Source organism: Budorcas taxicolor, chromosome 5 (genome assembly GCF_023091745.1).
Source record: "Budorcas taxicolor isolate Tak-1 chromosome 5, Takin1.1, whole genome shotgun sequence".
Classification (NCBI taxonomy): domain Eukaryota; kingdom Metazoa; phylum Chordata; class Mammalia; order Artiodactyla; family Bovidae; genus Budorcas; species Budorcas taxicolor.
The window spans coordinates 31,967,586-32,034,880 of NC_068914.1; the positions used below are offsets into that span (position 1 = coordinate 31,967,586).

The 67,295-nt window shown below is 39.6% G+C and overlaps 1 protein-coding gene across 1 annotated transcript; it reads right to left on the reverse strand.

The window, feature by feature from the left end:
* Window positions 1-372: 372 nt before the first annotated feature.
* Window positions 373-57,243, reverse strand: CSGALNACT2 (chondroitin sulfate N-acetylgalactosaminyltransferase 2). The gene is made up of 10 exons (XM_052641351.1): window positions 57,151-57,243; window positions 35,291-36,221; window positions 33,022-33,238; window positions 31,548-31,649; window positions 28,177-28,355; window positions 26,496-26,590; window positions 16,289-16,370; window positions 8,739-9,360; window positions 5,515-5,588; window positions 373-438 (listed from the first exon to the last, which is right to left on the reverse strand). The coding sequence occupies exons 2-8, from the start codon at window positions 36,048-36,050 to the stop codon at window positions 9,068-9,070; spliced, it is 1,728 nt and encodes a 575-aa protein (XP_052497311.1). The 5' UTR covers window positions 36,051-36,221; window positions 57,151-57,243; the 3' UTR covers window positions 373-438; window positions 5,515-5,588; window positions 8,739-9,067.
* Between the last annotated feature and the right edge of the window lie 10,052 nt (window positions 57,244-67,295).

A 67,295-nucleotide genomic window follows, 5' to 3' on the forward strand; every position in this document is an offset into this window, starting at 1 on the left:
ACACTTGAATAGCTAGTGGCTACCGTACTGGAGAGAGGCAAGGCCTGGGGGGCCTCGTCACCTGCTGCCCCTCCAAGTGCCTTGTGGAATGGACAGCATGCGATAGGGGCTCGGGTGTTTGTGGAGCAAATGAGGACCCCTGTGAGGATTCCTAAGTGAGTTTTGGATCAATGAAAACACTTTTTAGGTCTTTCCACTCAATAGCATCCTTACTTTCTTGGTACAGTTAGTCTTGGAAGTTACTACATACCTTCCCTGAAGAAGGAGCAGCACCTCACCTGGTCTGCATCTTGGAGCTTGAGCTGGGAGTGGCAGGCGAGCTGGCTTGGCAAGCCACGGCACTGTCCTTCACACATGGGGCAGTGCCCTCCAGGCAGTGTTTCTGAAGGTGTTGGTCCCCACCCAGCAGGGGCAACAATGGGGGACTCAGGTATGGATCTTCAGCAACAATGTTAAGGGAACAATGTTGTCAAGAATAAAAGAAAATATCCATCAACAGATGCATAAAGAAGTTGTGGTACATATATACAATGGAATATTACTCAGCCATAAAAAGGAACAATATTGGGGTCATTTGTAGTTAGTTATGTGGATGAACCTAGAGTTTACCATACAGAGTGAAGTAAGTCAGAAAAAGAAATATTGTATATTCACACATATATATGGAATCTAGAGAAATGGTACTCGTGGGCAAACGTGCAAGTGTGACACAGAGAGCAGAGCTGTGGACACAGCAGGGAGAGCAGAGGGTGGGGCGACTTGAGAGAGCAGCACTGGGATGTGTACACTGCCTTGTGTTTAGCAGATAGCTTGTGGGAAGCGACTGTGTAGCAGAGGGGGAGAGCTCAGTGCTCTGCGGTGACCTAGAGGGCTGGCGTAGGGGTGGGCAGGAGGGAGGCTAAAGGACGAGGGGACACATGTATACAGATAGCCGATTCATTCTGTTGTACAGCAAAAACAATGACACAACATTATAAAGCAATTATCCAATTAGGGCTTCCCTGGTGACTCAGTGGTAAAGAATCTGCCTGCCAATGCAGGAGATGCAGGTTCAATCCCTGGTCTAGGAAGATCCCCTGGAGAAGGAATTGGCAACCCACTCCAGTATCCTTGCCTAGGAAATCCCATGGACAGAGAAGCTTGCTTCCAAGAGTCGCAAAGAGTCAGACATGACTTAGCAACTGACAACAACAAATCCTCCATTTAAAAAATGGGAGAAAAAAGAATATGAGTTAAGCACTTGCCCTTTTCTGACAGCATGAAAGACTTAAATGCTTCAGTTCAGTTCAGTCGCTCAGTTGTATTTGACTGCAACCACACAGACTGCAGCACGCCAGGCCTGCTTGTCTATCACCAACTCCCAGAGTTTACTCAAACTCATGTCCATTGAGTTGGTGATGCCATCCAACCATCTCATCCTCCGTCGTCCCCTTCTCCTCCAACCTTCAATCTTTCTGAGCGTTAGGGTCTTTTCAAATGAGTTGGTTCTTCACATCAGGTGGCCAAAGTATTGGGAGTTTCAGCTTCAGCATCAGTCCTTCCAGTGAATATTCAGGACTGACTTCCTTTGGAATGGACTGGTTGGATCTACTGGCTGTCCAAGGGACTCTCAAAAGTCTTCTCCAACACCACAGTTTAAAAGCATCGATTCTTCTGTGCTCAGCTTTCTTTATAGTCTGACTCTCACATCCATATATGACCACTGGAAAAACCATAGCTTTGACTAGACAGACCTTTGTTGGCAAAGTAATGTATCTCTGATTTTTAATATGATGTCTAGGTTGGTTATAACTTTTCTTCCAAGGAGCAAGTGTCTTTTAATTTCATGGCTATAGTCACCATCTGCAGTGATTTTGGAGTCCAAGAAAAAAATCTGTCACTGTTTCCACTGTTTCCCCATCTATTTGCCATGAAGTGATGGGAACGGATGCCATGATCTTCGTTTTCTGAATGTTGAGTTTTAAGCCAGCTTTTTCACTCTCCTCTTACACCCTCTTCAAGAGGCTCTTTAGTTCTTCGCTTTCTGCTATAAGGGTGGGATCATCTGCGTATCTGAGGTTATTGATATTTCTCCCGGCAATCTTGATTCCAGCTTGTGCTTCATCCAGCCCAGCATTTGTCATGATGTACTCTGCATATACATTAAAGAAGCAGGGTGATAATATACAGCCTTGATGTACTCCTTTCCCGATCTGGAACCAGTCTGTTGTTCCATGTCCAGTTCTAATTGTTGCTTCCTGACCTGCATACAGATTTCTCAGGAGGCAGGTTAGGTGGTCTGGTATTCCCATCTCTTTCAGAATTTTCCACAGTTTATTGTGATCCACACAGTCAAAGGCTTTGGCATAGTCAACAAAGCAGAAGTAGATGTTTTTCTGGAACTCTCTTGCTTTTTTGATGACGTTAGCAATTTGATCTCTGGTTTCTCTGCCTTTTCTAACTCCAGCTTGAACATCTAGACGTTCATGATTCACATACTGTTGAAGCCTAGCTTGGAGAATTTTGAGCATTACTTTGCTAGCGCGTGAGATGAGTGCTTAAATGCTCACCTACTGAAATTGACTGATAAACCTATGCAAAACTTTAACATCCAAGTAAAGGCAGAAAGTCATAGCTTTAATTTTCAGTCCACAAGGGTGTCAGAGAAGAAAGTCCAGAGCTTGCTCAAGAAGGGTCAATAGGAGATCTTAGCCCATAAAGCTGACATATCAAAGAGCCACCCCTCAGCATAACAGTGAACTTGAAATAAAACACTCCTATTCCAATCCCACCAAGATGCTAAGGAAGACTGCCTGTTTTGAACCTCAGCATTCCATGGGAATGGGGAGAATTTACCCCTGATAATTGACAACCACAAATCAGTGAGTTTCACAAAGTTTTACAGCACAAATCACACTGGCCAAAAAAACTTCAAGCTCAGAATTTAGTTTAACATGGCCCTGAGCTGGTATTGTCCCTAAGTTACCCAGTGGAAGCAAAAGTTCTGGTCTATATTCTAGTTGGAAAAGTCTCTCCTTAGCTGTGTCTAATATACCATTAAATCCACCTACTAGATTAAAAATTTTTCATTTCTAGATGCTCTATTTGGATAAATTCTGTATAAATTACCTACTTATACAGATGCTCTTTTTTGTCCAAATATACTTGGACAAAATCCTGGATAAATAACTGGAATGTAACACAGAAAGGCAAAGGTTGTAAAATATGAAACAGATGTAACATATGTTATTAGAGTTACAGAAGGAAAAAGAATGAGGCAGAGACAATGAAAATGTAATAGCTGAGAATCTTTCAGAACTGACAAAAGACAATCCAATTAGCCCAAAGATTCTCAAGCAGGATCAGAAAGAAAAAAATAAAATCTGCATACAGACATATCATAGTGATTCAGAATGGAGATAAAGAAGAGATTTTAAAGACAGCCAGAGGGAAAAAAGGTTGATTACCTTTAATGGCATATCAACTGTTAAGCTGATAGCTTATTTCACAACAGAAATAACTGAAGGCAGAAGACAGTGGAATCATAACATCAGTGTGCTGTGGAATTAAAGAAACCTCAGCTAGAGTTGGAACAGGCCAGGAGGGGGAGTTCTCATACCCAGCTACGCATCATCAATTACTTCAAACAGCAAGAAAGGCAGCAAACATCTCCATTACAGGAAGGTGCTGCCTGCTCTATCACCAACTAGGAAGAAAGAAAACTTCTCTTTTTCTTCAGCGAGTACAGAAGCCCACCAACTAGAATGAACTCCCAGCTTCCTCCAATGAACGTTTCGGTTAATACAGTTCCTCCCAATTCCCCATTTTACCATATAGAAGCAAGTTTCCTTTTCTTGTTCTCTGATTTGCCTATGGTCCACTGTAGTTCACTTATTCTGAACTGCAATGCCTCTGGCTATTCCTGAGTAAACTCACTTTTCCTGGTCAAATCCCTGAATATATTATTAGAGTTGACAGTGCTAAAAAATTTCTCAACCTAGAATTCTAAACCCTTCAAAAATATTTCTTAAATGAGATAAAGATATTTATAAACTAAAATAGAGTCTGGCATAATGCCTTCGCCAAAAGAAATTCTAAAGGATGAATCTTGACTCTACTACATGAAAATTATTTCCATATGAATCACAGATCTAAATATGAAACGCAATCAATAAAGCACTTAAAAGAAAACATGAACATTTAATCTTTACTTTGGAGTAGGCAAAGGTTTTTAAAATTGGACACTAGCCATAAAAGAAAGCGGATAAACTGGACTTTATTACTAACAACTGCTTATTAACAGGTAACATCAAGAGAATGAAGACCAGTCCCCTGCCTGGCAGAAGATATTTGCAATATATAAATCTGACAAAAGACTCATATCCACAGTACAGAAGTAACTCCTATACATCAATTAAAAAAAAAAAAAGCCCATGAAAGAAAAAAGGGCAGAAAAATGGAATACGCAATTTCACAAATAAGATATTCAAATGGCCAGTATGCATCTGAAAAGATACTCAACATCATTTTCCTAATGATAAGCTAAAATCAAAATTAAAAAACTACACATTCAACAGAAATTAAAGAGTCTGAATTTAAAATGCTGAAAATATTTGTGGGGACGATATGAAGCAACGAGATCTCTCATATGTGGCTGGTAGGGGTTCAGTTATTTGGAAGGACTGAGAAAAATTTGACAACATCTGGTAAGACTATTTAAGAAAAACGAAAAGCACAAATAAACAATATCAAGAATAAAAAGATTATCATGATTGATCCCAGACATACTACATAGATAACAAGAGGAAATGGCAAACAGCTTTGTATGTTTCATCTAAAATTTCAAGTTTATATGTATAAATTCCTTACAAATAGCACCTTACCTAAAATAACTCAATCAAAACTGACTCTAGAAGAAACAGAAAATCTGAACAGTTCTACAGTCATTAAATAAATTGAGCTTGTGATCAGAGATTTTCCTGTGTAGAAAGGTTCAGGCCCAGGTAGCTTTCAGGAAGTTTTGTCAAATATTCTAAGGAAGAAATAATTACAGTCATACAAAACTTTTCTAGAAACTAGAGTACAAAGGAACACCTGTAACTTAGTTTATAAGCGAGCAAAACCTTTATAGAAAAGCCCAAGAATGAGAAAGGATGTATAATATATAGGCAATCTTATTCATGAACACAGATGAAAAACACCAGAAAAAAGTACTTATATATGAACACCCATACACAAATATATACAGATATGCAAATAAATGCTTGCAAATGCATGTAAACCGAATCCAGCAATGTGTAAGGGTCATGTATCAGGACAGACTGGTGTTCACCCCAGGAGTGCGAGGGTGCTTCAGAAAATTAATCCATCAACTTAACATATTTAAGATGGGAAAATCATATAATCATCTCAAAAGATGTAGTAAAAATATTTAGCAAATGCTTTCAAGCATGATAAAAACTTGCCAAGTGGTACCAGAAGGTAACTTTATTAACTTAATAAAGGGTATTTATTAAAAAAAAATACCATACTTACTGATGAAACTGCAAATGTCTCCCTTGAAATCAGAAATATGGGCAGAAGTCCACTTTTACCACTTCCAAGCAACACTGCAAAACAAATCCTAACAAGCAGTTTAAAACAAGAAAAATACATAGAAACTGAAAAGAAACAAAACTTCTCTATTACTAATAGATATATAATTGTGTAACAGAAAAAATGCCAACTAGAAATACAATATTAGAGTTGTTTGGGACTTCACTGGTAGTCTAGTGGTTATGACTGCACTTTTTCATTGCAGGAGGCATGGGTTTGAGCCCTGGTCAGGAAACTAAGATCCCATGTGCTGGTATAAAAAAAAAAAAAATTGTGTTTGGCAAGGTTACTGAACACAAAAATTATCACAAATCAGTCTGATTTCTAAACATCATAAAAAAATAAAAAGAAAAAAGAAAAACAAAAGATATTTACAGTGGCATCAAAAATGCAAACTATCTAGGAAAAAAAGCTTTAAAAAAAATCCACTGTGTGAAAAAGTACAGAACTTAACTGAAGATAATAAAGACCAAAATAGATAATATCACATTCAAGGACTGGAGGGCTCTGTATGATAAAATGTACTTTTTCCCCAAAGTGATCTTATAGATTCAATGAGATTCTAATAAAAATTCACACAAGTTTTCATGAAACTTAACAAGCTTATTCTAAAACTTTTATGAAAGTACAAAGGTTACAAATAACCATGACAATCCTTAAGAACAAAGCTATGTATGAGATATTCAGAAGATAATAGAGAACAACAGCTTTAAGATATTTTTCTCCATTCTCAAAAATTAATACAAAGACTATATAAAGGAAAAAAGATTAACTAAACACATTAAAGTTAATTTTTATTCATCAAAAAGTACCATCAAGAATGGGAAAGGACAAGCCACATCCCAGAGAAGATATCTGCAAACATTTAACCAGTAAGAATTGGTACTCAGACTATATGAAGAATTCCTATGAATTTAAAATAATGGGCAAAAAGGCTGGAAATGAAAATTGTAACTACGACTCACGCCGAAAGCCCACTAGATTAGCAAGAATTAAGAAGTCTGACATAATTAAGTATTGCCAGGGACGCAAAGTGAACCTCTCACAGTGCTGGAAGTGGTCCACTTTGGGAAGTAGGTTGAACACACACACACTGGTGACTTAGCATCATTACTCCTGGAGAAGTTCTCAAACGCTCGTAAGGGACACGCACAGCAGTGTTCATGGCAACACTGCTTGTGACAGCAAAAGCAATTAAGAAAACAAAAAACTGAGAGATCCAAATATCTGTAAAGAGCAGAAAGAATACTGCAATATATTCATTTAGTGGAATACTAATCAGTAATTAAAATGAATTAATTCTGAGATTAACATGAGTGAACCAAAAAAAAAAAAAAACCACGGTTAGAGAATATATGATGAAATAATACACATATTAATTCGAAACAGGCAAAACAGTCTATTGTGTAGATATACATACATAGTTGGGAAAACAGTGAAGAAAAATAAGTGAAAAATTATCACAAAAATCATCAGGATAGTGACTAATATGGACAGAGTGAAGGTATGTGATTAAGAAAGTGCACACAGAGACCTTTCACCAACAAAGTTCAAGATTCTAATCTGAATAGCTGCTACACTGGTGTTGGCGTCACTGTTCTTTAAAGTACACAATTACATGTCATGCAATTTTCTGTATTTGATACTTTTCAACAGAAAGAAATCAGCTTATAACATTTTCATTTAACTTTTGGTAATAAAACACTTTATTGGTACCTCTTACTATCAAAAACATAGTAATGTTTCCATTGCTTAGCTTCCATCTTTAAATTAAAAGCTTGTTTTTTTAAAAAAAGAAAAAATTCCATTTGGTTCTGTCAAAAAACAAGCTACAACTCACTTCTGTAAATAATTAGGTTCTCTCAGTTTAAATATCTTAATTCACTGGTTTTTACAATAAATAACTGTATATAAAAGGAGACAATGACCTGAACAATTTTGCAGAGAACATTTTACACATCTTAAAAAACCAAGCCTAAATGCTATCCCAACTTAATACTTAAAAGAATACTCAGTAAGAGTTATTGTAAAATTGAATTCATGTAGCACCAAGAAGTTTGGGACTTATAATATTTCAGATGATATGATATACGGAGCAAAAAGAATAATGATTTGTCTTCCATGAATTTTCAGGGGTTTATATACAATAGAAAGAATTCCGTATAGGTCCCTTTTAAAAGTCAAAAGTTCAAAAATCTATACATGGCTTTCACCACATCTCCAATTTGTGGATATAGCGATTGACCCTGTGGCAAAAGATCCATGTGTGATAAACAGCACAGTACAGTCCTATCTGAATATAACTGCTTACTCATCTTGTCTCATTAATATAATTTATACCTCAATTAAAATACCATTTTATCTGCAAGTTATATATTTCCCTAAAATACCCTATAATTCAGATTTCCATTCAGATGATGTTCTGCTCTGCCCCTTTCCTTGAATCAGTATGATCTCCTGGCATACCTCACTAAATTGCTTGGTTTTCTCCTCTCAGTGAAACTTCCCCTCAACTCAAAGTACTATAAGGATGTAAATACAGATGTAGCATAATTAACTATAAAACAAAAGGGATAACACAAACATACGGATCCATGCTAAATGAGACAACACAAAGCAGAAAACACACAACACTACGCTGTGTTCACCTATTCTGAACCACAAGAAGGCCCTGCTAGAGCCCTGGCTCGTGTAAACTGATGTCCCCAGGCACCCCTAGTGTCCTGTACTCCAGCATAACTAACTGTTGTGTTTAAGGTGTTTCCATATTTATTTGTTTGTTCAGAACAGCCTATAGCAACTCTGACTCTTAATCCAAACATGATGATAAATTAGTAACACATTATATTTTTAATCAAGTCATAGATTCTATCCTTAGTATATTCTACTATTACACATTTGTTTAAAAATAGACATTCAGGGGGCTAGGCAACACAAAGCTGAGGAATTTTTATCTCTGCCTGCTCTTCATTAGTTGGGGATTTTAGATATGTCATTCAGTTATCCTCCACTTCAGTGAAAAAGGATTCTTTAAGCAACTGACCAAAGATCTTCATTTAAAACCAAGCAGGTTGACTCAGTGGTCAGCAGGTGAAGAACCCTTGTTGACACACTCCATCCATAACCCTCCATCTTCTCAAAAGGAACAGGATGCTCCAACCTACCTTGAGCACAACACATTCCACCCCTCAGCCCAGATGCAACCAGGATACACATCAGCACATGAAGCCAGGTAGAAATTAACTCAAGACTACTCTTAGAACAAATACCAGATTTTGATTTGTCAATGATCCCATAGTGAGGTATGCTCAGAAAAAGAGACTTTGCATTGCAACGCTGCTTTTTCTTCTCACACCAAGTTAAACTGCTGAAGTAATATCAGCAAGAACACAAAAGCCATGTCTTCCTGAAAGAGGCACTGCATCTGGAATTGGAATTAAGGCTAAGCAAATAGTGCTGGTTTGCGGTCCAGACTAGTGTGTCAACGATTACATTAACCAACAGCTTCGCTATTTGTCCTGTATGCCTGTTTGTGAAGATGCGTCTCTATCTCCTCCCTGAAGACCAGCATTCCCAGGTGCGAGTGAGAGGCCTCGTTCATGGCTTTGGACTGGATGCACATGCGGTACTGCTCAGGGGTCAACTCGTCAGCACAGCGCTTCTCATGCCAGAGGTGGAAAAGACCAGGAACCGGAGTCCGAATCACAATCAGGTCACTGTGTAAGTATTTTCGATACAGATGAACATCTTCTCCACCCCAACCTTTTACTTCCATGTCAAATCCACCTGCAAGATCAAAACTCATACTATTAAATAGCTGCCTGGCAGAGCACAGTCGAACCTGATAAGATTTAAACATTCTGCTTCAAATGAGATGACATGTACAATCTAAAGACACCTGAAGTAGAGGACTGACATCTTGGCTTAGAAATACAGTTATCAGCTGATAGCTGGAAGGTCAAGGGTCTGTTGTTGAGTATCAAAATAAGATTAAATATTTGAGAATACTTTGCCAACTTCAGTTTTATAGAAAACCTCTAGAAAGTCAAATAAAGGAGAAGGAAACCTAAATCACCCATAATATCACCACCAATAATGTTTTATGGTGTTTTCCTTCTATCCTTTGAGATCTAAGTTTTTCTGGGTCACAGAAATCTGTGAGGGGCGGAAACAGAAGAAATGGGCCAAGTGGGACACATAAAATTGAGAATGGACATACAGATGATTTAAAGCCACATTAGTGGGTGAAATTACTAATAAAAGTTTACAAGGAAAACAGGGCCCAGGTCTAACTGCTAAGAAATGCCAAATATCTAGAGGGCAAACAGGCAGAGAAAGTCAGCAAAACAGACTGAGGCAGCCCCAGCGGAAGGAGAGAATTCTGGAGAATGTGTCATCACAGCAGTCAAATGAGGAAAGCATCCTGAAGAAATGGTCATGTGCTGCTCAATTAAAGAGAATCAGGTAGATTTTGCAACGTTAAACGTCACTTACAGCCTCACCTAGAGCACAGGAGATCAAGGTCACACTATTTTTAGGTTGGTTTAGGCTGAACTAACTTTAAAGAAGCATGGAGAATACAAACTATTTTGAGTTTTTTCAAGAGCTAGAAAAGATTCTGAAAGATGGAGAAAAAATTAATTCTTTAATTAAAATCTAGGTTTCCAAATGATGTCTTTTTATCAAATAATTCCATGTCACTTAATATCATACTTACAGGATGACAAGAATCCTGAGATCTCTGAAAAGTATTATTTTAAATAATCACAGCTTTAATAAATGCTATGTTTGGTATATCTTGTCTTTTCTTACTTGTAGATATGAATAAGTTCCTCAAATATTAGAGATGGTGTAGACAGTGAAAATAAATAGAGGACTTCCCGTTTCTGTCCAGCATGTACAGACAGACCTTCATTCCATCCTTCCAAAAAATAAAAAGTTGAACAAACTGAAAACTCAACTCTTCTCAGATCCCTCAGAGAAATAAAGTCACAGGGCAAACTGCTCTTCCCTAAACTGAAGAGATAGATAGGAGTGTAAGACAGAATCACAACTATCACTGTTAGAGAAGAAACAGACTAGAAGAAACCTCCAGGGGAACCAGTACAGGGGTAGGAAAGTCTGAACTGATGAACTGCTAGAGGCTCGGTGGAAAAATCCAGGAGCTGAAAACTCCAGAGGGGCCCATACACTTTTGTGAGTTTTATCTCTAGGTTTACCAGGTTCTCACAGTGAAGACTGCAGAAAAATCCCACAGTGCTTTCAGGAGGGGGAAAGGAACCATTCCGAAATATGCCATTTTTTGTTCTTAACAAGGTCTACCCTCAGGAAAAACTATCCTACCAGAGCCTAAGCTATCTGGGGCAAAGGATATAGCCAACTGGTCCACTCTAGCCATCCTGTCCTACCTAAGACTGGGGGCAGTGTCTGAGAAATGACTGCAAAATTCATGGTCCAGACTCACAGGATCACTAAAGAAAGGACTGAGACCTTATCACAGGACTACAGAGCACTTTCTCCTCTCCCACGCCTTACCATCACATCACTGAAGGCCTGTTTACCTCAGTCTTTACCCAGTACATCATGTTCAGCTATGGAAAAAAATATTAGGCCAACTGAAGGTCAAAAAATATTGAAGAGAAAGAGCATCAGAACCAGACTCAGATACAGCAGGGATGTTGGAACTATAGGACTGTGAATTTAAAACAACTATGATTAATACACTAAGGGCTGCAATGGAAAAAGACAATATGTAAGAACTGATGGTCAATGAAGCAGAGATAGAGTCTAAGAATGAATCAAAAGAAATGTCAAAGATAAAAAGCAGTAATGAAATGAAGAATGCCTCTGCAGGGCTCACCAGGAGACTGGACTTGACTGAGGAAAGATCTCTAAACTTGAGGACACGTGAATAGAAACTTCCAAGACTGAAAAGCAAAGAGAAAGAAGACTGGAGGTGGGGGGAAAAAGAAAAAAAAACAGAACAGAATATCCAAGGACTATGGGATAACTACCAAAGGTATAACATTTGTATAACGGGACAGCCAGAAGGAAAGAGGGAAAGGAATACAAGCTTTAAATGAAGGAGGCGAAACTGCAAACAAGTGCTGCTGAGGGGCGGGGGCTCCCTGTCTCCCCAAGCCCACATTCACAGGATAGAGGCTCTGCACAAGGGAGAGGGAGTTGGTGATGGACAGGGAGGCCTGGCATCCTGCAGTCCATGGGGTCGCAAAGAGTTTGACATGACAGAGCGACTGAATTGAACTAAAGAGGGAGACGGGCCCTTCAGCTCCCACCTAATGTTCTGATCATGAGGCAGGGGTGTTCTTCTGAGAGAACTGTGCCACCAACTCCACCCCCAGGTCTCGAGCAGAGACGCAGAGCTTTTTAGGGGAAGAGGCAGTCCATAAGAACAAACACTCCAGAGCTCTTCCCAAAGGAATTGACTTTATCTGAAAGAAAGTGTACAGAAATTAAGGCGTAAAGGGGCTCCTGTAAATATGGAGATTTGTTGATGAACAATTAAGAGCCCATTAGAGCAAGCTAAAACGTAGGCCACCCAGTTTACCAGACAGGAAGGAAGAGAAACAGCTAAGAGTCATCCTGAGGTCCAAACAAACCTCAAAAACTTGCCTCCAAAACTACCCTACAAAAGGGTTTAAGAGCTTCTCTGTGCCTCAAATGGTAAAGAACCTGCCTGCAATGAAGAAGACCTGGGTTCAATCCCTGGGTCAGGAAGATCCCCTGGAGGACAGAATGGCAACCCTCTCCAGTATTCTTGCCTGGAGAATTCCGTGGACAGAGGAGACTGGTGAGCTACGGTCCACGGGGTTGCAGAGAGTCAGACACTGAGCTGAGTGACTAACACTTTCAAAAGGGTTTAGTTTAATCTGTTCAGACTGGAGCAATCTATGTCCCAGAGCACTGTCCTGTGAGCAAATTAATGCAGCCTAATAGCCAGGTGTGACACCAACAGAGGCATGGGAGGAGACAGTGAAAAAGATATTCACTCAATCCAAGGTCGCCCCAGGATGACTGTTCACACGCCCTGACGAGTGACATGAGAAGTGACATGAGATGGAGGATGGGGAGCCACGAGTCACTAAAACAGTAAAGCAGAGTCAACTAATAAACAAGTAAAGGTGAAACAAAATGTAGGCCCTGGAGGCAGGGAAAATTAATATCTAGAATCAACACAATATATAACTTAGAATGTCTCATTTTCAAAAAAGAAACATATTGAAAGAAACAAAACTGTGACCTATATATCAAAAGAGAAGCAGACAACAGAAACTGCCTATGAGAGGGACCGGATGTCAGTTTTAGCAAAGGTTTCCAAACAACCATTATAAATATGTTCAGAGAATTAAGAGAAATCATGCTTAAAGAACTAACAGAAAGATGACAATGTCTCATCAAGCAGAGAACATTATAAAGAGATAGAAATTACGTATTTTTAATAAGAGAAATTCTGGAGTTAGAAAGCACCGTAACTCAAATGAAAAATTCACTAGAGCAGCTCAGTAAGTAGATCTGAACTAACAAAAGAATCAGAGAACCTGAAGACAGATCAACGGAGATTATGTTACACAAAGACAAGAGGAAATGGATGAAGAAAAATGAACATGTCTCAGAGAATGTCTCACCATTAACTGCACCAATATACATCTGATAGGAATATGAACGGAAAAAGAGAAAGCAGCGGTGAGAAATAACACAGGTCAGAGGCGATGATGGATCCTTACTATTTTATTAAGCAAGAAATCAGGGGAAAAATTTATTAGTTTCACTTAATAGTCTTTTTATTACTATTTGCTGATTTTCCATCATTTGTTACAGAGATAAAAAGACAAGGTGGAGGAATTTCCAAAGCAAGTGGCTGACTATAAAAACGTAAGTAAAATGGACATATATTTATGTATTCTATTAAAAATACATCAGCTTCTCAGAGCAAAATTCAGGCTTAAACTTAAGAAAGCAGGGAAAACCACCTGGCCAACCAGGTAAAACTTAAATCAAATCCCCTATGCATGTATAGTGGAGGTGACGAATAGATTCAAAGGATTAGATCTAGTAAACAGAGTGCCTGAAGAACTATGGATATTGCACACTGCCTCCGTAATATTGCACAGGAGACAGTGAACAAAACCATCCCAAAGAAAAAGAAAAGCAAGAAGGCAAAGTGGTTGTCTCAGGAGGCTTTACAAATAGCTGAAGAAAGAAGGTAAGTGAAAAGCAAGGAAGATAGGGAAAAGTACACCCAACTAAACGTAGAATTCCAGAGAAAAGCAAGGAGACAAGAAGGTGTTCTTCAATGAACAATGCAAAGAAATAGAGGAAAACAACAGAAGGGGAAAGACTAGAGATCTTGTCTAGAAAATTGAAAATATCAAAGGAACATTCATCCAAAGATGGGTACAATAAAGGACAGAAACCGTAAAGACCTAATAGAAGCAGAAGAGATCAAAGAGAGATAGAAAGAATACACAGAATAATTGTATAAAAAGATCTTAATGACAACAATAACCATGATGGTGTGGCCACACACCCAGAGCCAGACATTCTGGAGTGTGAAGTCAAGTGGGCCTTAGGAAGCACTGGTGTCAATAAAGCTAGTGGAGGGGATGGAATTCCAGCAGAGCTATTTAAAATCCTAAATGATGCTATCAAAGTGCTGCACTCAATATGTCAGCAAATTTGGAAAACCCAGCAGTGGCCACAGGACTAGAAAAGGTCAATCCTCATCCCAATTCCCAAGAAAGGCAGTACTAAAGATTGTTCAGACCACTGGACAATTGCACTCATCTCCTATGCTAATAAGGTCATGTTCAAAATCCTTCAGGCTAGGCTTCAGCATTATGTGAACGAAAACTTCCAGACATCCAAGCTGGGTTTAGAAAAGGCAGAGGAACCAGAGATCAAACTGCCAACATTTGCTGGATCATAGAGAAAGCAAGGGAATTCCAGAAAAACATATACCTCTGTTTCATTGACTATGCTAAAGCCTTTGACTATGTGGATTATAACAAACTGTGGAAAACTTTTTAAAGAGATAGGAATACCAGATTATCTTACCTGTCTCCTGAGAAACCTGTATGCCAGTCAAGAAGCAACAATTAGAATTCTGTATGAACAACTGATTGGTGCAGGACTGCAAAAGGAGTATGACAAGGCTGTTTATTGTCACCTTGTTTACTTCACTTATACACAGAACACATCATGAGAAATGCTGGGCTGGATGAGTTACAAGCTGGAACCAAGATTGCTGGAAGAATCAACAACCTCAGATATACAGATGATACCACTCTAATGGCAGAAACCGAAGCAGAACTAAAGTACCTCTTGAGGAGGGTTAAGGAGGACAGTGAAAAAGCCAGTTTAAAACTAAATATTAAAAAAAACTAAGACCACAGCATCCGGCCCCACCACTTCATGGCAAATAGAAGGGGAAAATGTGGAAGCAGTGACAGATTTCCTCTCCTTGGGCTCTAAAATCAATGTGGATGGTTACTGCAGCCATGAAATTAGAAGGCAATCATTGCTTCTTGGCAGGAAAGCTATGACAAACCTAGACATGTGTTAAAAAGAAAAGACATCACTTTGCCGACAAAGGTCCATATAGTCTTTCCAGGAGTCACATATGGTTGTGAGAGCTGAACCATAAAGAAGGCAGAGCACCAAAGAATTGATGCTCTCGAACTGTGGTGCTGGAAAAGACTCGAGAGTTCCTTGGACAGCAACATCAAACTAGTTAATCTTAAAGGAAATCAACCCTGAATACTCACTCACTGGAAGTACTGATGCTGAAGCTGAAGCTCCAATACTTTGGCCACCTGATGCGAACAGCCAACTCACTGGAAAAGACCCTGATGCTGGGAAAGATTGAAGGCAGGAGAAGACGGTGCCAGAGGATGAGCTGGCTGGATGGCATCACCGATGCAACGGATATGAACTTGGGCAAAGTTGGACATGAAGTTGGGAGATGGTGAGGGAGAGGGAAGCCTGGCATGCTGTAGTCCACAGGGATGGAGTTGGACATGACTTGGCAACTGAACAACAATATGCAGTGGAAAGGGAGCCCCTGAGTGAATCAGGAAACATGGAATGAATAAATCAGGTTTCAGCTTGCTTCCTTAAACTATGCTCTGATGCCTTCCTTTTGCTGGGTAAGACTGATGGTGGTGGGGGGGCAGGTAGCTTAGATCAGATTCTTCATGGTCAACCTGGTTTAGGGGAGTGGATGACTAAGCCAGTGATTCTAAGTCCCTTATTCCAACTACAACCAGAGCTAGAGACAGGAGACTTTTTCCCCCCATTTGTTTTAGATACTGAAATTCTGCATTATGTTCAAAACACAAATAAAGGTGGTTTCCTCTCTAAATAAAAAAATATGAAAGCCCTTGAGCTAGATAATCCAACATTACTTCTAGCTGTAACAATCTGTGATTACAACACCAAAGTCAGGTACAGATCTTTTGTTACGGTACTCGAAACAACCGCAAACACGGGTATTTTATCTTTATTACCTCATTTTTCCAGTCAAAGACTCTAATAATAAAGTTATTTTGTCTTTCGTATTTCCAGACTCTTCAGCTAATCTCAGATATTCAAAATTTATTAGAAAAACATTAAAATCTGAGACCTTTTAGAAAAATGTCTTAAGATAGTATAGTAAACACCTAAAGTCCTATTCTTAAACGTACGGTATACTTACCAATGGTCAGGAAATCTGATTGGTACTGACAAGTCATTCCGAATCCAAAATCTCGCCAAAACCCAGAATCCTTTTTGTGAACCTTAAGTTTAAAAAACAAAACTCAATTTAATCCCTCAAAAACCAGAAGTAGTTTCAATCAATGATGAAACAAATTAAAATATTTTCCAATAATTTTTTCTGTAAAAAGGAATCATTTATGTGATTGATAATGGGATCACATGGCTTTATATTATTAAATCCTTATAAAAACCAACAAAAATATAGTAATCCCCATGGGCATAGCATTCTTAACCGCCTTCAACTTGATCTGATTCAAGTCTTGTACGAGGTTTGAGCTGAGGTTACTAATAATCAGAGAGTGTGATGCTTGATCTCAGGGGGCTTACATTCTATTTTAGGAGGACACCAGTGGCGTAGGCAGATACTGTAATACACCAATCTCTTCTACACAGCAGACCTTATTTGATGCATGGCCAGCATCCATTCCCCTACCTCCATTCCTAACTGTGTCAAGTTTTGCTCAGGTAATTACCTGGCCCCATGCAGCCCATAAGCTTCAGGGACGCTCCTTCCACTAGCAGCATCAGACTGGACTGTGAGCACTCTCCACCAGTGAGGCAGTCTCATCCCATTCACTCACGAACTACTTCACTAACAGGCATTAGATAATCAACCCTACGAATGTAGCCTGTCAGGTTCTCTGTCCATGGAATTCTCCAGGCAAGAATACTGGAGTGGATTGTCATTCCCTTCTCCAGAGGATCTTCCCGACCCAGGGATCAAACCCTGGTCTCCTGCATCACAGGCCGATTCTTTACCGTTTGAGCTACAGGGAATTCCGAGATAATGTTCAGGCCAACATGCTAAAATAGGACGCTTGTTGGGAACGTTGGAAAACAAAGAGCCCCCTCATTCTTCTGAGAGAGATACTAGAAAAGACGCTTGCTCCCCTTGGATAGTGCAGGGCGGGAGCAAGCAAACTACAGCTTCCAGGCTACATCTGGCCAGCTACTGGCTTTATACATCATTTTACTGTAATACAGGCACACTCATTTATGAATTGTCTGTGGGTGTTTTCATGGTACAATGACAGAGCTGAATAGTTGCAACAGGGATTTATGGCCTGCGAAACCTAAAATATTTCCTATGTGGCTCTTTACAGAGTAAGTTTGTCAGTCTCTGGCATAGGGTGTAAATATGAAGTCTGGAACTGCTGCAGTTTTTTCCCACCATGAGGGAAGCCAGCTTTAAAATGGAATAGTCACCCCTGAAGTCCAAGCAGAGAAAGAAAAAAATCAGGGCTTTGACGATATTGGGCATGTAGAATCAAGTAAAAGTTGAAGCTTGATAGACTGCCTTTTAAAATTCACAATTCAGTGGGGACCCAGCCATGAACAGAGTCTCTACTACCACAGAGCCTCCGTTTTGATGGGAAAATACCAAATAAATAAATACAGGTCTCAGGTGGTGACACATGTTAGGAAGAAAGATGCTGTAGGCCAAAGAGAGAGCAGAACAGAAACCCTATTTTAGACATAACAGCCACAAAAGGCCTGAGGAGGTAAGTCTGGGCAGAGACCCTAGTGAAATCAGGGAGTGAACCACGCAAGTATCTGGAGAGCATTCCAGGAGCATGAACCACGGCTCTGAGGTAGGAGCACATCTGGAGTGGTCAACAGTAAAAAGCGACTCTGGCAAGGGCTCAGAGAACAAGGGCAAGAAGAACGTGGCCCCAGGTCAAGAAAGAGCTATTACATTTTTCAGACCTAAGTGGTATTACAGTATTTTTGTAGGCAAATGGTGATGATCCAGAAGAGGCAGAATGTCAGGACATGATAGAGTGAAGAAAGCTGGAGGGATATCCTTGTTTAGACGTCAGGAATGAGCTCTATCTAGTCCACTACAGAGGACGAGCCGGCCTTAGGAAGGGATGCGGGTAGTTCCTCCACTGGGACTGGAGAGAGAGAGGCTGAGGAGGTGACAGGGCCAGCGAGGCCCATGGGTCTCATGACAGGAAAATAAGGGAGTGAACGCTTGCCTGCTTCTCCTTCCTAAGTGAAACAGGAAGCAGGATACGTGGAGTGAGAAGTGGTGAGGGTTGCTGGGAGGCGTAGGGACAGTGCGGCTGGAGTGGAAGACAGAGACGACGGGGACTACAGGCAGCCTGAGACCCAGAAGCCTGTGGTCAAGTATTTAAAGCTGTGCTGTGCAGTGGGAGTGTATTTCTCGCCCTCTACCTTCTGCTGCTCGGTGGCCTGGTTGACAGTGGTGCCCTTAACTACTCGGCTGGGGTTCTAAGAGAAAACACTGGGAGGAGTGAGGGATGAAGGAGGTGAGTGCACAGCAAAGAAGAGGCTGTAGCTCATGACTGACCATGGAGCCTAGTTAGATATGGAGGGAAGTGAGGATATGGCTGTGAGGAGGGTGACAGAAAGCAGAGAGACTGATCCCTCACCCAAACGGCAGCATTCTCAGACAGCTTCCTCCAAGAAATGAAGGGAGAGCTGGGATCTGACAGAGAAGCAAGAGTTAATCAAGTAAAAGAAGATATGCTGGGAGAGAGTTTCAGGCAAGACAACAGTTTGTGCAAAGGCCTGAGGTGGGAGAGACCACTGTGGGTGAAAAATGATGTGTCTAAATACTGGAGTCAGATGTTTTGGTGCCCACGAATGTAGAGCACGTCTCAGGAAACTTTGATAAAAACTAGATAGTATGTATTTTAGGCTCTGAAGAACACAGAATCTGTCTCAACTTTGCCAGTGTAGAGTGAAAGCAGTCATTAACAATAGTTAAAGAAACATGCTGTATTCCAAAACACTTTATTTAAGGCCACTGAAATTTGAATTTCATGAAATTTTCATGTCATGAAATATTATCCTTTTGAAAATATTTTTCAGCCATTCTTAACTCCTGGGCCCTACAAAACTAGGCAGGAGGTTGGACCACAGACTGCTGTCGTGACAAAGGGTACATGATGGTTATCTCCCCGAGAGTGGGAGCACCATAAAGGGTCAGCCCAGGAGGAATGATGTGGAGCAATGTTCTGGACATAATGAATTTGAGTCATCTATAGGGCAACCATGTGGAAATTCTTACAGATAGCAGGAATATAAGAATATACAGGTCTGTAGAGGCAGTAACTTCTGAGAAGAGTTAGGGGAGTTGAGAGTTTCAGGGGACAGTCTGAAAAAGCTGCTGTGCAGAATGAGAGAACCAACTAGAAAACAGAATGACCCAGGCAGTACTGAGGATCTGGCTCAAGTAGAAGCTAATAAATGAAACACAAACTTTCCTATTCCATTTGGGAGGTTTGGGGTGGGGAAGGCTTCTCTCCTGCTTCTGCTGCTAAGTCGCTTCAGTCGTGTCCGACTCTGTGCGACCCCATAGACAGGAGCCCACCAGGCTCCCCTGTCCCCAGGATTCTCCAGGCAAGAACACCGGAGTGGGTTGCCATTTCCTTCTCCAATACATGAAAGTGAAGTTGCTCAGTTGTGTCCGACTCTTAGCGACCCCATGGACTGCAGTCCACCAGGCTCCTCCGCCTATGGGATTTTCCAGGCAAGAGTACTGGAGTGGGTTGCCATTGCTTTCTCCGCTTCTGCTTCTAGTAGAATGTAAAACTTTCTTGAGGGCAGGACCTTTTGCTAATGTTAATCACTTCTATATCTCTAGCACCTGGAACAATGCAAGGCACAGCACAGGCTTTCAATAAATATTTAAACAAATAAACAAACTTATAGAGGTATAACTTCTGTGGCAAAACCAAGATTAGGCTCTAATATACTTATCTCTGTAGTCAAAAAATATACATATAATCCTGGTGCAAAGTATTAAGACATCTACTCTGACATTTCTACCCTATGCCAATTCTGATTTAATAAATATTATGAAAATTCTTCAAATATCAGACTTGGGGGAAAGAGTCATTGGCTTTGATTTTTAAATTAGCACATTTTCATGGAGGAAAGTAGAAGGAAACTCATATTATCCATAATCCCTGATTGTTTGTTTTTACTCTTATTTTTCTCCTAAGCAAGTGGGGGATGCAGCTATCCACACATAAGCTACATCTCCAGCTCTCAGCCCCTCACAAACAACAGGTTCATGAATCCCCTGGCAACCCTGACACATCACCTCAGGCCACTAATAAGCAACACTCACCTACCAAGCTCAAACCAAAGTCCTGTTCTCTCCTCTTTCCACTCCTGTCTCTCCCTCACTCCCCACATTCTAATCCAACAGCAAGTGCTGTTTCTAAATCATACCTAAACCTCTCTACACAATTACCACCCTTGCCCAAGCCACAGCACCTCCTTGATCTACTGCAAAAGCCTAACTGGCTACTTGCAGCTGGAGCCACGCACAATTCATTCTCCACAGAATCAAAGCTCCCAAGGCTGTCTATCACCCTTAGCATAAATTCAAACCTCTCACAGGGGTATAAACAGGCTCTCCATGACCTGGCCTTTGTGCTCCCTCACCCACTGTGCTCCAGTCACCTTAGGAAATCTACTAGCTATCTTTCTGTCTGGAACTGCCTTCCCCAGTCACTGTGGGGCAGGTTCCTTCCTGTCATTCAGATGGCCCTCCAACAGCCTCATCTCGGAGAGACCTTTCTGACCAAACAGCACAGAAATGACCTCATCATTCTTCACAACTCAGCCTCTTTTAATTATCTGCTGGTTATTTGCTAACTGATTTTATTTTCTGTCTCTTCCTGCAAGACTAAAGATTCTTATGAATAATAACCACATTTGTATGGATCTTGGGGTTCCAGTGGTGAATAATGGCTGGCACAGAATGGACACTCACTATTTAATGAATTAATATAACAGAGTGGAGACTATGGAGCCAACATTGCCCGGGCTCCTGGCCCCACCTTGGTGAGCTGTGCACTGGGGGAGGGGCACCCATTTATGCCTAGTTCTCTCTTCATTTATAAAATACAGGTAATAATAGTGCCTACCTGAGAGGTTGTTGCAGGATTAAATGAATTAACATGTATAAAAAACAGAACAGTACCTTGCATGAAGAAAAATGTACATAAAAATACTAGATATTATAGTATTAAAATCTTATATATATATATACCATCCTCCATTTTTTAACCTTACATTTACTTCTACATTCATGTAGTTGTATTTATTTCCATTTCATGAACAATCTCCTCTTCACACATGACATTCACCACAGTATATTCTATAATTCAACTTATCATTTTATTATTAGAGTTCTACTTGATTTGAATGTTGTCAATGTTCTGCATACTGCTGCTTTACACATCTCTGATTATTTCCTCAGGAGAGACTCCTGTCATGGAAATTACTGGATCAGAGGGATGAACTTACCTGACAACTCTCAAACCAGAAAGTGTACCTGCGTTCCCACACCACCGCAGGGATGGAAGAGACTCTACCCTGCCAGCCTCACTCATGTGACTGTTTTTTAAAAAAAGCACTTTAACAGCAGAAAAAATTATCACCTGTTGTTTTAACTCATTCTTGTGAAGAATGACTATTTCAAACTGTTTACTATGAATTATTGTCAGATGTCTTTTACCTAATTTTTTCTGTTTGGTGTATTTCCTATTTACTTTCTAATGTATCTTTAAACATTATAGAGAGCAAACTTTTGTCTTACGCTTTTTAACGAGAATGAAGCTTAAATAGGTTAAATAGCTTGCAATGGTTACAAAGTGGTGAAACTAGAATTTGAAGTGGAAGCGCTTAAACTTATTTTTCTATATAACATCTAGAATGAATCTACCTCAAACCATCTTTGTCCACACTCTCTCAAACCAGACAAGAATATTCGCTCTTCATTCTTATAGGTTGAGTCCATTTTGCATTTCTTTTGGTCTGTTTTTCAAGCAAAATTTTTAGACTTTTAAATTTTGAAACAATTTCAGGTTTACAGAAAAGTTACAACATAATAAAGAGTTCCCATATATTTCTCATGTAGCTTTAGCTTCCTTTAAATGTTATGATCTCACACTGTTGTGGTACATTTGTCAAAACTAAGAAACCAACATTGATACATTACTGCTAACTCACTCCTGACTTTATTTGGATGCCATCAGTTTTTTCCTTTACTTGGATTCTACCAGTTTTTCCTCTAATGTTCTTTTTTCTGTTCTAGGATCTGTCCAGGGCACTACAGTACATTTGACGTTGTCTCCTTAGTCTCCTGAGAAACTGTGAGTGCCTCTCAAGTCTTCTTTTTGATGATCGTGGCAGTTTTGAGGAGTAATGGTCAGGTATTTGATAGGATGTCCCTCCATCTGGGTTTATCTGAAGTTTTTCTCATGATTAGGCTGGGGTTATAGGTTTTTGGAAGAAGGACCACAGGGGTGACATGCCCTTCTTGTTACATCTTATGTGGGGGGTACAACACTAGTGATGTTAACCTTCATTACTTAGTTAAAGGTGGTGCCTGCCAGATTCTCTGTTGAAAAGTTAAGAAGAAAAACTTTTCTTTTCTCTTACTTGTTTCTTTGGAAGTGAGTCACCTAGCTCCATCTTGTGGAAAAGGGAGTACCTACAAGAGTTCTTTAAAATTCTGTTGGAAGATCTGTCCCTTTCCAACCCCCATCTAATCTAATCAACCTATCAATCTGTCATTTATTATTATTATTTATCTCCTTATTCACTCACAAAGTTATTCATATCAGTATGGACTCATGATATTTATTTTATGCTGGTGTTATAATCCAGTACTAGTTTGTTGCTCAAACTGTTCCAGCTTTGCCACTGGGAGCTCTTTCAGGGTCTTACATCCCTCTGACATATACCATCGTCTTTTTTTTCTAGAGCTACAAGATGTTCTGGGCTCCTCTACCACCCATCTCAGCACTAACATCTGGGAGCTGTTACTCTAAGGATGCTTATTACTCTAAGGATGCTTATTACTCTAAGGATGCCACTGCTTTTGGGTATCTTGGGACAGAGTTAGGTAATACACATATTATACCATGTATATACCTTTTGACTTTTTAATCCTAAATTGCTGTTTAACTTTATTATGTGTTCCATCAGCTATTTAAAGAAACTAATTAAAGAAGTTTTACTGGGTTCTTATTGTTGACCACTCTTATTCTTAGGTCTTCCTCTTTCAATGTGCTGATTTTTCATTCTGCTGAATTAGAAAAGGCCTCTGAAAAATAGTTAAACTGAGTTCTTCAGTGTTCAAAAATGTCTATTTTGCTTTCAAACAGGTCAAATATGGATTCTATAATTGAAGTTATTTTTCTTTAGAATGTTCAAGGGACTTCTTTAGTATTTTCTAGTATCAATATTATCACAAAGGCTGCAAGTGCCAACCTGATTATTATTCCTTTGTAGATAAGCTAGATTCAGCTCCTTTGAGTATCTCTGGAAACGACTAGGATTGTCCCTTCTGTTCTCAAATGCCAGAAGACTTCTCTTTCCCTAGTTCTTTGATGTTTTCTTCTATTTCCTCCTCACTCTGTTCTCTCTTTTCTCTCCCTTCTGGAACTCCACTTATTTAACAGTCTTAGAGCTTCTGAATTGATTTCCCATATCTTGATTTTTCTCTAACATTGCCTCTTCATCTTTACATGTCCAGCTGGCCTGTCTGCTAGTTTACAAATCTATTTCAATGGTGATCATTCTGCTATTCACCCTACTTATTGAGTTCTATATTTTTGCAAGTTCCAAGTCTATTTTTAGTAACAAATGCTAATAATTTTATGAAATTAACATTTTCTTTAATTTCCTTATAAAGATATATTTAAGTTAAAGTTGTTTTCTATTTCTATTCATATTCTCATGTGTCAATTTTTCTCTTTATTCAAATTTGGTCTTCCTTCACAGTGTTAGTTTCCCTCAACTATTTGGCTAGTTGTGGTTAACTGCTTCTCATTTTTGTTTCAAAAATCACTGTTCAAAAACCATGGTTGTTAGCTATGATTACAAAGGTCTATCTCCAATAACAGTGAAGAAGGGGCTAAACATGGCCTTGGACAGAATGTGCCAGTAGCAGTTCACCTTTGGAGTCTGCGGCTCCCCATCCACCCTATAATCAGTAATCCTAGGTCTCTATCCTGCCTCTCTAGCTCCAGGGACCAAACATATTGCCTCAGCCTGTGAGATGCCTGTGATGCCTGCTGCTCAGCACACCTCCCAGAGAAGCACACAGACGCCACCACTGCTGTCTTCTATGAGCTCAGAGGATGCAAGGCAGCCTCGTTGTCATTGTTCTCCTAAATATGTTCCAGACTGCTCTCTCCTCCAGTAACCAATCCTATGACAACTACTGTCATCTTATACAAAGTTCTCAAAGTTTAGATCTCCCAATAGCACTTCTCTCATTCTCCAATACTAATATGGCTTTTCATTTCTGATAATTTACTTCTACAAAGGATTTAGAGTGTCAGAGAAAGCAGATGTGGTGCCCAGTTGGTCATTTTGACCCCATTTGTATCTATATTCCTAATACTGGCCTACAGATAAAGTAGACATCTGTGTACATGTATGCTATGCATACCTGTTTTACCAGGGACTGGTATGAAGATGGGCTTCTCTGGTGGCTCAGACAGTGAAGAATCTGCCTGCAATGCAGGAGACCTGGGTGTGATCCCGGGGTCAGGAAGATCCCCTGGAGGAGGAAATGGCAACCTGCTCCAGTAATTTTGCCTGGAGAATCCCCATGGACAGAGGAACCTGGCAGGCAGATGATATGGTACTAATATTATCTGTTCTTTGAAAGTTTGGAAAAACTCAACAGTGAAACATACATACATATATATATTATATATATATATATGGAGGTTAACTATTTGATAACTGTTCTTATATTTTTAGTTGCTCTTAATCTCTTAAGAGCTTCCACCTCTTTTATCTATAGAATACTAAGATGAGCTTTTATAAAATACTAACATGAATTTAGCTCATGTTAATATTTTATAAACTTTCAAATTTTTCCTTTTAGTTAGTTTTTTTTTTTCGGTTGTGCTGCATCTTCATTGCTGTGTGTGGCCTTTCTCTGTTCAGCCAGTGAGGGCTGCTGTTCGTTGCAGTGCACTGGCTTCTCTTGTTGAGGAGCACAGATTCCAGCAGCTGCAGTACACAGGCTCAGTAGCTGTGGTGTGTGCCTTAGCTGCTCTGAGGCATGAAGAATCTTCCCGGACCAGGGATCGAACTGTGTTCTCTGAATCCACAGGCAGATTCTTATCCACCGTACCACCAGGGAATTCCTAGTTAGAATTTTTAAAAACTTACTATATGAGATTGATTTCTTATAATGTCTTATTCTAATTTCCTATGTTGTATTTTCTTTTATACCCTGAATTCACCTAACTTTATGATTATTTTTTTCCTGCACATAAAGAATAAGCTATGTTTGACAACCTATTATTTTTGGTTCATTAATTTCTGCTTTTATCTTTACTTCTTTTCTGGAGTTATTTTTCATTTTTTAAACAGGTTAAACTATCTTCTTAGTTTATTTGTTTCCTTTTTGTTCTTAATGTTATTAATAACAATAAAAGATTAGGCTAAATGCAAAGTACTATGGACTGGATCCTGGAACAGAAAGAGGACTATAGTAGAAAAACTGGTGAAACCCTAATAAAATCTACAGTGGAGTTAGAAGTAACTTACCAATGTTAGTTTCTTAATTTTGACAAATGAACCATGGTTATGTAAAATGCTAACATTAGGGGAAACTGGGTGAAGTACAGGAACTCTCTATACTATTTTTCCAACTTTTCTGTAAATCTGAATTATTCCATAGAAGTTTGACTTTTTTTTCAAAATCTGTGTAACTTGGTCAATAACTATTAAGTTCTGATATATGGCATTCCCATTCTAAAACTTTCTAAGTAATTTCCCATAGTATACTATTCCTTCTTATTTAGTAGTTTTAATTTTCAGTAAGGTTTTAAAATTAAATTTTATTTTTAGTATCACTAAAAGTAATTTGGTAGAAATGACTAGAAATTTTTCATAATCTAGAACATGCATTTTTCTCTGTAGCCTTTTCTCTTCCATCCCCAACATCCCTGCCAGAATGACACAATTCTGAAATAATAAATATGAAAGCATGTTATGGAGGAGGGTACACTATGAAAAGTGTTTATAGTAACTATAGTTTTTAATTGAAACTTTTTCTACTAGTGAAACAAACATTAAGGAACCTAGCAAGGATCTTTGAGGCTTTTCATAATTGACCATAAGAGTCTTACCAGCTGCTGTTCCACAGGTGGGGGCACATCCAGGTTGGCATAAACGATGGCAGGGTTGTAAAGACTGAACACCACAGGGTAAAACACCTTCTTACCTATAAATGAAAATATACATTTACACCACAAAAAGAATAAAATAAAGCACTGATCTTTACTGCAATATCTACTACAATTTCATTAAAGTTTTTATTACATATGATTTTATTTTATTAATACTGCATTCTATCAACATTCAGGTTACTAAAACCTCATGTTGATGATCATGATAATGATTTTACAATGCATCAGTAGTTCAGGCTATGAAACTATAACCCTGCAAAAGAATAGAGAAAAAAAGACTAAAGGATGCTTTATTCCCTTTTACTCTGAGGAGATGCTCAAAAGTATTCTCTTAGCTGTTCAAGAGGTGAGCCATTTATTAATCATTATTTCACTGAATTAGCAGTAACAGATGTAGGTTAACCAATCACCAAGAAACTCCAAAACGTCTATTAAATCCATCCTTCAAAAATGAATTGTGAAACAGTGAATCCAGAGGATATTGTACAATGGATATACAGAGAATAAGTAAAATACAGAACTGCAGACAGATCTGAACAAGATTTGGAAAACCTGGGAAGACTGAGTTTTAAGTACCCAATGGCCCCTCAAAAGGCCTTGTTATTAGCTTTCAAATGGTTAGCACTGAAGAGACCATTAAGGCTAACTAGCTAGCCCATCTCCCCTCAACAGAGAACACCCTGTTGAGACTGGCTTCAATCAGATATGGTAATATACAGTGCTCAGAAACTGCAAAGGACCCTGTAAATAACGTGATAGTCTTTTTAATACAAGATCCCCAGCAGACTTCATTCATCTTCATTAAACCATGTAGGGAAGGGGAGCTCAATTTCCCCAAGGCAAATTGTTCTGTTACATTAAAGAAACAATTTAAAATGAATATAAAATACTTCAGATAAAATATTTCTTCTACATTAAGTAAATACATCTTCAACTGCCACATTCTGGCCTTCCTGCTATCTGCTAGAAAAAAAGTAAATCTAACCCTCATTTATCCCCCTGAGTCTCAAAGAGTTCCTGACAACCAACCCTAACCAAAATGATTCGCAAGAAGATAACCTGCATGATCTGAGTAGTTCTATATAAAAAACATACACTATGAGAATTTTTAATATAGAAAAACCTCCTTATCACATTACAGTAATATCTGATATATAAAAGTCATTTGCTCTTAACATTTTTGAAACACGTACAAATAAAACAAAGTATAGTAGTCATCCCCAAGTGCACAGCAGTTGCCCAAGCACCATCTGTACCTAGACTTCGTGAGTGCACGCCTACATGCATGTTGGCACCACCTGCCTGAGGAAGACTGCTTCTGACTCACACACATCACACTGCTTGGCTTTTTCTGATGAGTTCTACTTCCTCCTTAATCAATTTCAAGACTTTTTATTTCTTTGCATTTGTTTATTTGGATTCAAATGTATACACTGGAATCCGGCCATAAAATAATAAGGGGTATGAACTTCAGAGGGGCAAATTTTTACTTTCCTACTTAATATTCCAATTAAATCATGCCAAATATAACTTTAAAAAACTTGATTCAAAATATGGAATGCGCTGACACTTGAATGTTCTAAAATTTTACACTCAATTCACCTGCCAACATTTTACGCACCCGGCTCAGCATTTAATCGGCAGCTGTTAAGGAATTCGGCTGAGAAATATATATCGACATCACAGAAAAACATCAAGACTTCTCCCTTGTCCCAGGCTCGGGCACCCACGTTTAGTCCTCGTCCACGATTAAATTCTTCATTCAGTGAGACCAAGGTGTAATTGTGAAAATTAGACTCACTATGAGGAAAACACATACAACAAATGGTAAGTCCCACTTGAAGTTGACTCTGTTAACACAAGTAACAAAAAAATACTTTACATTTCAGGTATTTATTATGTTGGGTTTATACTGATATAGGGAAATCATCAGCTTTAAATGTCTGTATCATCAGGGACAGATATTCAACTAAATGCCCACATCTGAGGCAACATGTTAGTGATGTGAAGTTAGTATGTGCTAAGAGGCCACTACCTTTCAGGATCTTAAAAACCTATTGGGGTCGTTAAGAAATATACACATGGAAAAACAATCATAGTGTCTGGTAATAAATAACGCAATCCACATGAATGATACATACAAAGAATATCCTTTTCTCGAGTTTCTTAGACCTTTGCTCTAATGTGCCCTCATCAGGGGGATCCCCTTCACACCACACGTGAAGTAGCCCTGACCTCCCTTTGCTTCAATCTTCATCCCTCTGCCCAGCGTTGTTTCCCTCAGTATCACCGGACATGTCTGTTCGAGTGTCTCCCACTAGAATGTAAGCTCCATGAGAGGAGGGATTTTGTTTTGTTCATTACTATGGACAGTGCTCCTCACAGGGTATGAGTTCAGTAAGTATTTTCTGACTGAATGAATGAAGTGCAGTTCAAGAAAAAAAGACTGCTTGTGTCTGTAGTAGTTAGAAAAGATGTCAGAAGCAGAATTTAAGTCATGTCTTGGTTAAAATACTGAATTCAGTGGGGAGTAAAGGTCATTCCAATGAATTATTCTCAAAGGCAAGGAGGTAAGAAAGTAGAAAGCTTTCTAAAGAACAGTAATCAGACAAATCAGACTGAAACACAGGGATAAAAATGGCAACAATGAGAGAAGACCAGAAAAGGGTCAGACTGAGGAGGAGAGGTTAAAGAACTTGGTTAGTGTTCTGAAGTCAAGGAGGAGTCAGGGTTTTTCCACAAGGGCAGTGGTTTCCACAGCCAACGGACTGTACCCACTGCATCAGATCTGCCTGGGAATGTGTTAGAAACACAAATTCTCAGGCCCCACCCCAGACCCCCGAATCAGATATTAGGGAAGGAGCCAAGCATCAGCGACTGTCTTGCGACAAGTCACTCTAGGTGACTGACGTTGGAGAACTACTGCACTAGGGGATAGCTGGATCAAAAAAGGAACATTTTAAAAAGATTACTCTTACAACAGGATAGAATGGGGACTGGAGAGATGGATGCCAAGGCTCAAACAAGGCATGGAGTGGACTCTGAGTGCCCCTGCCCCTCCACCCGACATGTTGCAAATCTCTCTCTTCTTTTGAGGAAACTGTCAATCACCACCTCTCACTCCCAGGCTCAAGTGGAGGAACTAATCATAGAATATACCAACCACAGTAACTTCCTAGGGGCAGGGAGCCAGACTCAGGCTGGGTTAATCCAAATATCCCCACCCCACCTGGCCATAGTAAGTGGCTCAAGACTGGGCAAAAGTCCTTCCCTGGGATTTTCTCAACTGGACCTGGGAGAAAGCTCTTTCCTCTCTGACAGCAAAGCCGAGAAGATGTGAGCCCAGAGCCGCCAACAGCCATATACCTCACATGTGCAAGGAGCCAATCTGCAACAGGAGAATGAGGTCAACATGCAGAGAGAAACAGACAGGAAGACAAGAGAATTCTGACGGTATTCAAGTCTCTGAGCCCAGTCACTGAGACACCAAAGCTGTTTTGGTATTCTTCATTAAATTTGGTTTTAATAATTCCTTTAATCTGGGGAGTTATCCAAGATTCTTCAATAACACTCCCATTTTCCTCAAGTAAATTCAGAATAAGTTAATAAGTTTCCATCATTTGCCACAGAGGAGTCTTGATTAATGCAACTTCCATGATGCTAACATCAGTCACTGGCACTTAGTAGGTGATCTGAAAATGGTAAGGAGGGAAATAAACCTGGGTTAAGGTGGTGGCAGCCGCAAGGAAAGGGCAGAGCAGAGGTCCTGGGCAGCGCGCAGAAACTGACTAATTACAGGGAAAGAATGAGTGAAAGATGCTGCTCTCAGACATCAAGCCCAGGGATTATGAGAACAAGCTTAGTGTGAACTGAAAGAGGGCCATCAGGAGGAGGAGCTGGCGAAGGGGAAGGAGAAGACAGTGTTTTTCATACCCCAATGCTGAGTCCCTTTGGGACCGGGAGCGCACTCCCTCCTCTGTGCCCAGTCCTATCCCAACCACCCCAGTCAGACTCCCAAGCAGTGTACCTGGAACATAGTCGGTGGGACTCAATGAATGTTAGTTGAACGACTCGAGAAGAAAGGCCGGCCAAAGCTGGACTCTTAGGGAGTGGCCACAACTAGCAGAAAGGTAAAGAAGCAAGTAAAGGATACAGGGTTGATGTGGTCAGAAAAGACAATCAACCTAGTATCTTATATTATAACATATCTACATTTACAAAATATATACATTTTACAAACATCAGAGGAGAGTTTCAAGAAGGAAATACAGGTTAGGTATCAAGTGTAAGAAAGCAGTCAAAGAGGATGACAGAGAAAAGGCTGAAATTGGCAGTTAGGTCATAACTCTGGGCCCATAACTTAGAGATGAAAAGGAAGAGAAGCTACGGAATTAATAATGGAGTATCAAGGAATGACTAATTCATTCGTTCAAACCTCTGAGCACCTACTATGTGCCAGGTACTACATGAGTTGCTTGGTTAGAGAACTACTGTTCTGTGAGGTTTAGCTGTGAAAGGACAGAAACCTAGTGGTAGTTACTGGGTACTGCACAGTCAGGCGGGGGTCTCTGAAGGATAGGGGAGACCTAAGCATCATTTGCAGGGAAAGAACTTAGGGAAATGGAAGGAAAGAAAGGTGGCAAGTAAGAGACAAGCTTAGGGGATGATATCAAAGTGAAAGGATTAGATTTAGAAAAAGTAAAGAGTTCAAAAGAAGGAAATGAAGAGTGCATGGAGGCAAATGCAAAGAAGGTGAGTGGGCCACAGAGTAAGAGCACCCGAATCATGCCACGCTGAGGTTAAGGAAGACAAGTCATTAGAGTTTCATGAATAAACTCAGGGGTGAGACAAGGAACTTACTACCACCACCACTCACATCTTAGCCAACTTTCAACAGCAACTATTCAAAATTATTAATTCATTAAGTATCTGAACTTCTCATTCTTCTGCTATTATACATACAAGACTTCAATGTGGACATGGCTCACCAACCTTGCGACAGATTCTAGGATAGACTTGACTTTAGAAAGTCCTTCTTTACCAAAATACACCACTGTGAGATGAATTCTCTTGTCCTGATGAATACATACATCCCTGACAGGGTTGAAAAATAAAGTTCATTCAGGAAAATACAGAAGGCACTACTCATTCAGAAGGCAATCATACGAAGCTTTACAAGAAAACAAATAAAGCACTACTCATTTAGAATGAAATCACATGAAACTAAGGAAATATAAAACTGGCAATATTGCTGAATTATTAAAGGCATCACAGCAAATGTGTAACAGCATATATGTCAAAATGAATGCAACACTTGGAGAGCCAATGTAAGCAGCCCAAGAAGCTGCCATATTTTGAAACATTTTTGGAACTTTTGCTTTGGTATTGCCTTCAGAACCAAACTATAAGCTACTCAAAGAATTAAGTACAATCAGTTCAAAATCAAATAAATAACTGAAGTTTTAGTTCAAAACTTATTTTGTCCTCAGACTACCTAATTAGAGAAATTATACCTATCATCAAGGAATAAATATTTGTCATGATTGAGTATTAACTGTAGAGAAAAATGCAGCATCTGAAGGTAATTCCCAAAAGGCAATTAAAAATGCTTTAGGAAATCAGATCTCAAGCAAGCAATTTCAAAAAGGCAAAACTCATTTGGAAGCATGATTTCTAGATGTTCTGTAACAGAATCGTGTTTACTAGTTTTTATACCCAACAACTCCAATGAGAACAAAAATTGGGATTACAAAGAATTAAGACTACCATATTAAAGTATTAAAAACATGAGAATTATTAAATTAAAAAAACAAAACTTTTCTCAAATCAAAAGTCTAAAAAAAAGTCTAATATGTAGATGTTAATTTTTAACACTTCAGCATATAAAAATATCCAAATTTAATTATTAAAAAAAATGCTTTTAAAACCATTACAATCTCTGCTTCCCAAGACAGAATAACATTCTCCCATTTTTACTTGAATATTTGTCTTTTCTTCCAATTTTGAAATTCAAATTGTTCTCAGGGGAGTTTTCTGAGGAGATAGTAATGTTCTATATCTTAATTGGAAAGGCAGTTACAAGAATGTATAAATTTGTCAGAAGTCATGAAACCTGTATGCTTGGAACAGGTCAATTTTATTGTATATAAGTTACGCCTCAATAAAGTTATTTTTAAAAATTCAACTTGTCCTAAAATGAATTCAAACACAATTATAAAAGTAATCAAATTTAGTCCCTAATAGTTGTTACCCTCAATTTACTTCACAGTTCAAATTGTCAATGACACAATATACTATACATGCCTTAAGAATAAAGGGAATATCAAAAACATAAAGTTCCCCAAAGCCTATAAAATTATTCTGCAATTCTAAGTAACCCTACTCAGTGAAGGTAAACTAAATAAAATGGCATGAAACTTTTTTTTTTTAGGAGCACTTAGCCAAATCACTAAGCTCTGGGAATTACCTGAAGTTCTGCATAAACTGTGCAAATGCTTCAGTTCTTTCAGCAAGTGGCACGATGATATTAATAACTGATCTAGTAATGTCAATCATCTCACTCTTCACTTTCATGAGAGGTCCAAAAGGGCGAAAGAGAGTCACGTGTCTATATTCCATAAGGTCTGCTTTCTTAAAGAAGAGTTCATACTGTGTGCCCTTATCTTTCTCAGTGCGATAATAACCTAAAGGAAAGAATTAGAACAAAGATGTCTCCATATCAAAGCTCACAAATTCAGTGTGACTACTGACTTTACTCAACGATCAAAAGTGTGAAATCAGACTTGTACAGCTTTTATACATTTGTGAAAATTTTATCCCCATGATACAGTCAGTAAAAACTGCTACTTTAAAAGATTAAAAAAATATTCTGCTCTATTACTCAATCTATAAAATTTACTCCAAATGATGATGATTCCTTTTTACATGACTTTTTTTAAATAGCAGAATCTATCAACACATAAACCAAATGAAAATAAAGAAATTACTTCTAGCAATACTAAATTCTAGACTTGAAAGTCAAAACTTCTGTGTCAGGTACTAATGGTATAAAGATGGCTACATGGTCCCAGTTCCGTCTAGCAATGGAGACAGAAAAAGGAAATAATAATATAGTGATATACACATGCAAACACACAACAGAATGAAGTCAGATGAAGAAAAATTAGTATAAGTTTAAACATGGTGATTTGAGATGCCTTTGGGAGAAAAGCCTGGAAGTCTATTAGGCAATCTGATTTTGTAAGTGTGACACTCAGGAGAGAGATTAGACCTACAGATGTGTCAGTCAGCCAATATCTGGAAATAAAATGGTGAACAAGAGCTTCCTCCTGGGGCTTACAGTCTAACAGAACTACAAATCAGGAAATGGGCAATGCGGTATATTAGGACAGTGCTCTGAGAGGGGGCACAGGGTAGAGATTATAAGAACATATAGGAACACTGTTATCTTAAACTTTTAGGTTGGTGATGACCTCCCCAGAAGAAGTGACATCTAAGCTGAAGTCTGGCAGAGGAACAGGAGCTACTAAATCATTGTCCGTAATTATTTTTCTGATGAGGGAAGTGGCACAATGGAGGAAAACCAAGGGACAAAATATGTTCCATAACGGAGAAAAATCCTGTAAGTGACAGAATCCCAGGAGAATTATATTTAAAAAAAAAAAAAAAAAAAAAGCAGAAGATACAGAATATAAAACTGGCATAGGTTCCTTTCTTTTTAAGAAGACACGAAGACATTTTACATATCTTAGTTACTTCCTCTGCAGCTTTCAATTCTCCCATAAGCTATAAACATACTGAGTGAAAAGATAAAAAGCTGAGCCTGCAGAAAAACTACAGGAATTTTGAAAGAAACAACCCATCAAAAACTGCAGGAAGTGACGGGGTAAAAAGAGATGGCTATACGGAGAAGATAGCTGAAATGCCACAGAAAAGTACAAGGCCCTTGGTGACGGCCTCCAAAGGCTGAAGGTATTATATTATAGCAAGTGATACCCATGAAGATTGGGGTAAGAAAAAAACAAAACCCAAAAAACTACATGTGGCATACAGAATCATGCAAAGAGAACTTTTAAGAAATATTTGTATTCAAAACGGCCTTAAGCCTACAACTAAATATCTAGCATGGGGTATAAGATGGAGATGGGTTAGGGCCTATAATTATTCCTGATATAATCTATAATTATATCAATCAACAAATTTCTTAAATGTATACGAGTGCTCCTCAACTTCTGAGTCGTGTCCCATCTTGATATATAAAAATGCTATGGCCATTCTGCAGTCTGTATTAAGAAAATGGGTTTATTTCTTTACTTTTCCAAATGCCAAATATGCTTTTCAAAATTATGTATGCCTCCTTGATGTTCTGACATGTGTTTCTCCTCCACTCGAAATACAGAATTACCACTAATCTTAATTAGGTTCTTTTTTCCTTTAGCAAATGGTTTTCAAATTTTGAGCCTTAGTTCATACATTTTAAAAAATATAAAAAAGGAACATCAAAACCAGTTCAGAGATAAATGCAAATACATATACATGCAAATACACACACAACCCTCAGAGCCGTTCAACTTGGGGAGTATTCTGCTATACAAGCTTAGACTTATTCTATTTCCCTGGTTCTTATTTTCTATTTTATTTTGATCACATTATAACTTTTTCTGACATATTATCAGCATACAATAACAGAATTTTGTCATACTAATGTTAACGGATCAACACATTTTTCACATTACCTTCTATGAAGTCATTTTCATTAAATATCAGTTTCTCTCCAAGGGGACCATCCTCATCTTCCTGCTCATCATCTTCATCAGGATTATTAATGACCTCCAAGCCAGCTTCAATAACTTCTACCAATTCATCTCGCTTATCTTTTCTAACTGGCTTTTCCTCAGGATGGCGAGTGAGACCCATTTCCAACTGGAATACTTTCATTAAGGTAAAACTTTCAAAGGGAATGACTCCATACTCACTAGGTAGTTTGGCTCCTATGCTAACTTCAGCTTTGTCAATTTGTGAATGAAGAAACTCTAAAAGATCACTAGGTGCTTGTTCTTTGTTGCCTTGATAGCTTATGCCATTAGCCCCTACATTTTTTCTCTCTTGCAAAGATCTCATCTTCTCACTCATTTCTTGTAGTTCTTGTTTCAGTTGGGCAATTTGGCGTTTCAGACTGGTTGCTCTGGTTTGATAATGTTCTTCTTGCTCCTGTAGGAGGGCTTGATAATACTCTTTACCATAATTTTCCCCAATGATACCAGGAAGAGATGCATTTCCATCAGTCTGGGGGGCACATTCCAGAAGGTATAAAAATAATATCAAACTGCAGAGTAAAGCAAGACCCAACAGTAGCCAGTGGGTCCGGGTGTGAAGAATCAACCCTCTTCTAGGCATTCTTATTAATGTGGACTTGCCTAATGAGATGAGCTCTTTGCTTGTTAATACCTTTTGCAAAAGGTTATAAAAAAGTAAAAACAAAATCAAGATTTCCATAAAAAGTACCAAAATGAATTTGGCTGTAGCTTAAAAAATTGCTTCCTTCAGCAGTGAGGACTACTTGCAGACATGAGAAATAATGCATATTTCCTATACTGTTACCGTGATATCCAGAATAAAAAAAACCTGATCTACACAGTCAGATAAAATCCATGGGTGTTGATTTTTCTGAAAGAAACACATCAGAATCAATCAGAATTTTGTTTCCTTAAGTATATCAAACTGTTGACAGCTTTAGTAAGCTTAGCTATGTGAAATCATAGGCAGAGCACCATGAGAGCCACTAATATACTATATAATATTCAGTTAATGCTGGGAGAAAGTATTAAGAAAAATACCTTCTGAAACACTAAAATATATGAAATACTTTCAACCAGAATATCTACACATCCATAACTTGAATGAATCAAGGAAACATTAAAATTATGTTTAGCATAGTTTGTGTTACACAGATTATATCGGTCCCTATTTGTAAATTACATCACATATAACTCTATACTAACATAATATTTCAATTAATCCACCATTTCCCAATTATAATATATCACCATTTGGGAGCTGAATTGTTTTTGTTATACTGATAATGGCTTTCTAGAGAGAGAGATTTCCTTACTGTTTATTCAATTTAAGCATTCTACTTTATTAATTTCTACAGCTCAACTTAGTGAATCTAAAAGACTTAAAATTAAGTGAGCGGGGGGAAGCAATTTCAGAAGGCCACAGACATCTGGAAAACACATTAAGAAACATTTTTATATCCAAAGTCTTTCTTCCAGTAGATTATTTGAGCATTAGATCACATAATTCTTTCCACTGTATTACACAGCAACAGATTTCCTACAAGTCTGGAAAGGTTTGGAGTCTATATAAAGACATGAACATGTTTATCTGCAGGAAAAAATTAAAGAATCCATTATGTGGGTGGGTGGGTTAGTCGCTCAGTTGTGTCTGACTCTGCAATCCCATGGACTGTAGCCCACCAGGTTCTTCTGTCTATGGAATTTTCCAGGCAAGAATACTGGAGTGGGCCGCCATTCCCTTCTCCAAAGAGTCCATTATAAATTTACAGAATTACATGCTATCGTTCATACTACAACTAGTTATGTGAGCTCTTCGATGTTTCCTTCTAACCTTTAAGGATACTTAATTTTAGAAACAGAGAAGATTAAACCTAGGAGACAGGAAGCAGGGAAGGCCTCTACTGCAGAGAGAGCTACTAAAGAAGTGTCTGTCAAGAAGAATATGTGATACTACAGCTAGCTTTTAAAAGAATTGGTTTCGCCCACTGCAGCAGAACCTATGGAAGAAAGTCACTGGGCAACGTTGATCCTCATCAGTTTCTCACTGATCTGGAAAGTCTGGATGCCTTCTGTGTAAAATGCTGTGATTTCCCCCTCCCCCCACCATGGCACATCTCTGTATAAAATGTAGGATAGATTCAAACTTCTTTGGGCTAGTGGATCACAAACAATGGACTTTACAATCCTTAGCCATTTATTACTTTAGTTAACCAAAAGATAACCATGTATCCTTAAAAATTTAACTCACAAGTAAATTTTACTATGATGGCATCTTTTTTACTGATTTTAAATCTTATTTTAAGTGATATAGAAAAATAACGAAAAAAATCAGTATTAAGAAAATTAAGTAAAAAATAAGGATGCAAAGCTAACCCGGGTTCGATCCCTGGGTCGGGAAGATTCCTTGGAAAAGGAAATGGCAATCCACTCCAGTATTCTTGCCTGGAGAATCCCATGGACAGAGAAGCCTAGTAGGTTACAGTCCATGGGGTCGCAAAGAGTTGGACACGACTGAGTGACTTCACCTTCACATTCAAACTCGATAATATTTTGAACGAAAAAATCTAAGTACTTCAACCTTTCGTTAATATGATGCCTCATAATTTCTTTCTTCATATAGACAGTGTATTTGAAATTGAGATATCATCCATTAATGGCTTCCTAGTGGCCTGCCGATGCAGGAGACGCCAAGAGACACAGGTTTGATCACTGGGTTGGGAAGATCCCCTGGAGTAGGAAATGGCAACGCATTCCAATATTCTTGTTTGGAAAATTCGATGGACAGAGGAGCCTGGGGGGGAGTACAATCCACGGGGTTACAAAGAGTTGAATCCAAGTGAATGCACCCACACGCACCTAAGGTTTACTTTTCAATGAAACAGAACAGGAAATATTGGCATACATTATGTACAGGAGCAAATTTTGTACTGTAAATCCATACACACATATGCATGAGCTAGCCACACAAAATGTTTATGAGTGAGTTGTGATCCAAAAATCTTGAAAAAATACTGATTTATATTTTTATACATTTCTCATGCCATCCTTTCAGAACAGTGCTGTTTTAATCTCCATTTTGTCTAGGAAAAACAGGTCCAGAAATGAAAAGATTTAATTTAAATATGGTAACACAACTATTAAGTGATCGCATTTAAGCCAAGGTCATCTTTCTCTTTCCTTTAAGCAAAATATAGGTCTGAGAGATCTTACATGCCTATCTTCAGTGAAGTATCTTATGCTGAATATTCCACTGAAATGAAAGAGTTGTTGTAATTACTTTAGAATATAAATGTTAGTTGCAGAGCTCCGTAGTTGTTAACCATAAAAGCAGCATTCTACTTTAAGCATTCCAAATAAGTCTTATTTACCTAGTTCCTAAAAGAAATTCTTTAACAACATCCTAAAATACTGGATTATGACAGCTCTAAATATGTTAAGAACAGTATTAGAGAACACACCCATTTTCATGCTGTTACAGCCTGACTGCCATCACTGCAGTAGTGTGTTTGTATGATAAACAAGATTCATTCATAACCCAAAGGTAATTCCAAGCAACGTTCCAAGCACCAACAGCAGACAGTTAAGTATTCTGAAGGTGAGATATTGTGGAAATGGGAAATGGAACTGTCACAGATGTAAAACAAAATCAAAGAGCTCTGGAGTAGAAAGAAGTCCTTATTGTCGTTGTTCAGTCACTAAGCCTGCCAGGTTCCCGTATCCATGGGGTTTTCCAGGCAGAATGCTGGACTTGGTTGCCATTTCCTACTCCAGGGATCTTCCCCACCTAAGAATCGAACCCACATCTCCTGAGTTTTCTGTGTTGGCAGGCGCACTCTTTACCACTGAGCCACCAGGAAAGCCCCAGAAAGAAAGTTTAGGAGCCATCAATTCTTGTTCTTTAAAACAGAGTAAAGAGATTTCCTCTTATAGCCAAGATGAAGTAATATGGACCAGATTTAACTCTCACACTTGAAACAACTAAACACAAACAAAATCAATTAAAAAATAAACCCAATATATGAAACAATGATTTTCAAAATACTGAACATTAGGTAATAAAGTACACTGATCTCTGGAAGAACAAGAAACAAGTGCCTGCACAGCTAACTGCCTTAGTTTCTATACCATAGCACAGGAAGTCCTCTCCTAAGCAGAGTCCAGCTAACTCCCTGAGTTGATGAGGGGAAGCTGACAGTCTGAGAAGACCAAGGCAACTAGGTTCAAAGGATACAGTACCAGAGGAGAGAGCTGCACAGGGAGGGAAGGCCAGAGATCTTCAGAGGACACCCTGTGGGCGTGCAGCAGAGCACTGAGGAGGGCAGGCATGCAAAGAAACTAACTGAAGCTAAGGAAGGAAGAACACAAAAATGAGGAGACACGGAGCTCAGCACTCAAACAGGACCAGAACAGTGCACGTTCCCACCAGACAGGCTGGAAAACTTCAAATTCATGGGCACTGACTGGGTAGAGGACTCAAAACGGTCTTGTCTCAGTAGTGGGAAATAATTAGCTCCAGACTAAACATGGACCTGATCCTGCCAACAAATCTTAAAAGCAAGACCTGAAAGGATCAAATTGTTTCCATGTAATTGCACAAGCCTCACAAATATTTATAGAAATATAAAAATATCTAGCATTCAGTAAAATAAAATTCAATTTTTTGACTTCCAAACAAAAATGATCAGACATACACAGAAAAATGCAATCCAATGCAAATCTAATTTTAGAAATGACTGAAATTGACCTAGAAAGACACAGACGCTGGAATTCACAGAAATGCATTTAAAAAGCTATTACAACTGTATTTAAAAGACACTCATGTTCAAAAAACATAGGGAGAGACAAATGACATTAAAAAAAAAAAAAAGACCCAAACTGAACTAAGGAGATGAAAACATCAACGTAAGAGATTTAAAATACACTGAACGGGATTAACAGTAGGCTAAATATTTCACAACAAACTATTAATGAATTGAAGACATAACAAATTGTTCAAAACGTAGAAGGAAAAAAAGAATGAAAAACATGAATAAAGCACCTGGTAAACATCTATTTCTGCTTTACTGACTATCCCAAAGCCTTTGACTGTGTGGATCACAATAAACTGTGGAAAATTCTGAAAGAGATGGGAATACCAGACCACCTGACCTGCCTCCTGAGAAACCTGTATGCAGGTCAGGAAGCAACTAGAACTGGACATGGAACAAGAGACTGGTTCCAAATAGGAAAAGGAGTATGTCAAGGCTGTATATTGTCACCCTGCTTATTTAACTTATATCAGAGTACATCATGAGAAACGCTGGGCTGGAGGAAGCACAAGCTGGAATCAAGATTGCCAGAGAAATATCAATAACCTCAGATATGCAGATGACACCACCCTTATGGAAGAAAGTGAAGAAGAACTAAAGAGCCTCTTGATGAAAGTGAAAGAGAAGAGTGAAAAAGTTGGCTTAAAACTCAACATTCAGAAAACGAAGATCATGGCATCTGGTCCCATCACTTCATGGGAAATAGGTGGGGAAACAGTGGAAACAGTGTCAGAGTTTATTTTTTTGGGCTCCAAAATCACTGCAGATGGTGACTGCAGCCATGAAATTAAAAGACACTTACTCCTTGGAAGGAAAGTTATGACCAATCTAGACAGTATATTAAGAGGCAGAGACATTACTTTGCCAACAATGGTCCATCTAGTCAAGGTTATGGTTTTTCCAGTGGTCATGTAAGGATGTGAGAGTTGGGCTATAAAGAAAGCTGAGCGCTGAAGAATTGATGCTTTTCAACTGTGGTGTTGGAGAAGACTCTTGAGAGTCCCTTGGACTGCAAGGAGATCCAACCAGTCCATCCTAAAGGAAATCAGTCCTGAATATTCATTGGAAAGACTGATGCTGAAGCTGAAACTCCAATACTTTGGCCACCTGTTGTGAAGAGCTGACTTATTTGAAAAGACCCTGATGCTGGGAAAGATTGAGGGCAGGAGGAGAAGGGGACAACAGAGGATGAGGTGGTTGGATGGCACCACCAACTTGATGGACATGGGTTTGGGTAGACTCCAGGAGTTGGTGGTGGACAGGGAGGCCTGGTGTGCCACGGTTCATGGGGTCACAGAGAGTCAGACGTGACTGAGCAACTGAACTTAACTGAAGCTTCAAGGAGCCAGTGTGACCACTTCAAGCAGCCTAATATATACATAATTAGAGAGCTGAATCATAAAGAAGGCTGAGTGTTGAGGAATTGATGCTTTTAACTATGGTGCTGGAGAAGACTCTTTAAGAGTCCCTTGGACAGCAAGAAGATCAAACCAGTCAATCCTAAAGGAAATCAACCCTGAATATTCACTGGAAGGACTGATGCTGAAGCTGAAGCTCCAACAATCCGGCCACCTGATGTGAAGAGCAAAAGAGCCTGGTCCTGGGAAAGACTGAGGGCAAGAGGAGAAGGGGGCAACAGAGAGTGAGATGGTTGGATGGCATCACTGACTCAATGGACATGAGATCGAGAAAACTCTGGGAGATAGTGAGAGAGGGAAGCCTACTGTGCTGCAGTTCACGGAGTCGCAGAGTCGGACACGATTTAGTGACTCAACAACAGAGTCTCCAAAGAAGGGGGAGGGGGCTAGGGGAAATATTTAAAGCAATAAGGCTGAAAATTTTCCAAATTTGATGAAAACTATCAACATATAGATGCAAGAAGCTCAATGAATACCAAATACAAAAGCCACAAAGAAAACTAAAGTAAGGCTCATGATAATTGAACTGCTTAAATCCTACTGATAAACAGAAAACCCTACAATGAACCCTAGGAGAAAGACACATCAAACACATACAAGAAACAAAGACAATGGAGCAATGTCTTTATGAAACTGAAAGGAAAAATAAAAAAGTGTCTTTCAAGAATAAAGGCCAAAAACTTTTAGACATTAGAAAGTTAAAAATAATTCATCATCATCAGACCTGCTCTAAAGTCCTTTAAGCAGAAAGAAAATGTAAAAGAAACACGAAGTGTTAACTTCATGGATAATTACAAGATTTCTTCCTTTCTTCCTTTTTTTTTTCTTTTGGTTGCATCACACACCTTGTGGGATTATTAGTTCCATGACCAGGACTGAACCTGCCCCACAGCAGTGAAAGCATAGCATCCTAACCACTGAACTGCCAGGGAACGCCTCAAGATTTCTTTTATTATTTAAATTGCTTTAAAATAAAACTGAATGAAATGGGTAAATTCCTAGACAAACTACTGTAACTGACTCAGGAGAAACAGCAAATATAAATAGATCTATAATAAGACTGAATTAGCAATGAAAAAACCACCCACCAAAAAAAATTCAGAACCAGATAGTTTCACCAGTGAATTCAAGCATTAATAAGAATTAATATCAATTCTTCACAAAATCCTTCAAAAAACAGAATACTTCTTAACTCACTCCATAAGGCCAGTATTACTCTTGATATCAAAACCAGACAAAGATATCAATGGAAAATAACATTCCTTATAAATACAGACACAAAAATCCTCAACAAAAATAAGCACACTAAATCTGTCAACACATGCCATGACCAACTGAAATTTATCCCAAAAATGCAAGCTGGATTTACCATCGGAAACTCAATTAATGCAATACACCACATCAATAGAACAAAGGACAAACCCCATAAGATTGTATCAATAGATAGAAAAACATTTCACAAAATCCAGCACCATTTCCTGATAAAATCACTCAACAAACTAGGAAAGTTATTGTATTTCTTCTAAACATATTTTTTACCCCAGTGTTCAGGATGGAAAGAAAATTATCTAGTGAAGTTTTTACAGAGTATAACTACTCATAACATATATCACTGCTTACTTTTAAGTCTACTGCTAAAAGCACACGTACAATGTTTGTGTTACAATTTGGTATAATTGATAAAACACGTAGGCTATAAAATGTTTTCCTATTAGCATGCCAAACAAACAAACAAACCAGCACTCACACCAAACATACATTAAACCCACACAGGCCACACAGGGATGCTCCTGACTATAAATAGCTCTCTAAGATTATAGTAGATAATTGTTTCTCCTAAACTCATAGAGTAACAGAAATATAAGCAAAATGAAGAAGCAGAGAAACCAATAGTCCAAGAGAATTCCCCTGATGGAACAAGTAATAAGACAGATCTCTATGGTCTGACACCAAGTTCAAAAGGAGGTAATGAAGATACTGAAGTAAAGAATTAAGAAAGCGTAGCAAAAGAAATGCAGATTACTGTAAAAAGGAACTAGAAACTATATGAAGGAGTCAAGAAAAATTAGAAAATTGATTTGCCAAGATAAAACCTGAGCTAAAGGCAATGAATAGCAGAATGAATAATGCAGAAAAAAGAATAAGTGATTTGGAAGATAGAATAATGGAAATTAATCAAAACAGCAGGCAGAAAGTTAAAAAAAAAAAATGAAAGCAATATAAGATATCTATGGAATAATACAGGTTTCCCTGATAGCTCAGTTGGTAAAGAATCCACCTGAAATGTAGGAGACCCTGGTTCAATTCCTGGGTCATGAAGATCCACTGAAGAAGGGATAGGATACCCACTCCAGTATTCTTGGGCTTCCCTTGTGGCTCAGCTGGTAAAGAATCAGCCTGGAATGTGGGAGACATGGGTTCGATCCCTGGGTTGGGAAGATCCCCTGGAGAAGGGAAAGACTACTCATGCCAGTATTCTGGCCTGGCGAATTCCATGGACTGTATAGTCCATGGGGTCGCAAAAGAGTCGGATATAACTGAGCAACTTTCACTTTCATGGAATAATATAAAGCATGGGATGCAGGAAAAGCAGTTCTCAGAGAGAAGTTCATAGTGATACAGACCTTCCTCAAAAACAAACAAAAAAAAAAGGCAAGAAAAATCTCAAGTAAAATTAAACAACCTAACTTACCACCTCATCAGTCCTGAATATTCTTTGGAAGGACTGAAGCTGAAACTCCAATACTTTGGCCACCCAATATGAAGAACTGACTCATCAGAAAAGACCCTGATGCTGGGAAAGATTGAGGGCAGGAAGAAAAGGGGACGACAGAGGATGAAATGGCTGGATGGCATCACCGACTCAATGGACATGAGTTTGAGTAAACTCCGGGAGTTGGTGATGGACAGGGAGGCCTGGCGTGCTGCAGTCCATGGGGTCGCAAAGAGTTGGACACGACTGAGTGACTGGACTGACTGAAAAGATTTAGAAAAAGAAGGACAAACAAAAACTAAAGTCAGCAGAAGGAAGGAAATAATAACCGTCAGACAGGAAACAAACAAAATAGAGATTTAAAAAAAAAAGGAAAAAAATCACTAAAACCAAGAGTTGGTTTGAAACAAAACTGACAAACCTCTGGCCAGGCTTACCAAGAAGAAGAAGAGAGAGAATCCAAATAAAAAATGAAAAAGGAGAAACCTCAACCAATACCATAGAAATATATGAAAAAAATATATAAGAGAATACTATGAAATATTATATGTCAACAATGAGAGCCTACAAGAAATGGACAACTTTCTAGAAGCAGCCCATCAAAACTGAGACAGAGGAGCTAATTTGAACAAACCAACTACTAAAAGTGAAATACAATCTTTAAAAATCAAAACAAACAAAAAACTGCCTACAAACAAAAGCCCAGGACCAGATGGCATCACAGGCAAGAAGAAAGAGCTAATTTGAACAGACCAATCACTAAAAGTGAAATATAATCTTTAAAAATCAAAAATCAAAACAAACAAAAAACTCCCTACAAACAAAAGTCCAGGACCAGATGGCATCACAGCCAAATCCTACCAAATATACAAAGAATTTATACTGATCCTTCTCAAAAGCTTCCAAAAGACTGAAGAGGAGGGAATATCCTAAAGACATTTTATGAAGCCACCATCAACCTTGATACCAAACCAAACAAAGATAACCACCAAAAAAGAAAATCACAGGTCTATATCTTTGATGACTATAGATGCAAAAATTCTCAACAAAATATTAGCAAATCAATCCAACAACATATAAAAAGATCATACACCATGACCACGTGGGATTCAATCCAAGTTCACATGGATGATTCAATATATGTAAATCAATGTAATATACCACATTAAAAAAGAAAAGTAAAAAACCACATGATCATCTTAACAGATGCAGAAAACGCATCTGACTAAATTTAACATTCATCCATGATAAAAACTCTTACCAGAGGGTACAAACGGAATATATCTCTAAATAATAAAAGCCATTTATGATAAATCCACTGCCAAAATAATACTCAGTGGTTAAAAGCTGAAAACTTGTCTGCTAAAATCTGGAACAAGACAAGGATGCCCATGCTAACCACTTCTATTCAATACAGTGGTAAAAGTCCCAGCCACAGCAATCAGACAAAAAAAAGAAATAAAAGGTATCCAAATTGGAAGGGGAAGAGGTAAAACTGTCACTATATGCAGATGACATGACATTATATAGAGAAAATCCTAATGACTCCACACAAAAACTACTCGATCTAGTAAATGAATTCAGCACACTGGCAGGATACAAGATTAACATTCAAAAATTGGTTGCATTTATTTACAAACAATAAAACATCAGAAAGAGAATGTAAAGAGAATGTAACATCTTTTAAAACCACACCAAAACAACAACCAAAAAAACCCAAACCTAGGAATAAACCTGACCAAGGAAGTGAAAGACTTATACGATGAGAACTATAAAACATTAATAAAGGAAAATGAAAGCATGATTCAAAGAAATGGAAAGAAATCCCACACTCCAAAAATTTACACAGAATCATAAAAGACACAAAATTGACAAAGCAATTCTGAGGGGGAAAAACAAAGCAAGAGGCATCACTCTCTCTCTCTGACTTCAGACAACACGAAAGCTGAAGAAAAGTGTGGTATTGGTACAAAAACAGGACACTTGGATCAATGGAAAGTAACAGAGTCCAGAAATAAACCCACATACCTAAAGTCAATTAATCTTCAACAAACATAAAATGGGCAAAGGATAACCTCTTCAGCAAATGATGCACGGAAAGGTGAACAGCTGCATGCAAAGCGTTAGAACATACCCTCACACCACGCACAAAAACAAGCTCAAAATGGCTCAAAGAGTTAGAAATAAGACACAACACCATAAAACTCCTAGAACAGAGCATGGGCAAAACATTCTCTGACATAAATTACACCAATGTTTTCTTAGGTCAGTTTCCCAAGGCAATAGAAATAAAAACAAAAATAAACAAATGGGACCTAATCAAACTTAAAAGCTTTTGCACAGTAAAGGCAAAGGTGAAGTTGCTCAGTCGTGTCCAACTCTTTGCAACCCCATGGACTGTAACCTACTAGGTTTCTCCCTCCATGGGATTCTCCAGGCAAGAATACTGAAGTGGATTGCCATTTCCAAGGAAACCATTAAAAAAAAATGAAAAGACAAACTACAGAGTGAGAAAAAATATGTGCAAATGATGTCACTGACAAGGGCTTGACCTCCAAAGTATACAAAGAGGCCATACAATTCAACAACAAAAAAAGCCAATTAAAAAACGGGCACAAGACCTTAATAGAGATTTCTCCAAAGAAAATATACAGATGGCCAGTAGGCACATGAAAATACGCTCAATATCACTAATTATTAGAGAAATGCAAATCAAAGCTACGAGGTACCACCTCACACCAGTCAGAATAACCAAAATTAAGAAGTGTACAAACAGCAAATGCTGGAGAGGGCGTGGAGACAAGGGAACCCTTCTATAGTGCTGATGGGTATGTAAGTTGGCACAGCCACTATGGAAAACAGTGTGAAGTTTCTTAAAAAACTAACAGAATTACCACATGATCCAGAAATCCCACTCCTGAGCATATACTCGATAAAACTACAATACCAAAAGACCCCACATTCATAGCAGTGCTGTTCACAATAGTCAATACATGGAAATAACCTAAATGTCCACCAACAGATAAATGTGTAAAGAATATGTGGTACATATATACAGTGGAATACTACTCAGCCATAAAAAGAATGAAAGTCATCTGCAGCAACATGGGGGCAACTAGAGATCATCATGCTAAGTGAAGTAAGTCAGAAACAGACCCCACCACATCACTCATATGTGGAATCTAAACTACGGCACAAATGAACCTATCAACAAAAAGAAACAAGACTCACAGACATAGACGACAGACTTATGGTTGCCATGGGGTTGGGGGAGGGAGAGGGAAAGCCTGAGTTATGGGTTAGTAGATGCAAACTATTACATTTAGAATAGATAAACAACAAGGTCCTACTGGATGGCAAAGAAACCATATCCAATCTCCTGGGATAAACTATAATGGAAAAGAATATTAAAAAAGAATGTCTATGTATGTATAACTGAATCATTTTGCTGTACAGCAGAAATTAGCACAGCACTGTAAATCAACTATACCTTAATTTAAAAAAAATTACAAGTCCTGTACTCTGAAAACTACAAAACACTGTTAAAGGAAACTAAAAATTTAAATAAATGGAAAGACAGCAACGCTCACTGACTGGAAGACTTAGTATTATTAAGATGGCAATACTCTCCAAATTGGTTTACAGATTCAACACAATCTCCTTCAGATTCCCAGCTTTACACAAATTGACAAGCTTATCCTAAAACTCATATGGAAATTCAAGGAACCTGGATTAGCCACAACAGTACTAAGAAAGAAGGACAAAATCGTAGAATTCAACTTTTCCATTTCCAAACTTACTTCAAAGCTATAGTAATCAAGAGAGCATGGAACTAGCATAAGACTAGACATACGGATCAATGGGGCAGAACTGAGGGTCCAGAAATAAATGTTCACATTAAGTCAACTGATTTTCGACAAAAGTGGCAAGGTAACTCAATGGAAAAAGAACAGTCTTTTTAATAAAAGGTGCTAGAATACCTTGATACTCACAAACAAAAGAACAAAACTGAATCTCTACCTCACCCTATAGTCAAAAATTAACCCAAAATGGATCAAAGATCTAAGTGTTTTAGAGTTAAAACTATAAATTATACACTTACAATCAAAACATAAGTGTAAATCTTTGGGACCTTAGATTGGGCAATGGCTTCTTAAATATGACATCAAAATACCAAAGATCAAATAAAGTAGATTTCATTAAAATTAAAAACTTTTGTGCTGCAAAGGGTATCATCAAGAAAGTGAAAAGGATGGGAGAAAATATTTGTAAATAATGTATCTGATAGAGGTCTGCATCTAGAATATATAAAGAACTCTTACTACTCAACATTAAAAAGATAAATAACAGGGAATCGCCTGGCAGTCCAGTGGTTAAGACTCTGTGCTTCCAGTGCAGAGGGCATGGGCTCTATTTCTGGTCAGGAAATTAATTAAGATTCTGCATGCTGCCTGATGCAGCCAAAAAAAAAAAAAAAAGATATGTAACCGAAAAGGTGTGAGTAGACATTTCTTTAAAGATTAAGTCTACAAGCAATATAAAAAGATGCTCAACATCATAATCCAATAGGAAAATGAAAACCACAATGAGACACTGCTTCATATGCACTAGCGTATAGTTCAAGGTGAGTCACGGGGGAAGGGGCATGACAGGGGAAGGGGATTAAGAGGTATCAACTACTAGGTATAAATAAGATACAAGGATGTATCTATAGCACAGGGAACACAGCTGATATTTTTTAATAACTTTAAATGCAGAATAACCTATAAAAATAGTGAATCACTATGTCGTACACCTGAAAACTCAAATGATATTTTAAGTTAACTACACCTCAACTTAAAAAAAAAAATCACAAAATGAATCATAGTTCTATATGCAAACTATGAAACTAGAAGCAAAGGGGAAAATCTTTGTGCCCCTGAATTAGGCAAAGATATCTTTGATATGTAACTAACAGCATAATTAATAAATTGAACTTCATCAAAATTTGTGCTCTTTGAAGAACACCATTAAGAGAATGGAAAAACAAGTCACAGACCAGGAAAAAATATGGCTGAAGCAAATATATGATAAAAGATTTATATTCAAAATATATTTTTAAAAGTATCAAAATGCAATAATAACAAAACAAACACCAAAAAAAAAAAAATTGGCAAAAGATGTGAAGAAACACTTCAAATAAGAACATGAAAAAAATACTCAACACTGTTAGCCATTAGGGAAATACAAATTCAAAACATGAGACACCACAATGGTTCATCTTAGATGGGCTGAAATTTAAAAGCCTGATGCTAGTGACAAGTGGAGGAGTTAGAACTTCCATACACTGCTGGTGATCATGCAAGATGGTTTCAGTTTCTTAACAAGTTGAATATAAGCCTATCATTTGATCGAGCCATTCCATTCCTCGATAGTTAACCAAGAGAAATTAAAGTATATGTCCATACAAAGACTTGTACACAAATGTTCAAAACAGCTGTACCTGAAACAGCCAAAAACTAGAAACAACTCAAATGTCCAGTAACAAGGGAATAGATAAGCAAACTAGTACAGCCATACAGTGGAACACCGCTAGCGATAGAAAGGAATAAACTACTGATACAGACGTCAGTGGCTTTCCCCAATGGCTCAGTGAGTAAAGAATCCACCTGTAACAGGAGAGACAGATCGATCCCTGGTCAGGAAGGTCTGCTGGAGGAGGAAGTGGCAATCCACTCCAGTATTCTTGCCTGAAAAATCGCATGGACAGACAAGCCCGACAAGCTACAGTTCAAAGGGTCACAAAGAGATGGGAGTGACTGAGCTTTAATATGGATGAATCTCAATAATAGAAGTCCAACAATAAAATGAGTACAATGAAAGACTATGATTCCATTTATATAAACTCAAGACAATGTAAGGTAATTTATAGTGACAGAAAGCACAGGAGTCAGTGGTTGCCTGGAATGGGGTAAGAGTAGGGGAAGGTGATACCAGGAAGAAATTATTAAAGGGCACAAAGAAACTTTTGGTAGTGATGGATATGTCTATCATTTTGAGTGTGGTGGTAATTTCAGTAGACATGTTCAAATTATCAAATGTTATACTATAAATATGTGTAGGGTATTATAAGTTAATACCCTACAATACCTCAATGAAGCTGTTTGAAAAATAAAGCCAAATCCAATGTAGTTCGAGTAGTAGTGCTAAAGAGGCATTTGCAAGTAAACTCCATTTTGGTCATTTGGACAAGTACAAAGATTTATTAACAACAAATTTGTATTTAAAAAAACAAAACTAAGAATACCCCAGGCTCCATCCCTACAAAAGTAGAACCTGGATTACTCTGAAAGTCTCATTCATCTTTCTGTTTGCCTTGTGACTTTGAGACAAGAAGAGAGTATTAAAGATAGTTCATTCTACAGTACTGATCCCTACATAATATGACCTTTCCAGTTCCTACTCAAACATTTGATTCTATAATTTTATGGAACTACTAATAAACTTTTCAAACATCACTTCCAGAATGCTTACACTGCAGGAAGCCAAACTAACTTCTGCAATAAGAGTAGCCTACTGTCTTCTGCAAAATACAAGCAATTCATTTGAATTTGAATATTTATTTTCAAAGTTCTAGTTTGTATAATCTTCCTAAATTTTCTGTGCAGAATAATGTATTAAGTTTTCAAAAACTTAATATATAATTATGAGTTCATTTAAACAAGTCACAAAAACTATTAGGAAAACAAAGCCTGTCAGTAGACTAAACATGAAGTACAAGCATATGTGAGGGAGGGAATTAGAACTTTTTATTTCTTGAGAAACTGATGAAAATTCCAATGATACATGGATTCTTTAACATGTTACTGAATAAATGTTTTGTAGATATTTAGAAATACTGATTACCAAAAGGCAGTGTGCATTCAACAAATATTTTGAGTACCTACTATGTGTCCAGGCACTGCAATGAATGAGCCGCACCCACCACCCCCCAGCAAATTCATACGTTAAAATCCTAAACCCCAATACGGCAGTGTTAGGAGTCAGGGCCTTTGGCAGCTAATCAGTTCATGAAGGTGGAGCCCTCTTGAATGGGACTTATGCCCTTACGAGAGAACAAAAGTGAAGTCACTCAGTCGTATCCAACTCTTGCGACACCATGGACTGTAGCCTGCCACGCTCCTCTGTCCATGGGATTTTCCAGGCAAGAATACTGGAGTGGGTTGCCATTTCCTTCTCTGGAGGATCTTCCCTACCCAGGGATTGAACCCAGGTCTCCTGCACTGCAAGCAGACTCCTTACCGTCTGAGCCAGCCAGGGAAGCCCTATGAGGGAACAGAGTAGCCCTCTTTCTGCTTTGTGAAGATACAATAAGATACAGCCTGGAAGAGGGTCCTCAACACAATCCAATCATGCTGGCATCCCGATCTCAGACTTGAGAAATATACTTGTTATAAGTCACTCAGTCTATGGTCACTTGCTCTTTGGGACCCCACAGACTGCAGCCCACCAGGCTCCTCTGTCCATGGGATTTTCCCGGCAAGCATAATGGAATGGGCTGCCATTTCCTCATCCAGGGGATCATCCAGACCCAAGGATCTAATCTGCATCTCCTTCACTGCAGGCAGATTCTCTGCCTCTGAGCCACAGGGGAAGCCCTCAGTCTACAAGTACTTTATTATAACATCCCAAACTGACTAAGAGAGGCATAGCGCTGGGTGTCAAGAACAAGTAAGGTCAGATGAATTAATTCTGACGAGTGTTTCTGGGGAAAACTAAACTTATGGATTTTATAAGTTTACGAAAACTAAACTTATGGTACACAGATTTCAGCAAGATAAATGCAGTAACATCAATATCATTATAGATAAAGCAGAAAATTCTGCCAAAGGCAGCCTGCAGCACAATAAAAAAGAGTCAAATCATAGCTACTTAATAGCTAGTAATCTTGAGCATAACACTTAACCTTTCTGGGCTTGGTCTGGAAAAAGAGATGGTTTGTCTGGATGATGAAAGATAAACTAAAAATATACACATACAGACAAGGATAAACTAAAAATACACACATATATGGACACACATGCACACACATTCTTATATTCTGGAGGACAAATCTGATTTAAATGCACATGCCCTTTAATTCAACAATTTGCAATTCCATGTTTAAGATTCTAAACTATAGAAATATTCATACTAATATATAAAGTCAATGCATAAGGTGTTTGCTAGTGTTATGAGTGTGAGGGAGTGTTAGTCGCTCAGTGGTGTCCGCTCTTTGTGATCCCATGGACTGTAGCCCACCAGGCTTCTCTGTCCATAGGATTCTTCAGACAAGAATACTGGAGTGGGTAGTCATTCCCTTCTCCAGGCAATCTTCCCAATTCAGGGATCAAACCCAGGTCTCCTACACTGCAGGCAGATTCTTTACCGTCTGAACTCCAGGGATATAATGCTAAATAAGAGCAATTTAAAGTCCTTCAATAGGGGAAAGGTTTAGTAAACTGCAGAATGTCTACCAGAAAATAACAGAATGTCTATCTAAAAGGGATGAAGCAGATCCAGAAGCAGCTGACATAGATAAATATCTATACAATGGTGTTGCTGCTAAGTCGCTTCAGTTGTGTCTGACTCTGTGCGACCCCATAGACGGCAGCCCACCAGGCTCCCCCATCCCTGGCATTCTCTAGGCAAGAATACTGGAGTGGGTTGCCATTTCCTTCCCCAATGCTGAAAGTGAAAAGTCAAAGTGAAGTCGCTCAGTCGTGTCCGACTCTTAGTGACCCCGTGGACTGCAGCCTACCAGGCTCCTCCGTCCATGGGATTTTCCAGGCAAGAGTACTGGAGTGGGGTGCCATTGCCTTCTCCAATACAATGGTGTTAACAAACTACAAATACTTCTTTCGGGTTTTGTCTGTATAACAGTCTTAGGAGCCAGATGGTCTGAGTTCACACATCTGCTCTATCACTTTCTAACTCATCAATACAAATTCTTGAATCTCTATAAACTTCAGTTTTCTCATCTGTTAGGTAGGGACAGTTACAGAATCTACCTTAGAGTGTTACTGTACAAATTAAGCAAAACGTGACAATCATTAAGTGTTCAATAAGTGTTAGGTATTATTTCCCATTACACAAAGTTTTGCTTTGTTGTTGCTGTTAATGGTTAAACCTATCAATCTTTTCCTGCAGGACTTCTCAATTTTGGCTTCCCTACCAGAAATAATTCTAGTATAATATTTATTTCATCAAATAGTCAAATCTTAAAATTTATTAAATAATCCATGCTCTTGACACTAATTTGAAATGCCACTTTAATCAAAGCAAAATTCCTACATATATGGAAGTCTATTTCTGGCCTCTAAATAAGCGGTTAGCAAACATTTTAGGTAAAGGGTCAAGCAGTAAATATCACAACCAGTCAACTCTGCCTCAGAACACAAAGGCAGCCATAGAAAATGAGTAAATGAATGGCAGAGGTGTGTTCTAAAGGATGCTGAAGCTTTAACTTCATATAATTTTCATGTTACAAACTATTCTTTTTTCCCCAAGCACTTGAAAATATAAAAGCCACTCTTAGGTCACAGATCATACGAAAGTAGGATCAAGTCTGGTGGACAACCAGACTTGGCATCCCATGCCCTAAACCCTTACGAATTTTTACATTCTTCAAAATGTTTTTTATAAAATTCCACAAAACAATACATGTAATAAAAAGGTTAAACACAATATAAAGGCATACAGTGACACCTATCCTTCTAACCCAGAGGCCGGGTTCCCTTCTCTAGTTTTTGTGTATTCTTCTAAATCCATTGCCATTATTAAAATCTCAGCAGAAATAGTCTTATATGTGTATACATAACTTTCCACATGTGAATTAATCTTCAGGATAAATCCCTGGAAATGGAACTTTCCAGCTGGGACAAATTTCCATAAAGCATTCATTTCAAACAGTAATTGGTCAGTTATCTATAGCTTCTCCCTTACTCGGGATAAACGTTCCAACATGCTTTATCTATTATCCACCTTCCCAATTAACTTTAAAATCATATCAAATATATGTTCCAGATTACAGACTTAAAAACTATATACGCTGGCTTATGACTTCTTCTTTTGCATTGCATTAACCTTCTTAGCTAGTTAGCAATGCCTTGGAGTAAAGAAATACATTTTACTGTTTTCTTTCATTACTGTTTCTTGAATTCCACATGTATTTTTCTTGGATTAATTTTTTATTTGATATAGTTCATCCTGAGACATTCCAAGTGGGTCTGGGTAAAAATGATTTTATTTTCCCACTACTTTGAATGAGAGTTTGGTGAGAAATAAGATTCTGAATTCAAAACAAGTCCAATGTGGTGGTGGGGGGGGGGGGGGCGGAATGCTCAATGAGAGCTTTTCTGGGGGAGGAGCCACAATGCAAGGCATGTGCAATCTTAGCTCCCCATCCAGGGATGGAACCCTTGCCACCTGCAGTGGAAGCCCGGAGTCTTAACCAATGGACCACCAGGGAAGTTCTTTTTCCAACACTCTATGTTTTAATGTTCAAGAACTGACTGTGTATTTTCAGGCCAGCTGGTATACATTCAGTAGGTATGTGACTGTGCTGACTGTGCTCAGCTGCTCCGTCATGTCCGACTCTTTGCAACCCCATGGACTGTAGCCCACCAGGCTCTTCTAACCATGGGATTGTCCCAACAAGATTACTGGAGTGGGCTGCCATTTCCTCCTCCGGGGACCTTCCCCACCCAGGGATCGTACACACATCTACTGCATATCCTGCACTGCAGGCAGCTTCTTTACCACTGAGCCACTAGGGGAGCCATACCTTCCCAAATCTGGGCCTATTAATATTTATATTAAAGTCTTCTTCTTTTTCTTACATGAACTCCATTGTTTCAGGTGCAGTCCTTTGTGTTTTGCTCAGTCAGGGGTATCTTTTAATCATCTTTGTGGTCTGTTTCCATTATAAACGTATCACTATCTCAGCACAGGTGGAAACCACTGTACTCCTGTAGTAAATTCACAATTGTAACTAACCTTATAATTCAATTTTACATTTATACCCAGAACTTTGTGCAGTATGAGAACAATGTTAAGTGTCTGACTTGCAATCCATTTGACTCTTCAATCCATTTTTAGTCACCTTCTTTCGGTGTTTCATTTCCCCTAACAACCACTAACTTGAGTAACACAGTTCTTACCTAAGTGTTACACAACAAGTCTCAGGGACAAAACGGCACCACCTCTTATCCACCAGACTTAACTAAGGGACAGTTAAATAATGACAGTCATAGACGTGCAATCCAAGGAGTAAATAATATGGTAATAAATCACTTAAGTCTTGAAAATATTAATGGTTATGCTTTTTACCAATCTTTAATGTTACAAAAGTTAAGATAACAAACTGTACTTTTTAAAAAAGGAAGACTCCAGGATGATTAAAAAGTAATTTTCCATCTACTTTATGATTTAGCCATTCCACAGCTGACACAGATGTTCACCAAGACATTTGTAAGAATGTTCATAGCAGTCTTCAAAATACACAATATAGAAAAACTAGAAACAAAAAGATCAACCAACAGAGTAGTCATATAATCATGCAATGGATTCTACACACAGTAAAAAAGAACAAACTACTGATGCATGAAACATTACGGGTGAAACTCATAAGCAGTATGCAGAGTATACTGTATGATTCCATTAATACAAAACCCCAACTAAACAAAACTAATAGATGACAGAAATCTGAATACTGATGGGGGGGCGGGCACAGGGGTATAACTGACTTAGAAGCAGCAGGGGGAAAACTCCTGGAATGATGGAAACGTTTCATAGGTATATAATATGATGTGGCTGGTGGCTGCAAAACTTCATACATACATAAAAGTTCACAGAGCTGTACAACTAAGATTCATGCACTTAATGACTTCATATATATTTTATACCTCAATCAAAAAGTTAAAAAATGTAATTTCCAAACTGATGGACTAAAACTGTGTTTATGTAAAAATTCTCTGAGCCACAAATACTGGATATCCAAAATCCTTTATACATTCTTTAAATCATAAGACAATTTAAAACAAACAGTATCAGAATAATACAAAACCAACGTTAACATTCTCAGTCATAAGATACTTGGGAGTGCTACTTCCACATTTGAAGTACTATTTTAATACAACATTAATTCCAGCAAAAATGGAAGTCCAGCTCCTGAGAACCATCAGTGATAGTTAAATATCCAGACATCACATATAAATTTGAAAAGCAGGCTGAAGGATAAAAGCTTAAGATTTACAATCAAATTTTCATTCTGCCAATAACATCATCATCAACAAAAGCCTCACTATGGTGTTTACCAATTATTCCTCTGCAAGTTGCTCTGGAATAGTATAATTTTCAAGATGAAGTCTGAAAATGCAAGAGGTTTCCCGTCCCTTGGTCTCCTCGGCCCCACTAACTGCTCCACAAATGTGCGTCTTTCAAAGGCGCCTAGCGTCTGGGAGAAAGCCAGGCTGCCGCCAGAGAATACTAATTTAACGCAATAAAGAGGTAACAGCTGACTACAAAGTTTATCCACTGAGGGGAGCACAGACAGTGGTGTATTGGTTTTTTAAAAAAGTGATAAAAATAAAACACCCAAACCAACGGTCTCTGGCAGCACTGTTCATAAAAAGACAAACCGCTCCGAAAAACCGCAGCTTTTCCTGACACGGAGCCGACTCCGGAGGGCTTGTCCGTGCGGCGACCCCACGCGGACAGGAGCCCCCGGAGAGCTCGTCCGTGAGGTGACCCGACCAGGACCGAGACCCACAGTCCGGGACCCGCACCCCCGCGCTCTGGAAGCTGCAGGCCGGTGAGCCAGGAGGGCTGGGTACTCACCGCGTTCACCCATCTGCTCACGGCGGCCGTTGCCCTGCCGCCAGCTCCCCAGCCGCAGGCACTATTGGGCGGCGCCCGGCTCTCTGAGGCCGCCGCCGCCTCACCTCCCACCCTCGGGGCGCGCCGCCGCGCCGCCAACCTCCACTTCCGGCGCGCGTGAGGAAATGGGGCCGCCGCAGCGGAGCGATCTCGCCACGCCCACGCCCGCCCCGGCCCCGCCCCCGTCCCCGCCCCATCTGCGCCGAGCTTGGCGACGAAAGCGCAATAGCATCCAATACTGATTATAATCCATGATCTGTTACACATATGCCGGTGTGCGTGACCGCGTGTGTGGAGCTCAAAAAAACGATTTGTGGAGACTGGGAGAGTGCGGAGGTCAGTAAACTGCTTTTGCCCGAGCAAGCGTCTACAAGGACGGGAGTACCACCAGCTTGGGCCAGACGGCTGGCTTTGCAAAAGGAAGGGACTCAGCAGAGGATGGCAGTGCTGATTCTGCCCAGGAACCCTGATTTGGGAGACCGAGGGGGGATAAGTGCCTGCGTGGGAAGTGAGCTGAGGACTGACAGGTCGTCAGGGGTGTCTGAGCATCCTCAGGAGTGCTGGGCTGCGTGTTTAGCCCCAGAGAGGAAGCCCTGGCTGCCAGTCACTCCATTTCTTTGGCCCTTAATTTCCTTGTATGTGAAAGGAGGGGATTGGGGTAGATTTTATGGAAAATGACTTCGAGATCTGACATTGCTTGACTTCAGTGGGTGCGGGGGGAGAAAAGCCCTCCCTGACATTCCCGCCGCTCAATTGCTGTTCCAGAGACATCCCCAAGGCACTTTGTCAGGCCCCAAGCTGAGCAGTAGAGGAGATACCGGGAGTCTGCCTTTGTCTGGGCAGCACATGACTGTGCTAAGAGGGCTTAGGTCTCTTATCTGGGCTCCGCTTTCCCCATTTGGTTACCTTGGCAGCCTTCGTGGACTTAGCCTCTTCAAGCCCCAGTTTTCTCAACTATGTTATGGGGACAATAACACAGCATGTACTTCCTAAGATTGTTGTGAGGATTAAACGAAATTTTGTATTTGAAGTGTTTGGCACTGTGCCTAGCAGGTACATGGTAGGCAGAGCTCATGGCTATCATGAAGTGCATTAGTTAGAACAGAAGTCTGGGGTGAATGGGGGGGGGTGCCTCCTGTAGGAGTGGTGGTGTTCTGTGTGTTAGTCGCTCAGTCGTGTCCAACTTTTTGCGACCCCATGGATTGGGGCCCACCAGGTTCCTCTGTCCATGGGGTTTTCCAGGTAAGAATACTGGAGTGGGTTGCCATTCCCTTCTCCAGGGGATCTTCCCAACCCAGGGATCGAACCCAGGTCTCCCATATTGCAGGCAGACTCTTTGCCACTAGGGAAGGTCACAGTAGGTGGTGGTCTGAGGGGTTTCCTAATGACCGCTGTCTTCACTGGATGATGGTTGTTGGGATGTCTTTAAGCCGGATGTTCTCCTTGGATATGTCCTGTGAGAAATCCCATGGGTGAGAGAGTCTGGAAGTCTACTTCTAAGCCAGGCTTGAAGAATATCCAGTCTCTACCCAACCTCAAGGTTTCATTCTGCTCTCATATCATTTCTGAACAAATCAAAACATTTACAGTTCTGACACCCTTTCCCCCTCAGCCTGACTCAAGAGTAAAGAATTCATCTAGTTATAGACTCCATGGGTCTCTAAGCTTCTGAAAATAAGGGTCATGTCTTTTGTCTCCCAGGACTTTGCACATCTCTCTCTCTGCTAAGTCACTTCAGTCGTGTCCAACTCTGTGTGACCCCATGGACTGCAGCCCACCAGGCTCCCCATCCATGGGATTTTCCAGGCAAGAGTACTGGAGTGGGGTGCCATTGCCTTCTCCGACTTTGCACATAGTGGTCAATAAATATATATTGAATTGGTTAAAATAACACGTAATGATCCCTCTCTTTTCCAGAATCTCTACCATTTGACCAGCTTCTAGAGAAGATGACATGCCTGATTACATTTTCTGCCTGCCACAACTACACTTTGGTCTGGTTGCCTGGTCATGCTCTAGGGAAAGTCTCTTGATACCTCTATGGAATAGGTTATGGTCTTCAGTTTACAACAGGGAAAACACAAACTCAAGAGAAAGAAACTGTAGAGGCTCTCTCAGTGCAGGATGTGGCATGAAATCATAGCAGTGTGTCGTTTCTTTAAAACCGTTCTTTGAATCCTCCATTAGAATTGCTTTAAAAATACAACTTAGGCTCTGCCATCAATGAATTTTAATTGTAAGCTTATTAACTGCCAAATCATACACTGCTAAGTCGCTTCAGTCGTGTTTGACTCTGTGCAACCCCATAGATGGCAGCCCACCAGGCTGGGACGCTCCAGGCAAGAATCCTGGAGTGGGTTGCCATTTCCTTCTCCAATGCATGAAAGTGAAAAGTGAAAGTGAAGTCACTCAGTCGTGTCCAACTCTTAGTGACCCCATGGACTGCAGCCCACCAGGCTCCTCCATCCATGGGATTTTCCAGGCAAGAGTACTGGAGTGGAGTGCCATTGCCTTCTCCGAAATCATACATTAAATGTATGTAATTTGAATTTAGAGGGAAGATAATGCATAATTCAAATTCTATGGTGGATAATGGGTGATATATTGGGGCTTATAAAATAAGTAGTTCCCTTGGGAAAAATACTAAAGCACAACTGTGGTATGATTAGTATCAGAAGGATGTAGTTTAAAGAACCCTAAAATCTCCCACCAATCTCTGAGGATTTTCTTTTAAACTATAAAGCTTTCCTCAGCCTGCTTCTGCACGTATGTGTGCATGCTCAGTCATGTCCAATTCTGCAATTCCACGGACTATAGCCTGCCAGTTCCTCTAACCATGGGATTACCTCAGCAAGAATACTACAGTTTGTTGCTGTTTTCTCCTCCAAGGGATCTTCCTGACCCAGGGGTCGAACCTGCATCTCCAGCATTGGCAGGTGGATGCTTTACCACTGAGCCATCTGGGAAACCCAGCCTGCCTTTGAGTCTCTGCCAAAAGTAAGTGATGGGTCTGACCCCCTTTCTATGGCAAGCTCTGAATAAATAGCCTTTGCCTGTTTCATCGGGGCAGTCTTCATTTGGATCATTTTCCTGGTGGCCCCACCAAGATATGGTCTGCATCATAGTCTGCTTGTTGCCTCAGACTGCAGCCTTCAAGCAGATGTGGTACATGTGGCCTCCTTGTACCTTGCATTTCTTCATTTGGGGTCTTACCTCTGCTCTCTTTATGTTAGATTCCTGGGCTATTTAGTTGCAGTTTGGTATTCAGGTTTTGTTGTTGATTCCCATTTGACTGGCATCTTTGATAGAAGCAGGTCATTCTTTTGCATCCTTTTTGCTGTCTTTTGTGTTTCTATTTTGTGTTGTACTGTCTAAAAGTGTTGTCTGTCAGATGGAGAGTTACAGTGCAGAACACAGGCAGAGCCTCCTCGACCTGTTAGTCTAGCGTTCACCCACTAGGACAAACTTTATTGCAGTTGTCAGTAAAACTTAATAGGGTTCTTCCATCTCAATTATGTGTCCTGAGAGACACAAGGTGCACAAGCATGACATTCCTACCTGATGTTGCCGGCTCTCATCGTGTTCCCTAAGGAAACCTCCTGCTTCTTATATTGTTTCTTTGCAACACCAACCAGCTCTTGGGTCTATCTTTCTAAATGGCATAACTTCACCAAGGATGTTCTGGGCCTTCAGTGGCCACTCTGAGCAACATTGACTTTGAACAAGTTTGTTCATTTGAGAAATGCATTTGAAATTATGCACCAAAAAATAATGGGGAACAGAATCAACCTGCTTATGAGTAGAGGAGTCCTCTGGAATCTCACAACTAGTCCCCAGTACTCTGGTGTATATTTAGTATTGCATTATTTTTGGTGCATGCCCCAGATAAATACTGAAACTGAACCTGACACTCCACGGGCTCATAGTTCCACTGTTATGGGAAAATAATCAGAAGAGAACCTATTAAAGTTCATATAGATCCTACCAAACCATTGCTTAAACTTCTCCAATAACCCTTGAAACTGTAAGCATAGTAAGGGATCCTGCCATTATAATATGCCCACATTACAAGGACAGGTATAAGACCACAGGACCATCAATAAAATTGTTACTCCTCACTTCTTAATTCAAATACCATCCTGTTACTCCTCACTTAACTCAAATACCATACTTTCTATAGTGAATCTTTGCTTAGCTTTTTCAGTATGCTTCTAGATCAAGACTCAATCAATTGCTTTCTTTGTGTTTGCATGGTAAAATATACGTAACATAAAATTCACAATTTTATCCATTTTAGAGTACACAGTTCAGTGGCATTAAGTACATTCACGTCCTGATGCAACCATCACCAACATGTCTAGAATTTTTCATCATCCCAAAACTGAAACACTAACTTGCCATTTTCCCTCCCCCCACCACTGGCAACCATTTGACTTTCTGTGTCTAAGAATTTGACTGCTGTAAGTACTTCATGTAAGTGGAAAAATCTAATGTTTGTCTCTTTGTGGTCTGTCTTATTTCACTTAGCATAACATTTTCAAGCTTCATCCATGTTGCAGCACATGTCAGAATTTCATGCCTTTTTAAGGCTGAATAATAACAGTCAATACCTTTTCTGCCTTCATCTGGGAGGGAATATGTTATAGCAGTGAAACTTTAGGGCATCAATTCTCGGGTTCATGTTTCACAACTAAGAAGTAATCTGGAATTCCACATGATTGGAAGGCTATTCCAATAGAGGACCTCAAACAGGATTCTGAGACCCCCAAAAGTGGCTGATCTTCAGAAGCAGGGAGCTGACTCAAGACCTTTAGAACAAGCAGACAACCTAGGGTAGTGTGCAAGATATAGAATAGTTCTCCCCAAGATGTTAGACCAAAACTCTGTCTAATTCTTGTATGTGTGTGTGTGTGTTTATTGGCTTGCTTATTCTTATTCTCATTTTCTGTAGATCTCTGGTTGTCATTTACCAATAATGACCCTTTTTTTTCCTCTCCGGTCTTTTCTCTTTACTACAATGGTTATGTCCGAACCTACTCATTCTAACGCCATTAATAGATTATCCCAAGAAGTAGCCACTGCCCTAGATCTTAAACTGACTGCTGAGTCTACCCTCCATCTCGAGACCCCGAGATGAAAACCACAAGGAAGCTAACATCTCATCAAAGGAGACAATAAGAATTACAGTTGATGGCAGCTCCATTTGCAGCAACATGGAAAACAACCTTAAACAAGTTCACCCGTGACCCTCGTGTCCTGCTTTATCAGAAAAAAGAAAAAAAAAAAGTTATTACAATCTAGGTAATTGCCAGACCTTAGGTTTGAATTCCAGAGTGATAAGTCAAATATTTTGCCACCTGTAAAAGACCAACAGCGATCCAAACATGTAGTGAGCGCAACTCATGTAAGCCCTGGTTCCAGCCTTCTGTTATGAGTAACTTCTTTCCTAGATCGCCATTGTCCCTACCAGAAATTACATCTTTTGTAATCAGGATGCCTGGTCCTGTTTGCTTTGGGCTTCCCTGGTGGCCCAGCAGTAAAGAATCCACCTGCAATGCAGGAGACACCAGAGATGCAGGTTAGATCCCTGGGTCAGGAAGATCCCCTGGAGGAGAGTATGGCAACCCACTCCAGTTTTCTTGCCTGGAGAATCCCACAGACAGGGGAGCCTGGTAGGCTACAGTCCATAGAGTTGCAGAGTCAGACACGACTGAAGTGACACAGCAACATCTCATGCAAGTTAGGAATAATATTCCAAGACTTGTCTGTACACAGACTCTTAAGTCTCTAAATGACCAAGGCTGAAAATTCTGAGTTTCAAAACAAAGCCAGCCTTGATTATGCAGCACTCAACCTGGGGGAATTTCTGTCTCATTGTTTATGTGAACAATTAGAGCAGTGTTCCATCAGTAGAAACCATGAAAATAGGTTTGTAAGAAACTTATCACTAACTCTGGCAAAAGACATTAGCAGTACCGCCTCTTCCCCAGATGAAACACCGATCAGTCCCATCTTGTTGACACAAGTAGTGATGGACAGTTGCATTGCTCTAGACTTCTTGTTGCTTAGACATGATCTGTGCCATTCCTAATACCCTACTTGTGTCATTGAAACAGGGAAGCTGGGACAGACAATACAATGCCTTCAGGCAAAGCTACTTCACTCTCTAATAAATTTGATCCTCATGGTCTATATGGGATTTGTGCTTGGCTTGGGTTGGGATTCTTCGTTCAATAAACCTTACAAGGTTTATTAACTGTTCTTGTTTTCATCCTAGTGTCATGATGCTGGTTCTTTGCGTCTATCTGGGACCCAAATGCTTCTGAACAGCCACTTTCTTGTCAGGTGATCAACATGATGATACAACAGGAAGGTAAGGGAAAATCAAGTCCAAACAACCATGGCGTATTACCTCACATTTGTTAGAATGACTCTTATGGAAAAAAAAAAAAAAAAATCAACAGGGACTTCCCTGGTGGTCCAGTGGTTAAGACTCCATGCTTCCAGAATGCAGGGGATATGGGATTCCACATACTCCCCTCAGCATGGCCAAATAAATACACATTGAAAGTAAATAAATAAATATAATCCATCCTTTAAAAGACAATACCTCACAATACAGTTAACCATGGAGATGACTGAACAATCAGCCTCTAAGTGGTACAGGCCTGGATTTATAAACTTCCTTGTATTCATCAACTTTCAAGCAAAAAAATGACCAAATGAGAGGAACTGAGAGTCTGAATATACAGACAGACAACGGCCAGCCCACATATAACCAAAGAACTCCAACCCGTAACTTCTGCAGTAACCAGCCTAAAATGGTCAGGATTTGGTCAATAACTGCCAGATTCCGTTTTGCCCCCGTTTCCAACTTGAATGCCCAAAGAAAGCCAAATATATTCTCCAAGTGAATCACCTAAGATGCTCATTCTAGTTACTTTGGTGCCTTCAGCCTCCTCATGCCAATAGCCTCCAATCACAGTGTACCTGAAGCCTCCCCCACTATTTTTTTTTTCGTATAAAGCTTTCTTCCTCCTCTGCTTGCCTTTGAGTCTTTGCCAAAAGCAAGATGGTGGCCTCTTCCTTTGCAATAGCAAGTGCAGAATAAATAAACCCTGCTCATTTTCTTTTGGGTGGTCTTATTTGTTTCTACAAAGCTATATAGATGATTTAACTCTCTTAAAAAAGTACAATTTCCTGGGAATTCCATGGTGGCCCAGTCGTTATGACTCCATGCTTCTATTGCAGGGGGCATGGGTTCAATCCCTGGTTGGGGAATTAAGATACTGCAAGCCACAACAGTGCAGACAAAAAACAATTCTATTTTTTGCCACAACACTTCTAATTTCTTTCAATGACTATCCTTTGAGAAACCGCAATCTTTCCCTCTTCTGTGTCATTCCTGACATTAAAAATTGTTTCCTATGGGCACTTCCCTGATGGTCCAGTGGCTAAGACGCCATGCTAAATAAACACATACATACATGTATTTGTTTCCTGTAATCTTATCTTTCTTTTAATATGTTCATGAAGTCCTCCAACCCCTTTACCCTGGAGTTCTGAAAAATCCAAGAACTTTGGCTTCTCATGTGCTATGGCCAGAGAGTCTCAAGGAAAATTTTCAAGCTTTTTAAAACTCCCAGAAAAAAAAGGTACAAAACATGGAGCAAGTCACGTGCTCTTGTTGAGAGGAGCTCCTAAGGGCAGAGGCTGTGACAAAGCATATATGGGCTCCCTGAAGTCCTTCAAAGTCCCTTGCCTCCGGTAACAAGAGGCAGCCTTATGTTGTTTTCTTCCGGGCTATGTGTGTGCCGTTGCTCTGTTGTGTCCAACTCTCTGCGCCCCCATAGACTGCAGCCTGCCAGGCTCCTCTGTCCATGGGATTTCCCAGGCAAGAATACTGGAGGGGGCTGCAATTTCCTACTCCAAGAGATCTTCCCAATCCAGGGACTGAAGCCCAGTCTCTCGTGCCTTCTGCACTGGCAGGCGGATTCTTCACCACTGTGCTACCTAGGGCTGGACCCTTCCCAACCCACAGGAATGACTTTCCTCTAAGGGAAAATGAAACGTGCAGAAAAGGACTGGACCACAGGTGAAAACCAAGTGCAGCCTGAAAGAGTACCATTGATAAAACTGACATAAATAAAAACCAGGATGTAAAAAATGAACTTTGCATTTTTATTCAAAAAACTCATGGTCTGCATGATAAATAGTCTCTGAAGTATCAAAAATTCTTTTTCTTGAAAAATGATTTTTTCCCCCTTAGTTTTAGAATGTACTTACCTCACCTGCCCACACCAATTTTGAACTTGAACTGTGCAGTGTCATCTGAGAGGATGGAAGATCCAGGTCTCTCCTGGGGTGGTACAGAAGTCCTGGGTCACACTGATTGGGGTGGTCTCTGGTCACGGCTCCCTCCACATGCCTGGCCCAGTTCCTGTGACGCTGATGTTGCTGAAGCTGACCCAGCGAGATGGCCTCCCTGTCACAGCTCCCCTGAGAGATCTCCATTCGCCAGGTCCTGTGACTTAGCACATTCCAGAAACATCTGCAAAAATATCTCATCACTTGACACAGCAATTGAAACCTGAGGTGCACAGATTAACCGGGATTTCTTTCAAGCATTCACATATGTGCCTCTTTAATTTCGGGAGTGAAGCTTATCCTCCCAGCTGTTAGTTAACACAGCCACCCATCCAGCCTCTTCTGCAGGCACAGCACCATACTCCACACTGAAAAACTCTCTACATACAGGTTCTGGTTTCTCCTGATCTCAGCCAAGAATTATTCATGTGAATCCCAGCTCCCTAAAGATGTGGGAAACTCTACAAAGTTCTTTTAATTATTAAAAAAAAAAAAAAACAAACTTTGGCTGTGCTGGGTGGCATGTGGGGACTCATAACCCCTGCCGTGGAAGCATGGAGTCTTAACCACTGGACCGCCAGGGAAGTTCCTATAAAGTTCTAGTGAGCCTGCCAAGGTTGTTGCTGTGGAGAAGGGATGGAGTGGGGCAGGGAACCTGAGTGTACGGTGCTTTCTGGATGTATAGGCCCACCCAGAAGGTAAGCACCACGTGCAAATTCACGCAGAAGGGAGGGTGTGCCCCCACTGTGGCACACACCTTTCAGCCTCACTCTTACTGCATCTTTCCAGGGACACAGAGGTAAGGATTTCTTCTGTACTTTCTAGAATCACCCTAAATACCACCATCCAAATATCCCACATATAAACATGCTCAAAGGAGAAGAGGGAAATATCCACTCTTCTGCCTGGAAAAATGCTCTGTTTCTAGTGGGGGAAACTCTGCTTTCCCTTTTATGTTAAGTGTTTGTCCAAGATGTTCTCAGACATTATATTCAAATACCTGCTCAGTTGCTCAGCTGTGTCTGACTCTTTTGTGACCCCATGGCCTGTAGCCCACCAGGCTCCTCTGTCCATGGAATTTTCCAGGCAAGAATACTGGAACAGGTAACCATTCCCTCCTCCAGTATTCAACTCCATTTCTAGCCAAATAAGCTGACCTTGTGAGTAATCCTGTGTGGAGCTTGGTGAAGAATGTGCCTTTTCAGAAGAATAAACCACACGTACACACAGACAATACTTATGGAAGCTTTCTCCTCTTGAAAAAGGAGTTTTTCGTATTTTAGTATTAGCTTTTTTCAACACGGGTTTCTCAACATTCAGAGGCAAATAACTGAGTCTAGAAATTATATTCACTTCCCATCCCTGAGGTCTAGATTGAAGGAGGCGCTGAGGGCCAGGAGCTCGAGCGCTGTGGGCCTGGGGCAGCCCCTGGGTGACTCTCGCACCTGACTGTGTGTACACGTGTGCACCCAAGGCCCTCTGTGTCCAGTGCACAACGTAACCGCAGATCAGACCTGTGTTGCTAATAACCTGTGTTTCCCTACTGACCCACCAACTGCTCCTTGCCAGGTTTCTGAGGAGCTCATAGCATTCCTGCATAACCCAACAGGAAGTCATAAACAGAAGCATTTGGTATTTTAGATTTCATAGTGGTTCAGGGCAAAGTTTTTCCTCCAGCAGCCCTTCAGTCATGACAATGCATTTTACAGTCTCTCTCACAACTGTCCAACTCCAGCTTC

Bases quoted from the DNA above. Each gene is read 5' to 3' on its own strand.
- CSGALNACT2 (XM_052641351.1), bottom strand. From the start codon at position 36,050: ATGGAAATCTTGATTTTGTTTTTACTTTTTTATAACCTTTTGCAAAAG. The intron at 26,591-28,176 runs GTGCGTAAAATG...TTTCATTTATAG, and splicing joins CCGATTAAATGCTGAGCCGG to GTAAGAAGGTGTTTTACCCT. The intron at 16,371-26,495 runs GTAAGACTCTTA...TTTAAACTTAAG, and splicing joins CACCTGTGGAACAGCAGCTG to GTTCACAAAAAGGATTCTGG.